At 48.2% G+C, this 57,029-nt stretch overlaps 2 protein-coding genes across 2 annotated transcripts; both read right to left on the bottom strand.

Moving 5' to 3' along the window:
• Positions 1 to 15,362: 15,362 nt before the first annotated feature.
• Positions 15,363 to 18,059, bottom strand: LOC103710748 (G-type lectin S-receptor-like serine/threonine-protein kinase At2g19130). Its single transcript, XM_039125875.1, has one exon. It carries the CDS (start codon positions 18,021 to 18,023, stop codon positions 15,597 to 15,599), a length of 2,427 nt encoding a protein of 808 aa, XP_038981803.1. The 5' UTR covers positions 18,024 to 18,059; the 3' UTR covers positions 15,363 to 15,596.
• A 3,727-nt stretch (positions 18,060 to 21,786) lies between these two features.
• On the bottom strand, positions 21,787 to 24,550 carry LOC120110566 (G-type lectin S-receptor-like serine/threonine-protein kinase At2g19130). Its single transcript, XM_039125876.1, has one exon. It carries the CDS (start codon positions 24,432 to 24,434, stop codon positions 22,002 to 22,004), a length of 2,433 nt encoding a protein of 810 aa, XP_038981804.1. The 5' UTR covers positions 24,435 to 24,550; the 3' UTR covers positions 21,787 to 22,001.
• Between the last annotated feature and the right edge of the window lie 32,479 nt (positions 24,551 to 57,029).

Consider the following 57,029-nt stretch of genomic DNA (forward strand, 5'->3'; position numbering starts at 1 on the left):
CCGCGGCTGGGCGACGATCCGACAGTGGGCGGCGTCCTCCGTCTGGGTGCCTGCACACGAGCCGGTGGCCGGGTCTTCCGGCGCCGGCCCTCCGACGCTCAAGTCAGGGAGGGGGCAAATCGTGTAGAGTAGAGGTAAACAGTGCCCGTCCCCAGTATCGATTTTCCAACCCCCTTTTATAGACTGGGGGTCGGTTTACCTGCGATGTAACGGGGCGAAGCCGTAGTACGGCTCGGCATGTCGTTCAGGTCGGCGCTTGGTCAGGCGAATAATTGCACTGATGTCGGCGATGAGGGCGTTGTACAACCCGAACTAGCACGCTACCAGGCGAATTTATTGCATCAGTGTCGGAGGTATGGCCGAGATCAGAGACTTATCACAGTTGACTAGACCCTGCTGGGCTTATTTGCCGTGGAGAGCTGGGAGTCCGTAGATGACAGGAGTCACGTGCATTAATTGTTGAGTGAGCCGGAGATCCACATTTATTGTGGAGTAAGCCGGAGATCCGCATTTATTGTGGAGTAAGCCGGAGATCCGCATTCATTGTGGAGTAAGCCGGAGATCCGCATTCATTGTGGAGTAAGCCGGAGATCCATATTTATTGTGGAGTAAGCTGGAGATCCATATTTATTGTGGAGTGTGCCGGAGGATCACAGCGGTCATGCGCCATAAATGCCGGAGGGGCGTCATAGTACGGTCTCTGGCCGGACCTCGGAGACGTATAGCCGTAGTAGGTGGCTGACAAAAGTAGGCCTCGGGCATTGGGGTTTCTCTTAGGTCGGAGATTCCGAGTTCGGGTGCCGACTTCGGCCTTCCAGGGTCGACGATTGTGCGGCTTCTTTGGGGCATTCGTGTCATTTGGGGGAAAAACCTTATTCCCCCAACACTACCCCCCGACTTCCGAGTTCGAGCGGCTTGTGGGCTCGGACGTAGGAAGTAAAGTCCATCGTTAAAGTTGGGGGGCGAACTTCGTCCGCACCCTCATGTTTCTTGGTATTTTCGTGGCAGGATCTGCGCCCTTGGGCGTTTCGAGGTTACTTTGTTCGGCGAATTAATGATGGGGTCCATATCCCTACGTCTTTCGAGGCGACTATAGCGGGGGCGGTGTCTCTTGGATTACCGAGGTTGGTTTGTGAGGCGGACCCAGGATGAGGGTCCTCGGGTTCGACGAGGCGGCGCCTCGGCCCCACAATCGAGAGTTCCCGCTCATCAATGAGCGTGCCATTTTGGGTTTCAAAACGGACACGCGGCATGACCAGGGGTCGGACGCTTCCGATTTCGTGTTACCGGGTCATAATTTCGGGGGAGTGGAGGCCACACCGGGGCTCCACGTGTCCCAGATTTTATTAAACGAGGGGAGCGGGGGTGCCGTCCGCTCATTCTTCGAGGCGATGGGATTCTGTGGACCCATAATGAGGTCCCGAGATCCGATGGGACAACACTTTGATTTCGTATTCGATTTATTGATCCGGAGTGGATGCAGAGCCTCGGCCTCAGAGGTCGCCACGTGGCGCAGCCCGATCGGAGGATGGAAACCGACCCCATCGATCCGGGCCGTCAGGGGGGTCTATATAAACCCCACGAGTCTGCCCTAAAGGTCTTGTTTGGCTTCCCCTCATTTTCGTCGTCTTTTTTTTCCCTTGTTTTCTCCCTCAACCGAATTTTGCCGGCGGTGCCCGGAGCAATTTCTGGCAATGTCCAGTAGGTTTTCTTCCTGTTTTCACTAGAGTTTCCTCTTTTCTTCTCCTTGCCAACTTCCATTTTCTGCTCTTAATTTTTACTCCATTCTTCTGTGAGAATGAGTCTCGGTCCCGAAGAAGTTGGGTCGAATATGTCAGAGGAGGAACTGGAGACAATCCGCTCCCGTTTCTTCTTCCAGTCCGGGTTTCGTCTTGAAACCGCAGGGCCGGGGGACAGGGTGACGCAGCCGCCCCCAGGTCGGATCGCGGTTTACCGCGAGACACTCTGGGCGGGCCTGCGTTTTCCCACCCATGAGTTCGTGAGCAGCTTGCTGGCCGAGTACCAGCTCGTCCCGGCGCAGTTGGCTCCGAACTCATGGAGGACCATAATCGGGTTTTTGTCCCTGTGCCTCGGGCACGGGATCCCGATCACGGTAGGCCTTTTCCGCCGGTGTTTTCTGTTAAAGAAGAACCCGGCGGACGCAGGGTGGCTATATTTCGCCTTTCGGGGCGGTATGTCACTCTTCCGGGGCGCCCCTTCCTCGATCCACGAGTGGAAGGTGAAGTTTTTCTTCCTGGCGTCCGCGGCGCCTTGGGGGTTTGAGCCGAGGTGGGGACACCCACGGCTGAAGGCCCTCAACAGACTCTCCGAGCCCACGGGGAGGGAGCTGAGGATCCTAGACTCTGTGCGAGCCCTCGGGAGGGGCAATGACCTGACCGAGCTCCTGCGGGAGGACGCCCTGGCGAGCGTGGGTCTGAGCTCGGCGCGCCCTGAGGGTAAGGGCGGCTACGTTATTTTCATTCTTTGTCTTTCGCTTTTACTGCCACTGGCCTGACACTTAACAAAATTTTTGATTTCAGATATTCCCCGCATGCCGACCAGTAACACGTCGCTTTTTTTCCGCCTGAGGAGGCGGGAGGCCGAGGCCGGGGGGGCTAATCCCCAGCCTCGGAGGAGGGCGAGGACAGACGGCGCTTCCTCGTCGGCCGGGACGAGTGGCCCCGAGACGGGGGCCCCTGCGGCCGACCCGAGGCGGGAGCGGGTGGTCAGTGGTGCGAGCCCATCGGCCCCTCCTTGCCCTACCCCCCTTGCCCAGCGGGGGGAATCATCCGTGGCCCGGCCGCAGCAGCCAGGACCCAGGCCTGCCCGAGGCCCCGAGGCGAGCGGCTCCGGGACCTCGGGTCCGATCGTGCCGAGCTCTTCCCGAGCTTTCCGAGAAGAGTCGGTTGAGCCAGACTCTTCCGTTCCTGAGGGGAGCTCGGCCCTTCAGGACGCCGAGGTCGCACGCTCCATGTTGCGGCGTGCAGTGCTCCCAGTGGACCGGGCCGTGTTCCGGGGGATTTCGCTGGAGGAGGTCGCCGGCAGTGCTTACTGCAGCACCGCCCGGGTAAGTTCCCTTCTTAATTTTCCTGAGTTATTAGCGTGCATACGTGCCTTTCAACTCACAATACCCTCGCTTCTTTCTTTTTTTTTTTTTTTCAGCATATTCTCGAGCTCGACACCATGGCGTTCCTCGCCCACGGGTATCGAGAAGAAGTTCGGCAGCTCGGCCAGCAGCTGGAGCCGGCCAAGAAAAGAATCGCCGAGCTAGAAGCGGTGTCGGCCGCGGCCGAGGCTCGGTGGGCGGCCACCAAGGCCGAGCGCCTTGCCGTGGTGGGGGCGCTTGAGGAGGAGAAGGCGGCTCACGCCATGACCAAGGCAACCATGCGCGGCACGGAGGCGCGCTTGGGGGAGGTCCAGGCCAGGGTCGCGGCCCTCGAGTATGAGGAGAGGGCCCTTCGCCTCCGACTCGAGCAACTTGAGGCCCGGGAGAGGAGGGCTCTCGAACGAGCCGAGCACGCCGTGGAGCTCTTCAAAGAGTCGCAAGAGTTCCGCGACATGTTGGAGGAGGAGACGGTCGACGGTTTCCTTCGAGGCTTCGAGAACTTCCGAGAGCAGGTGCGCCTGTACTGCCCTCAGTATGACTTCTCGACGGTCCGTCCGAGGGAGGACCGGGGCTGGGGGTCCGACGTGCGAGCCCTTCCCACCATCCTGACATCCGAGGCGGGAATATATGAGCAAGACCCCGCCGAGCCTTCGACGAGGGTAGCCGAGGCGGACGGTGTCATGGAGGTGGCTCTGGCGGCCGAGACGGACGCTGTCCCGGAGGTGGTGCCCGAAGCTCCTGCTCCCGACCCCGAGCCTGTTCCGGAGGAAGGTCTTGAGGTCATCAATGTGCCGGACGACCCCCCGGATGTGGCTCCCGCCGCTTAGGACTTAGCGTATTTTTCTTTCTTTTTCATTGTATCCGAGGTCGGCCCTTGAGCGGCCGACTTCCAATTTTGTAATTGGCCTTCCGGCCCTTTGTTAATGAAAAAGTATTTTTGCCATTCCGTGTTCATCTTTCCCTCTGTTGTCGTGACCGAGGCCAGGGCCTTAGCGAACAGCCTCGGTGGCCTAGCTTTGCATTTTAATTTCTGGGCTGCTTAACGAAGTTGCCCTTCTTCCCGGGCTACGTCTTAGCCTTCTCGGGTTCCAGTCATCCCGACGAAGAGGAGCTCCGAGTCTTGAGTTTTTTTTTTTTTTTTTTTTAGAAAATTTCTCTAAGTCCTATAGCTCGGATTTGGGAGTCGCGGAGGTCATCGCGTTTAGCCTTTAGGGAAGTCCCAAGGTGTCGAGGTCGGGCCTTAGCCCTTTAACTAAGACCGGACTAGGTCTGTGCGTGCCGCTAATCGGGGAGTTTAGTCGGGTCTCCGAACTTAACTCCAAACTCCTCAGAGGGAGCGCGGGCCAATAGGCAGGTTATTACCGAAGGTTTTCGTAGTTATTGTTCTCGGACTCTGCCGAGGCTTCGGTGAGCAAGGCTGGGGTTTCCAGAGATTGCCTTGGTACCCGTGTTTGGCTGGCGCATTCGTGGCCGGGACCACTTTTTAGCCGGACGTAGGAGTTTACGTCGAAGAGCCAAGTCGGGCACTAATTTATGAAATCCTCTGTACCAGTTTCGGAGACTTGACGAACGGTGCATGCATAATGTAATTAGGAGGTCGATCCTAAGCCGACCCGTTAGAGAGGCCCGACTTTGGGGCGGGATAAGGCTTCAACATTAAGATTCCGCTCAGCAATATGTAAATAAAATTTGACAAGGAGGGCGTCCAGTTGAATGTACCTCTTTCATTCTCAGAGTTATGCTTCGCATGGTGGAGTAGGCTGCTTCCCTTCCTCGTCGACCTGCGGAGTCATTTTTGACTTTAAGGGGGCTCGGGCTTCTCACGGACCCGACAGCACCCGCCGAGGTTGAGAGGGCTTGGGGAGACTTTATTGATTTGTAGCTCTTTGCGAGGTCGAGGGAGTTTGAGACCCTGTGGTCGGACCTTGGGGCACCTCAACTTTGGCCGAGGGGTCTTGTGTCAGGTCGGCGGGTCCGCGGACGCTTTGCTGACCTGTGGTACCTCCCGAAGTCGAGGGAGTCTGATTCTCTACGGTCGATCCTCGGGGCATCCCGACCTTAGTCGAGGGGGCGCTACGGGGGACCGCGAAGGTACTACCCCGTTGTTGGTGATGAGCGCCACGGGGGGCCGCGAAGGTACTACCCCGTCTTTCCGAAGCGTCGAGGGGTCTGGGTACGCACTGTCGACACTCGGGGCATCTCGACCTTAGTCGAGGGATCGCTCGCTTCGGGGATCGGGGATCGTCGACCGCTCCTGGGGGTCCACTTCGTGGCGCCCCAGGTGGAGCCACCCTTTCCACCCCTCACGGCGCCTTCCCGAGGTCGAGGGAGTCTGGTTCTCTACGGTCGACCCTCGGGGCATCCCGACCTTGGTCGAGGAATCGTTCGTCAGGTCGAGGGGTCTGGGTACGCACTGTCGACCTGCGACGCTTCCCGAGGTCGAGGGAGTCTGGTTCTCTACGGTCGACCCTCGGGGCATCCCGACCTTAGTCGAGGAGGCGCTACGGGGGGCCGCGAAGGTACTACCCCATTGTTGGTGATGAGCGCCACGGGGGGCCGCGAAGGTACTACCCCGTCTTTCCGAAGTGTCGAGGGGTCTGGGTACGCACTGTCGACACTCGGGGCATCTCGACCTTAGTCGAGGGATCGCTCGCTTCGGGGATCGGGGATCGTCGACCGCTCCTGGGGGTCCACTTCGTGGCGCCCCAGGTGGAGCCACCCTTTCCACCCCTCACGGCGCCTTCCCGAGGTCAAGGGAGTCTGGTTCTCTACGGTCGACCCTCGGGGCATCCCGACCTTAGTCGAGGAGGCGCTACGGGGGGCCGCGAAGGTACTACCCCGTTGTTGGTGATGAGCGCCACGGGGGGCCGCGAAGGTACTACCCCATCTTTCCGAAGTGTCGAGGGGTCTGGGCACGCACTGTCGACACTCGGGGCATCTCGGCCTTAGTCGAGGAATCCTGCTCCATTCCACGTTTCGTCGTCTTGCGATTCTTCCCGAGGTCGAGGGAGTTTGGGACTCTACGGTCGAGCCTCGAGGCATCCCGATTTTGGCCGGGGAATCTGAGGATCACAGACGACCCAATATTAAAAGAGGATTACAGTTATCAAGGTGAGAGAAATATTTGCAGAAAAAGGAGCTGAGTCCATTGTCCTGATTGTTTTGAACCCCTTAGGGTTTCATTGGTAATACATCCGTAGATTCTCGGAGTTCCAGCTTCGTGGGATCAGAGTCCCCTCCAGGGACTTCAATTTGTACGCCCCTGGTCGTTGTACCCCGGCGATTTGATACGGCCCTTCCCAATTTGGGGCGAGCTTTCCTTGCTCGGTCGGTTGAGAAGCCTCGGCTCTCCTGAGGACGAGGTCCCCTACTTTGAAGAGCTTGGGCTTGACTCTGGAGTTGTAGTATTGGGCCGTTCGCTGTTGGTATCTCGCCATGCGAACCCGGGCGATCTCTCTCGTTTCTTCGACAAGGTCCAAGTTGCTCCTTAGCTGGGAAGAGTTGGTGTCGGGGTCGTAATGCTCCATTCTGGGAGAAGGCAGGCCGATCTCTAGCGGGATGACGGCCTCAGTGCCGTATGCTAGGTTGAAGGGGGTCTCTCCCGTGGGTAGTCGGAACGTGGTCCGATATGCCCAAAGGACATTGTACAAGTCCTCGACCCACTGTCCTTTGGACCGATCAAGCCTAGCTTTAAGTTCCTGCAAAATAGTTCGGTTAGTTACCTCGGTTTCCCCGTTTGTCTGGGGATGGGCAACCAAGGTGAAGCGATGATCAATGCCGAGTTCAGAGCAAAACTCCCTGAAATGAATATTGTCAAATTGTCGACCATTATCAGATATAAGGATACGGGGTAGTCCGAATCGGCAGATTATAGACTTCCACACGAAATCCCGCATCTTTTGCTCGGTGATCCGGGCGACAGGTTCGGCCTCGACCCATTTGGTGAAATAGTCGATGGAGACGACCAGGAACTTTCTCTGTCCGGTGGCGAGGGGAAAGGGCCCCAGGATGTCGATCCCCCATTGGGCAAACGGCCAGGGGGCGATGATGGAGGTCAGCAGAGCTGAAGGTCGGCGCTGGATATTGGCGTTTCGCTGGCACCGATCGCACTTGCGGACGAAATCTGTTGCGTCTTTTTGGAGTGTGGGCCAGTAATATCCCTGCCGCAGGATCTTATGGGCCAAGGCCCGGCCCCCCAGGTGATTTCCGCAGATCCCTTCATGGACCTCTCGGAGAGCATAGTCCGCCTCGGAGGGGCGGAGGCATCTGAGAAGGGGGGAAGTAAATGATCGTCGATAGAGCCTGTTCTCATATAGGACATACCGGGGGGCCTGGCGCTTGATTCGGCGAGCCTCCATCTCGTCATGAGGTAGGGTTCCGTCCTGAAGGTAGCAGACGAGCCCGTCGATCCAGCTTGGCTCGGAGCCGATGCACATGGTAGGCTCGGGTCCCTCCGTGCTGGGGGTCTGAAGATACTCGAGCGCGGTTCCCTTAGGAAGCTCGCTCATGCGGGAGCTTGCCAGCTTGGATAGCTGGTCTGCCCTGAGGTTTTCCGTTCTGGGAATGTACTGAATGTTGAAAGAATTCAGGGCAGATATGAGTTTCCGCACCTTTTGGAGATACTTTTGCATGGATGGCTCTTTAGCTTCAAAATCTCCTTGGACCTGGTTCATCACCAGCTGGGAGTCGCTGAATGCCGTCAAGTCTCCCACGTTTAGTTCTTTCGCCAGTTTGAGCCCGGCGATGAGGGCCTCATACTCGGCCTCATTGTTCGAGGCCGGGAACTCGAGGCGCAGGGCTTGCTCAGCCACCACTCCGTCTGGACTAGTGAGGATAAGTCCGGCCCCGCTGCCCCCCGAGGTCGAAGACCCGTCCGAGTGCAGGACCCATGGCTGCCTCGGGGCCTCCTCCGCGGGTCCAGATGGCAGGTCGGGGTCGTCCGGAAGGGTGCACTCCACGATGAAGTCGGCGAGTATCTGAGCTTTGATAGCCGGCCTGGGCCGATATTCGAGGTCGAATTCCCCGAGCTCGACCGCCCATTTGGCGATCCTCCCCGCACGATCCGACCTCTGCAATATTTGCTTCATGGGCTGGTCGGTCAATATAGCTATCGTGTGGGCTTGGAAGTAAGGCCTGAGTCTCCGAGCCGAGATGATGAGAGCTAAGATGGTCTTCTCAAGTTTAGAATATCGGGTCTCGGCATCCCTGAGAACCCGGCTGGTGTAATAGACCGGCTTTTGGAGCTTGTCCTCTTCCCGGACGAGAACTGAGCTCACTGCGGCTGGGGAGGCGGCCAGATATAAGTAAAGGACCTCGCCTTTCCGGGGCTTGGTGAGCAGCGGGGGAGAAGCCAGAAGGCTCCGAAGATCTTCAAAGGCCTGCTGGCATTCTTCTGTCCACCGGAAGTCTTTCGGCCGTTTGAGGCTCTTGAAGAAGGGGAGGCAACACTCGGCTGACCGAGAGACGAACCTTCCCAGGGCGGCTACCCGCCCCGCGAGCCGCTGCACCTCCTTAACTGTCTTTGGAGGCGACATCTCTTGCAGTGCCCGGATTTTCTCCGGGTTGGCCTCAATTCCGCGCTGGGTCACTATGAAACCCAGGAACTTGCCCGAGGTGACCCCGAACGCGCACTTCGCCGGATTGAGTTTCATTCGATATTTTCTGAGCTTGGCGAACGTCTCGTCGAGATCGGCTATGTGGTGTTCCGCCGCTCGGCTCTTCACCAACATGTCGTCCACGTAGACTTCCATGTTCCGGCCGATCTGGTCTTTAAAAATCTGGCTGACCAGCCTCTGATAGGTGGCCCCAGCGTTTTTCAGGCCAAAGGGCATCACCTTATAGCAGTAGGTGCCCTTGTCGGTGATGAAGGCCGTCTTCTCCTCGTCTTCTGGCGCCATTCGGATTTGATTGTATCCTGAAAAGGCGTCCATAAAAGTTAGCAGTTGGTGTCCTGAGGTGGAGTCGACGAGCTGGTCGATGCTCGGGAGGGGGAAACTGTCTTTTGGGCAGGCCTTGTTCAGGTCGGTGTAGTCCACACACATACGCCATTTTCCGTTAGCCTTCTTTACGAGGACTATGTTGGCGAGCCAGTCCGGGTAGGAGACCTCCCGGATGAAGCCGGCTCCGAGGAGTTTGTCCACCTCCTCGGCCGCAGCTCGTTGTCGCTCGGGGGCGGAGCCTCTTTTCTTCTGCTTTACAGGCCTGCTGGTTGGTTTCACCTGAAGTCGGTGGACCATGACCTCAGGGTCAATTCCTGGCACGTCCGCGGGCGACCAGGCGAAGACGTCGGCATTATCCCGCAGGAAGCTGACGAGGCGATCCCTCTCATGGGCGCCGAGGCCGGAGCCGACCTGCACGGTTAGCTTGGGAAAATTTTCTCGTAGTGGGATTTGAATAAGGAGCTCACCGGGCTCTACTTGCTTCTTCCAGGGGGTGTCCCTCGCATCGAGGGTTTCTATGGGGAGTGAGGGGCGCGTCGGGCGGTCTGGCGCCTCAGCTGGTTGTTTCACTGTGTGGGCCGCCATGTAGCATTGCTTGGCGACCAGTTGGTCTCCGCGGATCTCGCCTACTCCTTGGCCGGTGGGGAACCGCATGAGTAAATGGCGAGTTGAAACCACGGCTCGAAGGGTGTTTAACCCTGGGCGCCCAAGGATGGCGTTGTAGACCGAGGGCAGACGGACCACCAAGAAGTCCATCCTCACAGTGCTCTCCCGGGGGGCGAGGCCAACTGTGACAAGGAAGCTAGCCTCACCTTCAACCGAGACCGCATCTCCGGTAAACCCGACTAGCGGGGCATTGATTCTCCGGAGATGTCCTCCTGTCAACCCCATTTTTTGGTAGGCATGGTAGTACAAAATGTTGGCTGAACTTCCATTGTCAACTAGGACACGCCTTACATCAAACCTATTTACAATCATGGAGATGACCACAGCGTCATCGTGAGGGGTCTCGACCCCTTCTAAGTCCTCGTCCGAGAACGAGATGACTTCATCAGTACGTGGGCGCTTCGGGGGTGTTCCCTGGGCGGCCGTTCCTGCCGAGGCCCGCCCGATCATGTTGATGGTGCCGGCGATGGGCCTGTTGTCGCCTGGATTTTCGGTTGGTGCGACATTCTCCGCCGGCCTTCTTTCCTCAGGTCGATTCCTCACGAACCGGTTGAGTACTCCCCGTCGGATGAGCGCTTCTATCTCGTCCCGGAGTTGGAAGCAGTCCTCCGTGTCGTGCCCACGGTCTCGGTGGAAGCGGCAATACTTCCTGGTATTTCGGGGAAATCCCGTGTCTCGCATAGGAGGCGGGGGTCGGAAGAAGTCCCGACCCTCAATTTCCATCAGGATCTCGGCCCGGGGAGCATTGACGGGTGTATAGTTCTCGTACCTCGCCTGGTACGTCCGGGGCCGTGGTGGAGACCTCGGACGAGGAGGTGTCCTCTGCTGAGGTCGCCCCTGCTGACGGGGCGGACTCTTCAGTCTGGGGAGATTTTTCTCTCTGCGGGGAGACCGGCTCCTTTGTCGGCCGCGCTCCTCGCGGCGCTTCTTCTGCTTCTTAGAGGCGGGCTCGATTGCACCCCGCCTGGAGGCGACTGCCTCCTCGGCCTTGGCATACTTCCGGGCTCGGGCCAGCATTTCGGTGAAGTCGGCCGGGAAGCTCTTCTCGATGGAGAAGAGGAATCGGTAGGAGCGAACCCCAGTTTTCAGAGCCGACATGGCTATCGACTGGTCTAGCTCGCGGACCTCCCATGTGGCGGCGGTAAAGCGGTCCAGGTACTCTTTGAGGGACTCCCCCTCCTTCTGCTTGATGTCCAGGAGGGAGTCTGATGTCCGTCGCTGGCGCCGGCTGGCAGCAAAGTTGGTGGCGAACTGCCTGCCGAGCTGCTCAAAGGAGGACACCGTGTTCGGCTTCAGTCCAGAAAACCAAAGCCGAGCGGTCCCTCGGAGGGTCGCTGGAAAGGCTTTGCAGAGTATGGCCTCCGAGGACCCTTGTAGGGCCATGAGGGCCCGATAACTCTCCAAGTGGTCGAGGGGGTCGGTGATTCCGCTGTAGGGCTCCACCTGAGGCATTTTGAATCTCACGGGAACCGGCTCGTCCTCGATCTGGTGGGAGAAGGGGGACTTGGCAGTGAACTCAAAGTCCCCTTCCTGTCTTGCCTTCTTGCCGTGGAGTGCCGCAATCTGGCGCTCCAGATGCTCAACTTTTCGGTCGAGCTCCCCCACCCGTGGGATTGTCGTTGTGGTTTGCGCCGGCCCTTGGCGGTCCGGGGCTGACTCCGCCTCGGAAAGTTGGGGTCTCCGATCGAAACCTTCTCTCGGTAACTCCCTACGGGGAGTAGCCCGTTCTCCGTTGTTGGCTCTGGAGGAGCCATGCAGATTTTGACTGGGGAGAACCGGGCCGTTGGGGAGACACTCCGGCGGGGCCTGGGCCTGCGGGGGAAGCGCCGATGAAGCTTCCACGCGCCGTAGGCCCTGCACGGCGGCGGCCAGGGCCTGGACTTGCTGTACCAGGGCATTGAACTGTTCCAGCTGGACCTGAGGACCTGGGTCAGCTGGAGTTGGGAAATTCTGGACGGAGTGTCCAGGACTTTGCGGGGGACGCCGGGAGACGTTAGAGGCTCCCTTACTTCTCAACTTCATGACTGCTACTCGGTCCCTTCCTCTAGCGCCAACTGTTGCTGGAAATTGGACCCGGGGGCAATCTTCGGTCGAGGAGAGGGAGCGGGAGGTGGTTACTCACGGCGGGGCGGTGGTCCGTCGACGGGCGGCGTCCTCCGTCTGGGGCGATCGGCGAGAAGGAGCGGCTGATTCCCGCGGCTGGGCGACGATCCGACAGTGGGCGGCGTCCTCCGTCTGGGTGCCTGCACACGAGCCGGTGGCCGGGTCTTCCGGCGCCGGCCCTCCGACGCTCAAGTCAGGGAGGGGGCAAATCGTGTAGAGTAGAGGTAAACAGTGCCCGTCCCCAGTATCGATTTTCCAACCCCCTTTTATAGACCGGGGGTCGGTTTACCTGCGATGTAACGGGGCGAAGCCGTAGTACGGCTCGGCATGTCGTTCAGGTCGGCGCTTGGTCAGGCGAATAATTGCACTGATGTCGGCGATGAGGGCGTTGTACAACCCGAACTAGCACGCTACCAGGCGAATTTATTGCATCAGTGTCGGAGGTATGGCCGAGATCAGAGACTTATCACAGTTGACTAGACCCTGCTGGGCTTATTTGCCGTGGAGAGCTGGGAGTCCGTAGATGACAGGAGTCACGTGCATTAATTGTTGAGTGAGCCGGAGATCCACATTTATTGTGGAGTAAGCCGGAGATCCGCATTTATTGTGGAGTAAGCCGGAGATCCGCATTCATTGTGGAGTAAGCCGGAGATCCGCATTCATTGTGGAGTAAGCCGGAGATCCATATTTATTGTGGAGTAAGCTGGAGATCCATATTTATTGTGGAGTGTGCCGGAGGATCACAGCGGTCATGCGCCATAAATGCCGGAGGGGCGTCATAGTACGGTCTCTGGCCGGACCTCGGAGACGTATAGCCGTAGTAGGTGGCTGACAAAAGTAGGCCTCGGGCATTGGGGTTTCTCTTAGGTCGGAGATTCCGAGTTCGGGTGCCGACTTCGGCCTTCCAGGGTCGACGATTGTGCGGCTTCTTTGGGGCATTCGTGTCATTTGGGGGAAAAACCTTATTCCCCCAACAATTCCTTATCTGCCCAAGCATTTCGGCCAACAAGCTTGCTCCCAGCTGATGAGACTGTGCCCCCCCTGACACCGATTGTTCCCTGTCCATAGGAAATTGCGTCTCATGCTAACTATTTTTTCCACCGCACTAGTTGGCATTCACCAATGTTGTTCTAGGCTTACTTTCCACTCGATTTTCTCTTCTAGGAATCGCCATTCTGATGCTTGTAGTTCTTTACAGTGCAGAGGCGTTGATTCCGCTCATCCAAGCAGCTTCGCAAAGGTATGTCCGGTACCTTCGCTCACACATACAGCGATGATGGAACCCATTTTAAATTTTACCTTCAAACATGTCAGAATCTCATTGGAGCAGACCATAAAACGGTTTGACCGTCGCTAAATAGATCCTGGATCAACTGGAGTTGAGCAGAAAATTATTTAATAATTGAAAATTTTTTTAATTATTAAAAGTTTCTTATATTATAATTTACAATGCCCGTTGAGCAGTTCTGAAGTTATTAGATGAATCCTGGACAGACCCAAGTTAAATTATTCCGAGATCCCTTAAGAAAACTGTAACTAGTCAATTCAATATCAATATAATATTAACTTACTTCTTATCAACCATTCGCCATATTAATGAATCAATTATTCAATAATTACCTAATTTTATAGCTCTCCTATTTGAATTATTCATATTCTCTAATCTCCTTTAATTGAAAATTAGAAATAAATAAAAGGTCAGAGTCTTACCTCAATTTAGAAACTACAGTATAAGAACTTGTTGGGCTTCTTTCTATCCGAATGACTGCAGCCCATATAAAATCAGGGTTGACTATAAAAATAGATTCGTATAGAATCAAGTACGAGACCAGCTAGATGACAATGCCCAATTGTTCGAATTGGTTAGTACAGTATAACATAATCCATTTGATCAAGAAATATATAGCCATTCAAGAAAAGTAATATATCAAGGGTTATCAAGTATGGGTTTAATGGTAGCTGATAATAGTAGAGTATAGGATAGACATGGTCGACTAGATAACAGCGTCCGACAATACGGGTTGGTTTGCTCTGGCCAATCAAGCCAGTTAACTCATGAAACAAAAATCAGACCATAGTACAGGTAACACAATAGGGATTTATGATGAAGAGTCCAACGATGCTCAACAATAATCAAAATAAAGTTAGCACGACGGGTGGCCGCTACAACACTAGTCCAAGACCCTTTATTGGGGTAAACCTAGGTCTCTAACGAGGACATTTAGGACCCTCCTGCTGGGTCCATAAAACCATGCGAAGAGAGAGAAACAAAAAGAAAGAAATCAAGGGAGAGAGGAGAGAGGAGAGAGGAGAGAGAGAAAGAGGAGATCCTCTTCTTTTTCTCAAAATAGGGGAGAACCCGTCTCTCCCTTTTCTCTTTGGATCAGAGGGGGCGGCGGCCATGGTGGCCAACCCCGATGATGGTGGCCACGGGCGGCTTGACCGTTGCCTCGCTGGCAATGGTGACCAGCCAGCACAAGGAAGAAGGGAAGAAGATCCCGAAAAAGGTGAAGGATGATCCATGGCAACTCAGCTTGAACCATAGCTAACTTCCTAACCAGCAACCATATGTTCTCAGGGTTCTTAGATGACGGCGAAAACTGCCTGAATCCAACGGCCGAATCCGGCGGCCAGTGGCAGCGTAACTCGGAGGAACGATGCCAAAACAAGGCACCCTTATTTCGGAAGGTATTCTAGTGATTTTTGGACTCAAATCAACATGATATAGAGAAGAAGGAGGAGAGGATGAAGGATTCTTACCTCGGACTGACGAAGCCTTCGGAGGCTCTTTCCAGCAAGGAATCGAGAAAAAAAGCCCAGAAAGAGGGCTAGGAATTGGCGGCTATTCTGAATGATTCTGGTGGAGGAAATCCAAAAAGGAGGAAAATTAAATAGTCGAGATCCTAGAGTTCGAGTCAAACTCGGATTGCTCTGGAGAGGTCTCCGACTCTGATAGAATCAGAGGAGGAATCGGAATCTTCTTCTCCGCCTGCATCGTGCCACTGTGCATGGTCGGGCAGGGCTTGGCCTCTTTGAGGTGGCCCACAAGCCCATAGAAATTGGGTTGGGCGTGTTCGGGCCGGGCCTAGCCACTCCTGGCTGGCCCATAAGCCCAAAAGTCTGGGTTATTACATATGCCATATACTGTAGAGCCTACAAAAGAATGCCAGCCACCTGCTGTCTTCAGTTGGTTTATCTACATGTTTGAACAGAACTAGCACTCCTTTATATTATATGGGTAAGCACAAAATAAGATTAGATTGTATGCAATTAAAGAAGGAAGTTATATATTTTTTAATTCTCATTTTCATGTTCTTACGTCATTTTTTCGTCTATGAAAGAAGTGGTAGGAAGGAAAAGGCCGCCTCCACCTGATCCAATCCCACCTCTAATTAACATTATCTTCAATCAAGAAAACATCCATGGGGTATGATCATCTCAGATGGCTGGTCCATGAACTTCATAAACACAAGCACATATGCGGTTTGATCGTTGATGTGATTCAGTAAAACGGAGAAATTCTGAAACAAATGCCTTGAAAATAAATAGATAAGAAGAACATGAACAGAGTCTTCAGCAAGGGAGGCATCCGGTAGTTGCCAGCTTACTCATGCATCTGACATATATTTATAGCTAATGATACAGCCATTATAGAACATCAAACCCTCATATAAACATCCATCTTAAGGATCCTGACCCCTATAAGCTCTACTTTAACCCGTTACATATTATTGACATGCCCATGCCCAGCAGAGATTCATGTGACCTTTGAAGCTTGACACTCACAGACAGAAATCCTGAGATTGATCAAGTGGATCTTTGTATTCAGTGGATGACGAATGATTACGAATTTGTCTCTGACCTTCCGTGAGAAGCTGAAGAGCCCTAGGAAGTGGCGGCATGCTCACCTCCAGGACTCCCTCTAGGATCTGCACAACCTGTCCCATTGTTGGCCTGTCATCTTCAGAGTCTTGAATGCACCAGCAAGCAACTCTGCAGACTCTGGTTAGCTCTTCAAGGTCTGCAGACTCTGCAGAGTCTAATAAGCTAAATATATCGCCTTCATTGACCTTTGCTGCCGCCCAGGACGGATAAAAGATTTTGCTCCCATCCGCAGAGGGCGTTGTGTTTCGCTTGCCTGATACCAGCTCAAAGAGCATCATCCCGAAGCTGTAGACGTCAACCTTGGAGGTGATTGGCAGGCCTGAAATCCACTCGGGTGCGAGGTAGCCAACGGTTCCCCTCATGGTTGTCAGGACCCTGCTGAAGTCGCGACCGATGAGCTTCGCCATGCCAAAGTCTGCAACTTTGGCGCAGAAGTCCTTGTCTAGGAGTATGTTGTCTGGCTTTATGTCGCAGTGTATGATGCACTCCCTGCACTTCTCATGGAGGTAGGCTAGTCCTCTCGCAATCCCAAGAATAATTTGATACCTCGTCTTCCAGTCCAGAACCGTGGATTTGTTTTGAAAGAGAAGAGAGTCCAGGGAACCTCCGGACATGTACTCATAAACTAGAAGCCTTTTGCTGCCCTCGGTGCAGAAACCGCGAAGGTGAACTAGATTGACATGCTGAATAGCAGCCAATGTGCTCACTTCGGTTCGGAATTGCTTCTCCCCTTGTCTCAAGCCTTCAAGCCTCTTCACAGCTACTTCGGTTGAGTCAATTAATGTCCCTTTAAAAACGGAGCCAAAGCCACCGCTGCCCAACTTTTCAGAGAAGTTCTTCGTCACACGCCGCAAATCGCCATAAGTAAACTGAATCAAAGAACCCTCAACTTGTTTTGCCATCCGAATTCGTTTCCTCCTTTGAAACGCCCAAATTAGTCCGACGAGAACACCCGAGATCCCAAGAATTCCACCGATGACACTAAGAGTTAGAGCGACTACCAACTTATGTGAGCTACTTGAACCTGGAAAATTAGAAGCAGCGAGCCGGAGATGCAGAGTACCAGCTCCACTATCACCATCATAGAGTTGTCGAAGGTTCCTAAGGTCCCCAGTCCAAATTGAGCATCCACTCACATAAGCATACGCGTTGCAAGAGCAGCTGTTCAAGCAAGCCTGTTCGCAATCTTTAGCACTCCCAACAGTCAAGTTCTGCGGATTGGCAGGCAGTCTCATATTGGTCATCTCAAGGAATCTATCCCCTTCTCCACCGGTCGAGCTTTTATTGCTGCATCGCAAACTGGTTTTCCTCATGCACCCTGACTTCCAAACATTGAACTCCCATTCTTTCAACGAAGCTGGTTCGAAACCATGGGAGCACCTGCAAGTATTCAAGCTTTTCTGGTCGCAGATACCAAAAGCTCCACATAGGGAGTAGACATCACATTGAGCCAAAGGTTGAGTAAAGACTGTCTGCCACTTCTGGGTGCTGTTCAACCAATACCATTGTCTTAATAGCCCAGATGAATCAATAACACACCGAGTGATGAAAGAACTGTCGAGGATGGTATACATGGCATACTTCCGCTGCTTGTTGTCGACGAAGGTGAAGTTGAAGGGAGTGCTTTCTCTGGTTCCAGGGACTGCAGTGAAGTACTGGCCATTCCACAGCCCACTGCTCCAATAAATTTCAGAACCATTCCACAGCAATACGAACTGATTGGATCCATCGGGGTCCATACTTTGAGCGAAAGGCCCGGGGGCGGGATTCTCAGGATTCTCCCATGAAGTGGTGCTCTGATACTCCCCTGTGATCTTGTTAACTCCAAGCCATCCTCCTGGCATCCATGTGTCAGTTGGGTGATCAAAACTCTGCCAAATTGTAGTGTTTGACCCCTTGCTTATAACAAGATTTCCGGTGTCCAGAAGCACAGCAACCGTGGAATTGGAGGTTGATGGAGTTGAATTGGATGACCAAACTGGGATTTTGGAACTGTTGAGAAGGACTAATTTGCCATCTTCCGAGATTTTTAGCTCGGCAGAGGAGGTGTTGGAGATGGGTGTTGCTCTGTTCGCCACCCAGATTACAGTTTGGACTGGAATTGTTTTGTACCAGATACCTATGTAGTAGTTACGGGAGTTACCTGGTGTGAAGAACCCCAGCTCAAAGTGGCCTTCTTTGGACACAATGGTCTGGTTTCCGGAGACGGACTGGCCCAAAGAGATGGTATCAGTTGCTACACCGCGTTGGATGTTGAGAGAAGAGAAGAGAGAGAAGAGAAGAAAGATGGAAAGAGAGGAACATGGCCTTATCTCAGTATCCATGGGGGCAGAAGCAAGCGACAGAAACCAGCCTGCCTATGTAAATATATGTAAATAAGAAGTCGCTGCAGCTTCTTTATAGATTCTTTGTCTACCATGAAATATTTTAGATAAGTATGGTAGAGACCAGATGTTGCATGTCTTCTTTTTTTTTCCTCTCCCTCTCTTTTTAAATCTTAACTAGTCATATCGTTACACCTGGTCAAAGAACCGGTTTGTCCAACGATCGTTTCACCCTCCAACCAAACCCTTCTCTCTCATGATAGATGGCCTAGACATGGTAGGATTTAAGTCTTTTATAATTTTAGGGTTCATGAGAAGATTCGCTGATGGAAAGTTAACCCAAACAACAAGCAAGAACAAACAAATGAAGTACAAGTAATGTTGGAAAAAGAGAGCGTAAGATAGTCCAGCAAGTTGAATTTTTAAAGTCTAGTTGTTATGAAAATCTAATAGATTGCCTTACGTTTCCAACAAGCAAGAGTCAAGCGAAAAAAGCCAATTTCAATCTAATAGTTCTTTTGTCAAAAAAAAAAAAAAAAATCGGGTAGTTTAGTTGCTCTGCTGCTGAATCTAGCAATAATTAAATAATAACACCAGTGCATTAAGTTTGGCCAGTATGTTAAAATTTATCTTGACAGTTTATATAGATGCGTTATAGGCATGTCTTTTTGGACAAGATATGCACATATGGTAATCACATGAGAATGACCTAAATTAAGCTCAGCTAGAAGATCGTCCTAGAATCGGAAAGATGTGAGTGAGACACACGAAGCGTCGGAATTGAAGAACTAATCCCTAGAATCATCAAGAAAAGTATTTCTTGACTCGATCCTGACTAAATAACCATGGAAATGACATTTTTTTTAGAATAAAAATCACTATAATTCTACAAGAATCCAGAGATCGAGGATCCCATGATCATCAAAAAAAAGTGAATCAAAATTAAAATCACTGAATCCAGAATCATAAGCAAATTTACAACCCTGCAAGAGAAATACAGAAAGAAATCAAAGAGAACAAAGGATCAAACCAGACAGCAAGCATTGATCTTGAACTGCTTAGATCTTTGGATCGAATGCCGGAAAGAGATACCACACGCATGCGGGAGAGGGAGAGAGGGAGGGGGCGAGAAAGAGAGAGAGGAGGAGGGAGGGGAAGGATTCTGGAGAGCCCTCCGATGGTTTTCAAAAATTGTTTTTCATTTTTTGCTTCTGGCAGTTGCTTAACTAATATCTTGTCGGATTTGTCTTTTTTTTTTCTTTTTTTTTAAGTCAGATGTTTACACCGATCTCGTATGAATATCTCCAATAGAATCAAAAAACAAAATATTCCAAAAAGGGGGACACATTCGCATTGTTGGTCCACATTACCTCACTAGAATATGCAGCCACAACCCAATCCATCGTTCTATTTGCCTTGTGATAGATATGACTAGCCCGAAAGAGGTACACTCCCTAGCACACTATTATATAATATTATATCATAATATATTGATATGTTATGTTATATAACATCAAATTATGTTATATTATTATGCTACAGCATACAATATTATATTACTATATTATACTAATATTTTATTACATTATAGTAATATTATACGTATATTATATATTTATGTATTAAATACATATTTTATTTTATTATTCTCTGTTGTATAATACTATGCAATATCCTTTATAGTCATTTTATCATACCAAAAGTACTTTCTCAGTTTGTTTACTAAATACATATATTAAAGTTCTACAGCATTTTAATAATGTAGTTACCAAACAACAAATAGCTTTTTTATAAAAGTTTTACTTTTGAAAGTTCTACTATCAACAGCTTTGCTAAACGGAGTCTTAAGCCCTACTTTCGCAATTCTTCCATCTTCATCTAGTCTTCTTTTAAGAGATTCGAGTTGAACAGGTTGAGAAAAATCTTTCTTCTCTCCAATTGAATCATACCATGAGTTACTGCCCACGATAACATGAAACCAACAATAGTAATCTTGTATACAAATTCATTTTAAATAAAATATAACAAAAGAGGTCCAAATCTATCATTTATTAAATAAATAAGTGCTGGTACAGAGCGTCTAAATTTTAATGTTTGTTTGTACTAACCGGGTCAATCAACCCTATTTTCTATGGTACTAACATAATCATTTGTTGACCTCTGATTACTTTATTTGTTCAGTCAAGAGCTAATGCTACAGACCTAGTTAGTTGAAAATTTTCCTATGCCTCTAGGAGCAAAAAGCTTTTAGATTGGAAGGCCGGACACTAAAATTAAGATACGAGGCAATAGGTCCTCAAATTGCTTGGATGAAACGGCATCTGATGAAAAGATGGGCAGATATCTCACTAAGGTTGTGACAAAAGTTATGGTTCATATCTTTTAACATTAATAGTCGGTTTCCTCGGCCTATATACATGGCCGCTAATGCTTGTCTGTACTAACTGGGTCTGTCAGCCTTATTTTCTTTGGAACCAACAGAACCATTTGTTGACCTCTGATTTCTTTATTTATTCAGCGAAGAGCTAATACTACAAGCCTAATTAGTTTAAAAAAGAGTATGTATAATAACCAAGGACCTTACCCAAAATGACTAGTCAGAAAGTATTATTTGAGTTCCTTGATCCTGTATAAGTACTCAAGATCTATCCAACGAATAACCGATATGAGACTAAACACACGCCCGCACGGGTTCTTACATACTCCCCATGTTTAAGCCCTGACGTCTTCGTCAGGCTAAAGGTCCAAATCTATTCAAATCTAATCACAAACACCACAATCGGCCCATGGTCAGCCCCAATAGATCCGTACTGCAGTGTCCCCTAGTCCACATAAATTATGGGCCGGGCCCACTCTGATACTATTTATAACAACTCATGACCTCACCCAAAATGGCTAGTCAAAAAGTATTATTTGGGTTCTTTGATCCTATATAAGTATTCAAGATCTATCCAGCGAATAACTGATATGAGACTAAACACACGCCCGCATGGGTCCTCACATTCTCCCCATGTTTAAGCCCTGACATCTTCATCAGGCTAAAAGTCCAAATTCATTCAAATCTAATCACAAACATAATGATCGGCCCATTGTCAGCCCCAATAGATCCGTACTGCAGTGTCCTCTAGTCCACATAAGTTATGAGCTGGGCCCGCTCTGATACTATTTGTAACAACTCATGACCTCACCCAAAATAGTTAGGCAGAAGGTATTATTTGGATTCCTTTATCTTATATAAGTACCTAAGATCTATCCAGCAAATAATCGATATGTGACTAAATACACGTTTGCACAGGTCCTCACAGTATGGATCAGCATGCGATGTACTGTAGAGCCTACAAAAGAACGCCACCAGCCACCTGACGTTTTCAAATGGCTTATCTACATGCTTGAACAGATTTATTTAATTTGTTATGGGGGTAGGCACAAAATAGAATTAGATGGTATGTGATTAAAGAAGGAAATGATATATTTCTTAGGCGTACGTCAGTTTTTTCCTCTTTCAAAGAAGTGGGAGGGAGGAAGAAGCCTCCTCCACCTCTAATTAACATTATCTGTAATCAAGAAAACATCCATGGGGTATGATCATTCCAGATGGCTGGTCCATGAACTTCATAAACACATGCGCATATGTGGTTTGATTATTGATGTGATTCAGTAAAACTGAGAAATTGTGAAATAAATGCCTTGAAAATAAATTGATAAGAAAAAGAACATGAACAGAGTCTTCAGCAAGAGAGACATCCGGTAATTGCCAGCTTACTCATGTATCTAACATATCTTTATAACTAATGCTTGGAAAGTGATGAGTTGGTAACTCATTTATGCCACTAAATAGATATTACAGCCACTATAGAACATTACACCCTCATACAAACATCCATCTTAAGGATCATAACAACTATAAGCTATACTTTAACCCGTTACATATTATTGGCATGCTCAGCAGAGATTCATGTGGCCCTTATAGCTTGACAATTACGGATAGAAATCCTGAGATTGATCAAGTGGATCTTTGTATTCAGTGGATGACAAATCATCACGAATTTGGCTCTGATCTTCCGTAAGGAGCTGAAGTACCCTAGGAAGTGGCGGCATGCTCACCTCCAGGACTCCCTCTAGGATCTGCACCACCTGTCCCATTGTTGGCCTGTCAGCTTCAGAGTCTTGAATGCACCAGCAAGCAACTCTGCAGACTCTGGTTAGCTCTTCAAGGTCGGCAGCACCTTTGAATCCATGGTCTAATAAGCTAAATATATCGCCTTCAACGACCTTTGTTGCCGCCCAGGACGGATAAAAGATTTTGCTCCCATCTGCAGAGTGCGATGCGTTTCGCTTGCCTGATACCAGCTCAAAAAGCATCATCCCGAAGCTGTAGACGTCAACCTTGGAGGTGATTGGCAGGCCTGAAATCCACTCGGGTGCGAGGTAGCCAACGGTTCCCCTCATGGTTGTCAGGACCCTGCTGAAGTCGCGACCGATGAGCTTCGCCATGCCAAAGTCTGCAACTTTGGCGCAGAAGTCCTTGTCTAGAAGTATGTTGTCTGGCTTTATGTCGCAGTGTATGATGCACTCCCTGCACTTCTCATGAAGGTAGGCTAATCCTCTCGCAATCCCAAGAATAATTTGATACCTCGTCTTCCAGTCCAGAACCGTGGATTTGTTTTGAAAGAGAAGAGAGTCCAGGGAACCTCCGGACATGTACTCATAAACTAGAAGCCTTTTGCTGCCCTCGGTGCAGAAACCGCGAAGGTGAACCAGATTCACATGCTGAATAGCAGCCAATGTGCTCACTTCGGTTCGGAATTGCTTCTCCCCTTGTCTCAAGCCTTCAAGCCTCTTCACAGCTACTTCGGTTGAGTCAATTAATGTCCCTTTGAAAACAGAGCCAAAGCCACCACCACCCAACTTCTCAGAAAAGTTTTTGGTCACACGCTGCAAATCGCCATATGTAAACTGAATCAAAGAACCCTCAACTTGTTTTGCCATTCGAATTCGTTTCCTCCTTTGAAATGCCCAAATTAGTCCAACAAGAACACACAAGATCCCAATAGTTCCACCGATGACACTTAGGGTTAGATCTATTACGAACTTATGTGAGGTCCTTGAAGCTGAGAAATCAGAGGCAGCGAGCCGGAGATGCAGAGTTCCAGCTCCACTATCACCATCATAGAGTTGTTGAAGGTTCCGAAGGTCCCCAGTCCAAATTGAGCATCCATTCGCATAAGCATACGCGGTGCAAGAGCAGCTGTTCAAGCAAGCCCGTTCGCAGTCTTTAGCACTCCCAACAGTCAAGTTCTGCGGATTGGCAGGCAGTCTCATATTGGTCATCTCAACGAATCTATCCCCTTCTCCACCGGTCGAGCTTTTATTGCTGCATCGCAAACTGGTTTTCCTCACGCACCCTGAATTCCAAACATTGAACTCCCATTCTTTCAATGAAGCTGGTTCGAAACCATGGGAGCACCGGCAAATATTCAAACTTTTCTGGTCGCAGATACCGAAAGCTCCACATAGAGAGTAGACATCACATTGAGCCAAAGGTTGAGTAAAGACTGTCTGCCACTTCTGGGTGCTGTTCAGCCAATACCATTGCCTTAATAGCCCAGATGAATCAATCACACACCGAGTGATGAAAGAACTGTCGAGGATGGTATACGTGGCATACTTCCGCTGCTTGTTGTCGACGAAGGTGAAGTTGAAGGGAGTGCTTTCTCTGGTACCAGGGACTGCAGTGAAGTACTGGCCATTCCACAGCCCACTGCTCCAATAAGTTTCAGAACCATTCCACAGCAATACGAACTGATTGGATCCATCGGGGTCCATACTTTGAGCGAAAGGCCCGGGGGAGGGATTCTCAGGATTCTCCCATGAAGTGGTGCTCTGATACTCCCCTGTGATCTTGTTCACTCCAAGCCATCCTCCTGGCATCCATGTGTCAGTTGGGTGATCAAAACTCTGCCAAATTGTAGTGTTTGACCCATTGCGTATAACAAGATTTCCGGTGTCCAGAAGCACAGCAACCGTGGAATTCGAGGTTGATGGAGTTGAATTGGATGACCAAACTGGGATTTTGGAACTGTTGAGGATGACTAGTTTTCCATCTTCTGAGATTTTTAGCTCGGCAGAGGAGGTGTTGGAGATGGGTGTTGCTCTGTTCGCCACCCAGATTACAGTTCGGACAGGAATTGTTTTGTACCAGATACCAATGTAGTAGTTACGGGAGTTACCTGGTGTGAAGAACCCCAGCTCAAAGTTGCCTTCTTTGGATACTATGGTCTGGTTTCCGGAGACGGACTGGCCCAAAGAGATGCTATCAGTTGCTCCACAGTGTTGGATGTTGAGAGAAGAGAGGAGAAGGAAGAGAAGAAAGACGGAGAGAGAGGAACATGGCCTTATCTCAGTATCCATGGGGGCACAAGCAAGCGACAGACACCAGCCTGCTAATGTAAATATGTATAAATAAGAGGCAGTGGCTGCTGCCTCTTTTTAGGTTATCTTAAAGGCAGTCAAATTTTAAATTATTAAAAGGGACGATTAGATTTCTTTTCCTAATTTGGGCCCGTTGGTTCTTTGTCCACTATGAAAATTTTTACGTACGTATGGTAGAAATATCAGTTGTTGCATGTCCTTTTTTTCCTCCTCCCTCTCTTTTCAGTGTTTGCTAGTTTTACCATTACAATTAGTCAAAGAATCAGTTTATGCAATGATCGTCTTACCTTCCAACCAAACCCTTCTCTCTCGTGATGGATGGCCTAGACGTGAGAGTCATTTATAATTTTAGGTTTCATGAGAGGATTCTCTGATGGAAAGTTAACCCGAACGATATGCAAGAACAAACAAATGACATGCAAGTAATGTTGGAAAAAGATAGTGTAACACCGTCAAGCAAGGTGAATTATCAACATCTACTTGTCATGAAGATCTAGTACTGTCTTCAACTTCATGTCAAAACTTCCTATGAAAAAAATCAATAGTAGCTTTGTCCTCCATTCAAGGCTAAATAGCCAGCCTTCAAGAGAGAGGTGATCAGTCCTGTTGGAAAGTCTCATGCATTGCCTTAACGATTCCAACAAGCATGAGTCAGAGTCAAAAAAGCCAATTTTAAGCAAATAGTTCTTTTGTCAAAAAAAAAATAATCAAGCGGTTATGTTGCTGTGCTGCTGAATCTAGCAATATTTAAATTTAATCTCAATAATACCAGTGCATTAAGTTTGGTCAGCATGTTTAAATTTATCTTGACCGCCTATATAGATAAGTTATAGTCGTGTATTTGCACAAGATATTAAGATACAGACATATTGTAGAAACGGAAAGCTAACAACTCCTTGGACCATGGATCCCACCCCCATCGTATGCGTCCAAGTTCCACGTGACGCCTTCTTACCTCAGTTCTACGCATCGTCAACCTTCCGAAAGGGCAGTTTTATCCGATATTAAATGACGTATCAATTGCACTTCAATGCTGTTAGGAATAGTCTATTTAGGTGACGACAACTTGTGAATGGTTGGTAAAGAAATTAAGGGCTCCTTTGGTTCGTGATAAAAGAAAGAAAGAAAAAAGTATGGTCAATAAAAAAATAAAAAAAATAATTTTTTTTAGGTTGAGTTTTTTTTAAAAAAAGAGATGAAAAAGTAGCATTTCCATGAGAATAAGATTTTTATGTTTCATAGGAAAAAAAAATCTATGGAAGATATGGAAAAGTTATTTTTCCATCTGTTGAAAATTAGGATCTTTATTTTTCAAAAGTATCCTTAAGCCATCAAAATTTATGGATAATGTTTTTTCTTTATTATGTTTATAATAGATATTTTATACAAATTTTTCAGAAAAATAGATGCTAACCAAACATAAGCCACTCTCGAATGTTCCACTTTTTTATAATCAACCAAATATGTTAAAACCATTTTTTCAGGCATCATATTTATAGAAATTATTTTTTTAAAAAAATAATTCAGTGAAAAAAAAAATTGTTAACCAAACGAGTCTTAAGAGGTCCCCCTCATTTGGTCAGAAAGAGTTGGCTGTTATGGAGACCTCCGTATTCATGTCCAAACGCTAAGGGCATGTACTATGAAGGTCTATTTCTTTGGTCCCATTTGAAGGAATATCTTATAGAAATCGAATCTGTTGAGTCTACACGCCCCCTGTTTTTTTAAAGAGTTGTCCTAATCTTAACATAAATTGTAGTTTGTGAATTAGTTATGTTAAAATATTTATTAAAAAAAATAGAGAAAAAAATTATTTCTCTATTCCATTATATTTGGTACATTTCAAAAGTTATATATGCTAGTATATAGATTCCATATAAGAAAAATAATATAAACCGATATATATATATGATCATGCTAATAAATAAAAATATTACTGGCTGATCCCTAAAATCATTCTAACAAGATCATGCTAATAAAGAAAATTATATAGGCCGATACAAGATCATGCTAACAAAGAAAAATATTATGGTCTGATCTAGGTTATTATATGATCCCTAAAATTATGCTAACATCCCTTTTCAAACTCAAGATGGTACTGTAGATAACAACTTGAGTTTGAAAACTAATGTATCAGATCAAGAGCATAAGTAGCAACTCAAAAGCTGACATGATGGACAAAGAGCTGACATCGTAGCTTAGAGGTTGAAGTGATAGATCAAGAGTTGACATAGTAGCACAAAGTCTAATGTGGCAGATTAAGAGTTATTATAGCAGCTCATAAGCTATTGTAGCATATTAAGAGTTGACATAGCAATTTAGAAGCCGATATGGCAAATTGATGTGTCAAGCTGATGTGACCATATATAATTTGACATGGCAGACAAAATCTGACATAGCAGCTTAGAAACTAATGTGGCAGATCAAGAAGCTAACGCAACAAACTGATGTATTTGGCAATGCTGATGTAGCTAACTGACGCAGCTAACTAATGCATCTACTGATATAGCTGACTAATAGAGTAGACTGGTACGTCTGTTAATGTGTATAATTGACATGATAGACTAACATGTTTATCGATATGGCTGATTGACTAGTCTAATGATGTGGCAGTGAGAAGATAAATAGAAGATGACAGTTGCAGTGAGGATAAAGCTCATAGAGAAAGCAACCGAAGGTCAACAATCCTCATAGATGAAGGTACCATGAAAGAGGAGGAGCAAGAGATCTTGAATTGGATAGTAAAGGAGCCAGAGGTAGCAAATAAAACCAGAGATAGAGAGAAAGAGGTCGAGCGACAGTAAAAAGAGACGATCGAAAATCTAAAGCTGAGGAGAAAAGTGGTGGAGAGAGCTACGGATCCATTAGAAAATAAAAGATGTTCGGATATTAATCTATCAAAAATAAAGGATATGCAAATCTATTGAGGAATATAGAATCTTCGAATGTTGATTCATTAATAAATAGAGGATTTGCAGGAAAACAGAAAATCTACGAATCTATTAGAAAATAAAAGATCTTTGGATATTGATTCACTAGTAGATCGATAAATCGACAATAGGGGCATTCAAAGCTTTTAGATATGGCAACGACGACCATAGCAAAGATGAAAAAATGGCGAGGTAGATCAAGTGATTGGTGGATTTGTTACTATATTAAAATATTTGCAAAAAAAGAAAAAAAAATTTCTATTCTATTATATTTAGTACATTTTAAAAGTTATATATATTAGTGTATAGACTTTATATAAAAATAATAATAATATTAGGAACAAATCTCAAGTGTTTGATATTGATTGTGGTCACCCTCATGCAATAGACGAAAATTACGAAAGTGTACCGCCCTTAATCTTTAAAAAAAAAAAAAAAGTCAAGAAGGACGTTGTGGTAGTCGTTGGGACATCATGAACATATTTATCGCACCTTTGTACTTGTTCGCTAGATGCTTTGTTTGCATTAAATACTAAAGGATAGAGATAGAGAATGTAAGGGTTTGACTGTGACATTCCACTCGAATGAGCTGAGACTCCGAGAGCGATGGAGAAAGGAGAGAAGAAAACGAGACAATACCTCCGTTAGTTTGCTTTACTGCCCATCTTTTAGATATCAACAGATGGCACATTTGGTGATTGATGAGGAAAAAAGCTAAGCCTCGCCTCTCTATTATCTGCATGATTATTGGTGGTGGTATGGAGGTTGCAGAACGACTGAATTGTGCCGTTTTGCCGTTCTACATCAACTAGTCGTGGCACTTAAGATTCACGAGATTTGTTCGGACTCACATTATTTTCTTTTTCTTTTTACTAGAGAGAAAGAGAGGGAAACCCACCAGTATTGTTACTCTGCCTGGTTTCCGTGGAGTTTGAGCATCCGAGCACTTGGGTCTGTGAAACGGAAACCTCTCCCAGCTTTAAATGAATCCTGCCACTCGGGCTGATGAGACCGACTCTAAGGGCTCATTTGGTTCGCGGAAAAAGAAGGCGGAAAAATATGACCAACAAAAAAATAATGAGATGCTTTTTATTTGGTTGGAGTTTTCAAAGAAGAAAGAAAGAAAAGTTGTATTTTCATGAGCATATGATTACCATATTTCATGGAAAAGTGTTTTCTATGAGAAACATGAGAAAATTACTCCATTTTTATTTTTTTCCAAAAAGACCCTTCAGCATTAAAGACCTAAATTTTATTAAGGGCATAAAAGGAATTATACATAACTTTCCCAGAAAAGTGGATGGTCAATCAAACATAAGCATTTTGGAAATTTGTCACTTTCCCATTATCAACCAATCATGCTAAAAATACTTTCTTAAGCATCCTCTTCCTAGGAATTTGTTTCTCAGGAATCATATTTCTAGGAGGGAAAATGCTTCCTGCGAACCAAACGAGCCCTAATTTTATGTCATCCGATGTCTATTAAGTTTGAACTAGTCGAGACACTTGGCTTGGTGAGACTAGTTCTTAATTCTAAATGCAAATACTTACACACATCCCCTTTTTGGGCAAAATATTGCATTTAGTGTTTATGTAGGATATCTCTGATTCAGTTGCATCCTTCTTTAATTAATATGCCCAGATCGCGTCTATAAGTTTTGGCATGTACTAGTTAGGATGTTGATAGTGCAAATGCACGAGCGGACTGGATAGCCTCATACGTGGCACGTCATTTTGGAGACGTCATCTGGACGAGTTTAGCGGGCGTTTCTCACCTGTTGCATTGTTTACTTTCCTTTGATTTGGCAGGATGTACCCAAATTTGATTTAATGAAAATGAAATGCCGTTTTGACCAAAAAAAAATAGTGCAAATGCACGTAACAACTACTGAAGGTTTTGCATATAAAGTTAATATGGGAATTGAAAAGTTGGGATAGTCACTTTTATATAGTGTGGTGATATCTAATGCTATTGGTGATGTTGTCGCGCTTGTTTGTTGCTAGTGCCTCTCACATGTTAGATATTGCATGAATTAATATAAATTCCATTAATTTTGCATACTTCAATTTATAACCATTTTCAAATTATCCAAATTCCTTCCGCACTTACAGACTATTCACCACAATTGTTTCCAACGTTTAAAATCCCCCTTTTAACATTCTACCAAAAAATTTTCCCCTTTAACTGATTATTGTCATCGGACCTCTGACTACAAGCCGAATTTCTGTCACGGTAAAAGAGGATACTGGCCAACTATAGCTCATCATGAGCCGAGTTTAGGTATATATATATATATATATATATATATCAAATTTTATATAAATCCGGTCTGAAGCTTATTTAAAATTGAATAGAGTTGAGGTCCGAAATTTGACCCATGATCAGCTCGATACCCAACATACCATAGCGATAGATGTAATAGCCCAATTTTCTTGGGCTAATGGACTGGCCTCAAGAGGCTCGGGCCCATTTGTCTCGTGCGTGCATCGGACATGAAGGGCGGAGAAAGAAGACTCCGCTTGATAGTCCTCTTCCTCCCCGATTCCAGCAGACTCCGAGAGTCCTAAGGCGAGCCAAAGATGGGCTAAAACCCTATGATCTCGTCTACAAAAGAGCATCCACCTCCTCCAATAGATTCCACCATTGAAATCGCACGCAATCACCACCGATTTCCAAGCCTTTGTCGAGCTATTCCTCGGAATTCCATCTGAAAAGATCGGTTAATCATCCATAAAGCTTCTCCGTACTGAGATAATGGGTCAAGCCTCTTCTTCCTCCTGGTTTTCAGCGGCGAGCTATCGGAATAACATGAAACAGCGCATTCCCTGTTTTCTTCTTCTTGCTTGGTTTTTGCCGACCACCGCTGGCCGTGGCTCGTTGCTCGGGGCCGTCGCCGTTGGCATCACCGGAGGCTGCTGTAGACCGCCGTCCACCAGCTCTTCCATAGCTCGGTTTGAGAAGGAGAGGGAGAGAGAGAGTCGTCTCCCCCGTTTTGAGATGAGGAAGAATGCTTTCTCTCTTCTCTCTCTAGTTGGGCCAAGGGATTTGAGGAAGAGGGATTCAGAGGATGTGATGGCAGACCCGTGGCTCTCTCTCTCTCTCTCTCTCTCTCTCTCTCTCTCTCTCTCTCTCTCTGTTCTCTTCTCTCTCTTCTCTCTCTTCTCTTCTGTCTCTAGTTTGTTTGCAGTCTTTGAGTTCCTTTGCTAGGTCGATGAAATACAATTGAAATATAACATGATGGGAAATTCCCTTGTCTCAGCCTCACTGCCCACCATAAATTTCATAAGGGCAATCAAGGTACAGGCTCTTATTCCCTTATATAGCCATTTGGCAACGAAGAACTTTTTCGATGGAGTTCCAATACCACCTTAACTACTGCATCTTCATGGATAAATTAGTCGACTTTCGAATGCTGAATTGAGCAAGTACTAGTACCTCATTCTATCAATGACAAAAAAGTTATGGAACCAATTCATGCACAAGATGGAACCCCATTTATCTTGTTATTCATACTTAATGGAGAAAATGTCACTCGTCTTCTATTAAAATACCATTTTTCTAGTGTCCTAATCTCACCCATAGGTACAATGCTGTGATGTATATATTGGGTTGGCTATGCCCTAGTAGATTATATGCCTCGCCTCCTTTCTCATCTTATTGGGCTGGCCTCCTTTCTGATGCGTGATGCAGTACAATATTATGCATGAACAATTAAAATCTGCTGTAAATAAATATAAATCGGATCTAGAATAATAATGCAATCATACTTTTAAAAAAATCATAGATCTCACCTCGAAGACAAAAAAAAAAAAACATGAACTGTTGGGGGAAAAACCCCAAGTCATACATTCACGGAGGCGCTCGGCCGAAGAGCGCCGACCGGAAAGCTACTCGGCCGAAGAGCGCCGACCAGAAAGCTGCTCGGCCAAAGGATGCCGACCAGGAAGGCGCTCGACTAGAGGGCGCCGACCAGAGTGCGCGCCAAGAGGTGCCCAACCAAAATAAGCTGCCCGCGCAAAAAGACAGCGCCGAGACGCTCTGCTAGAAGGTGCTCGCCTAAAGGGCGCCGACCAGGAGTACTCAAAACAGCCCCGCCACAGGGCGCCCCATTGGGCGACCAGCTCGGCTCGGCACCCTTGCCGAGCCGATGCCTTAACCAAATGTTCAACCTCCGCCTAAAGTCCAAGGGACTTGACAACTCCTACAGCTTGCGACCTGCCACTATCTCCAAGCCATTAAGGCATAAGATCTCCGCAGACGTTCGGCACGACCTGCCATTAATGTATGAGACTCCCTCAAGTCTCCGGTGCACTCAGGCATTTAATGAACACGGCCCAAGACGATCTCCGAATCGTTGAACCATCAGAGCGCATGGCTCTACCTGACCGCCGGTTCATTCGGTAATAAATGCACTCACCATCCACAGACCCCAGGCCCGCTACGGCCGGCGGTTCAACCACTCCAACAGGTCCGATCGACCGTGACAACTCCCTGGTTCCGGTCTGATTCGGCCCCGTTCTCCACTACGCCATAAATGGGCCAAATCGTGCCCAATTATTACAGACAGGGACAAATCTCCCGGTTACCTCCCAGGTAACGTAATCCCCTCCTATAAAAGGGAACCTGGGAGAACCAAGGGAGAGGGACGACAACAAAAACGGAAACAGATCCCCGAGACTGAACCCTCCGGGAAGCACAGACACAATAGATGACATCATTATCTTTGTCTTCTTGATCTGATAAAATACTGTGTCTTCTCCATACACTTTCTCCCCCCCCGCTCTCTCCACATACTTGCCCCCTCTGACTTAGGCATCGGAGGGCCGGCGCCGGGGAACCCGGCCACCGGTTTTCCTTGCAGGACTCGCACACCCCCCGCGGCGGAGGACGCAGCAAGCCGGCGCACCGCCGTCCGCCTCCTGCAGCAGCGGAGCTCCTCCTTCCCCGGCTTCACGACGGCCCCCGGGTCCAATTTCCAGCAACAGTTGGCGCTGGAGGAAGGGCCCGAGTTCGCCGCCATGAAGCTAAGAAGCAAAGGGGCTTCCAACGCCTCTCGACGTCCTCCACCAAGCCCAGAATGTTCCGTTCGGAACTCACCACCCCCGGTTGAGCCAGCACCTCAAGTTTGAGGATGATAGTGTTATTTTGATGATTAACAAGCAATTATCTAGAACATGCTATAAGTTAAATTGATACTTCATTTATAAGTTCATTACTCTCAGTATATTTGTTTAATTGAAAATGGATAAATGGCCTTGTTCATTTGGATGAATCTAACCTTGAGAATGCAGCAAAGTGTGGTTTGAGTCGACCCACAGGTTGATTGGGTCGACCCCGGTACATCAAGAAGTCATCTGGCACACTCCTGCAAAAATGGCACAAATGAACAGTGAGTTGGGTCGACCCAAGGTAAGCATGAGTCGACCCAACCTCCAAAGAACCTCAAAACACAACAGAAGAATGCTCTCTGGATTTACTGAGAGGGTCGACCCACACAGTGGTTGAGTCGACCCAAGCTTGAGTCGACCCAAACCCTGAGAGGGTCGACCCAAAGGCAAGACAGAAAGACAGACAGAAAATGCTTCTCTGGAATTACTGAGAGGGTCGACCCAAGAAGAAGTTGAGTCGACCCAAGTGAACTTTGAGTCGACCCAAAGAATGGTTGGGTCGACCCATGGGAAGGAAGGCTGAAATTGAGGTTTCTGTGGTTTCTGAGAGGGTCGACCCAAGGAATGTTTGAGTCGACCCAAGGCAAAGTTGGGTCGACCCAAGGACAGGTTGAGCCGACCCAAACACGGGCTGAACAGTAACGGCTAGTTCTGCAGATGTACTTTTTGTCCTTCCCAAGGTGAGTAACGGCTAGTTTTTCAAATCTGACCATTGGGGCTTGTCCAAGGAAGGTTGGAAACTATTTAAAGGGGCACTATTCATCAGAGAGAACAACTTTTGAGTGGGATATCAAAGAATACACAAGAAAACAAAAGAGCCCTAATCTCCTTCATCAAGAGCTTCATTCAAGAATCAAGGAAAGGGATTGAGCAGATTCAAAGAGGCATCAAGAGCTCCATCCTCCCTTGAAGAGTGAAGCATCCTTGACAAAGAAGAGCAAAGCGACTTCAAAGCGATAAATACTTTCTAACTCTTCTTTGTAGTTCATATTGTTTTATATGCTCATTTAGGAGTTTGAATCTTTTCTTTTTATTTGTTAAACACTTTGTAAAGGTTCGTTGGTGAGCCCGCAAAACCAACAAAGGTTTTTGGTGAACCCGGAAAACCAAGTGTATAGGTTTGTTGGTGAGCCCGCAAAACCAACAAAGGTTTTTGGTGAACCCGGAAAACCAAGTGTATAGGTTCGTTGGTGAGCCCGCAAAACCAACAAAGGTTTTTGGATTGTGACCCCGGAAAACAATCCAACTGTAATCCGCGAGATTATAGTAAATTCCCAAGGGGACGCTTGGGGAGTGGACGTAGGTGCTAAGGAGAGCACCGAACCACTATATATTATTGTGTTTGCGTTGTGTTTGTGCTTTTATTTTCTCTTGCATTATCTTCTATTCTTGCATTAGTTTAACTCACTCAAATAATCTAAGTAAGCATCCACCGCACTTAATTACGAAAGTTTTTAAAAGCACCAAAATTAGAAGAAACCAATTCACCCCCCCCCCCTCTTGGATTGTCACCTTGGGCAACAAGTGGTATCAGAGCTAGGTGCTCTAATAGTGCTCATTGATCTAACAATCAAGAGTTAAAGACCATGACAACCCAAGTAGGATGCTCTATGAGTGAGGGGCAATCTACAAATAGACCACCTCTATTTAATGGCACAAACTACACATATTGGAAAGCTAGGATGAGGATATTCATTCAAGCTTCGGACTATGAACTTTGGCAAATCATAACTAGAGGACCTCACACACCCACACTCAATATGGAGGGCACTATCATACCCAAACCAGAAATGGATTGGAATGAAAATGATAGAAGACTAGCACAGTTAAATGCAAAAGCTATAAATATACTTTATTGCTCTTTAGATGTAAATGAATTTAATAGAATATCCACTTGCACCACTGCCAAAGAAATTTGGGATAGACTTGAGGTCACACATGAAGGGACCAATCAAGTTAAGGAGTCAAAGATAAACATATTAGTACATAAGTATGAATTGTTTAAAATGGATTCTACCGAGTCCATAACTGATATGTTTACTCGTTTTACTGATATTATAAATGGGCTTAAAAGTTTAGAAAAATCTTATTCTAATTCTGATTTGGTGCGAAAAATTCTCAGGTCTCTACCAAGGAATTGGGAGGCCAAGGTAACCGCCATACAAGAAGCGAAGGACCTCAACACACTGCAGTTAGAGGAGCTTCTAGGATCACTCATAACCCATGAGTTGACAATGAGGCAAAATTCAGAAGATGAGGTCAAGAGAAGAAAGCCTATTGCCCTAAAGACTACCACCCCTAGACAACAAACTGAATCGGAAGATTCAGATGATGATGAAGATATTGATGAGGAAGGGATGGCAGTGCTTGGGAGAAAATTCAGAAAATTCATGAGAGGTAAGAATAGATTTCATAAAAAGAAGCCCTTCCCTAAAGGTAACTCAAGCAAAGAAAAGGGTAAGGACAAAGAAAAGGAGAAAGAAACTCCCATTTGCTATGAGTGTAACAAACCCGGGCATTATAAGATAGATTGCCCAGATTTGAAGTGGATGGCAAGAAAGTTGAAAAAGAAGAATTTTATGGCCGATTAGAGTGAGAGTGAGGAATCAAGTTCGGAGGACGAAGATCATCAAGACACGGCCCAAATATGTCATATGGCCAATGACGATGAGGTGTGTCTTGCAGCTGATAAAGTTGAAAAACGTTGGTATCTAGATAGCGGCTGTTCAAGACACATGACCGGTGACGAAGATCAATTTGTCACCTTGGAACCAAAGAAAGGTGGAGTAGTAACCTATGGAGACAATGGTAAAGGGTATATCATTGGAAAGGGTAAAATTTTCATTGCTCCATCTGTTTTTATAGAAAATGTCTTATTAGTTAAAGGTTTGAAACATAATCTTCTTAGCATAAGTCAATTTTGTGATAAAGGATTTAAAGTTACATTTGAAGCATCTGTATGTATAATCACAAATCCTAAAGACAATAGTATTGTACTTGTAGGACAAAGGCAAAGAAATATTTATTTAGTAGATCTTCATGAGTTAGGCAAGAAGAATGGTTTATGCTTAATTACTAATGAAGATAAGAAGAATGAAACTAGTTGGCTTTGGCATCGAAGACTAGGACATGCTAGTATGAAATTAATATCAAAACTAGTTAAGAAGGAGTTAATAAAGGATGTGCCAAAATTGATTTTTGAAAAGGACAAAATATGTGGACCATGTTCATTAGGAAAACAAACTAGATCATCTTTCAAATCGAAAAATGTAGTATCAACAACTAGACCATTTGAACTCATACATATGGATTTATTTGGACCTACTAGAACTACAAGTCTAGGAGGAAAGAAATATGGACTAGTCATTGTTGATGATTTTTCAAGGTATACATGGGTTTCATTTTTGGCACATAAGAATGAAGCATTTTCAGAATTTTTGAAACTATATAATAAAATCATAAATGAAAAGGAACTCACCTTAGTAGCCATTCGAAGTGATCATGGTACTGAATTTGAAAATCAACACTTCGAGGAATTTTGCACTAAAAATGGAATATCACATCAATTTTCAGCACCTAGAACGCCTCAACAAAATGGGGTTGTTGAAAGGAAAAATAGGACATTGGCAGAAATGGCACGCACAATGTTGTGCGAGTCAAATCTTCCAAAGTACTTTTGGGCTGAAGCTATAAACACTTCTTGCCATATTCTAAATCGAGTTTTAATACGACCTATAACTAAGAAAACTCCTTATGAACTTTGGAAGAATAAGAAACCAACTGCAAAATATTTTAAAGTGTTTGGATGTAGATGTTTTATCTTAAATAATGGCAAGGAGGACTTAAGTAAATTTGATGCCAAGTCAGATGAAGGTATCTTTTTAGGATACTCCACATCTAGCAAGGCATACAGAGTATTCAACAAAAGAACCTTAGTAGTGGAAGAGTCAGTCAATATTATATTTGATGAGTCTGATAGTGAGTATGCTAGGAAAGAAAATACTATTGATGATGATACAGGAATTATCGACTTTGAAAAGTTGAAAATTGATGACGTGCCAAATCAAGATAAGGGAGATGATTGCGTGCCACCACAACCTCAAGACGTGCCAAAAGAATGGAGGTATGCACATGGACATCCTAAAGACTTAATTATTGGTGATCCATCTCAAGGGGTAAGAACTCGATCATCTCTTAGAAATTTAAATGATTATCTTGCTTTCATTTCACAATTAGAACCTAAGACTTATGAAGAGGCTGAAAAAGGATACTAACTGGATAAATGCCATGCAAGAGGAATTAAATCAATTCAAAAGAAGTAATGTATGGACATTAACTGAAAGACCAAAGCATAATTCAGTAATTGGAACAAAATGGGTATTTAGAAATAAATTAGATGAAAATGGAATAGTTATAAGAAATAAGGCCAGACTTGTAGCTAAGGGATACAATCAAGAAGAAGGAATAGATTATGATGAGACATTTGCTCCTGTAGCTAGATTAGAGGCTATTAGATTACTTCTAGCATTTGCATGTTTTATGGACTTCAAATTATATCAAATGGATGTGAAGAGTGCTTTCTTAAACGGTATTATTGAGGAAGAAGTATATGTAGAACAACCTCCGGAATTTGAAAATCATGAATTGCCAAATCATGTGTTTAAACTGCATAAGGCATTATATAGATTAAAGCAAGCACCTAGGGCTTGGTATGATCGACTAAGTAAATTTCTGCTTGAAAATAATTTTTGTAGAGAAAATGTAGATAAAACGTTATTTCTCAAAAGAAAGGACAAAAATCTATTAGTGGTACAAATATATGTAGATGACATAATCTTTGGTGCCACCAATGATACTCTATGCAAAGATTTCGCTGATTTAATGCATGGAGAATTTGAGATGAGTTTGATGGGAGAACTAAGCTTCTTTTTAGGATTACAAATCAAACAAACCAAAGAAGGCATTTTCATTCATCAAACTAAGTATACAAAGGAAATACTGAAGAAGTTTGGGAATGAAAATCATAAGAGAATTGGCACTCCAATGAATCCTACTAGTAAGCTAGACAAAGATGAAAAAGGGAAGAGTGTTAATATTAAGCTCTATAGAGGACTAATTGGATCCTTGCTCTATCTTACTGCTAGTAGACCCGACATTGTATTTAGTGTAGGAATATGTGCTAGATACCAATCGGATCCTAAGGAGTCACATTTAAGTGCTGTTAAGAGAATCCTTAGATATTTAAGAGGAACTACCACCATTGGATTATGGTACTCGAGAGACTCCTGTCTAGATTTGCTTGCATACTCAGATGCAGATTTTGCCGGATGCAAATTAGATAGAAAGAGCACAAGTGGCACATGTCAATTCTTAGGAAATAACTTAGTATCATGGTTTAGTAAAAAGTAGAACTCAGTGGCACTGTCCACAGCTGAAGCTGAATACATAGCTGCTGGTAGTTGTTGTGCTCAAGTAATATGGCTCAAGCAACAACTAGAGGACTATGGAGTTAAACTAGATAATATTCCTATTAAGTGTGATAATACCAGTGCTATTAATCTTACTAAAAATCCAGTTCAGCACTCCAAAGCCAAACACATAGAAATAAGGTACCATTTTATTAGGAATCATGTGCAAAATGGAAATGTATGTATTGAGCATATATGCACGGAAAAACAATTAGCCGACATATTTACAAAACCATTGAGTGAAGATAGATTCTGCATGCTAAGGAGGGAATTAGGCATATGTGATCCTTTTATTGAATAAATATAAAAAGGGAGCTAGTAGTCTCATGATACATTCCTCTAACTTCAAAAATCCCATGAAACATGAGTCAAATTTGTTATCTATAGATTTCTTACTCATATATCAATATCCTATAAAGAGTTTATAAGGATTGAAAGTAAGAAAAACTTTTTAGAAGCAACAAGGAAGAGAAAACAAAATTTCTGCACTTGGGTCGACCCAACCCAGAACATGGGTCGACCCAACGTTGAGTCGACCCAAGAAAATCCTTGAGTCGACCCAACGTCGGGACCCCACTGTTAAAAGGGGGCCCGAGAGCACATCTAGGGCACTGTTTGCCCTTTGTCTTCTTCCGAAAAGCCTAGTCCCCACTCTCCAATCTCCACTAAACTCCTCCAAACAGTAGATTTCCTCAAAATCTTGGAGAAATGGGACCCAAACGAGCCGTAGCCAAGAGATCCGGAAGAGTGACCCGGGTCCAACAAGAGGAAAGGCACCCTACCGAGCCTTCTCCCGTGTCTCCACGACGTGAGGCACGTGCGGAGGTCCCTCCTCCTCCTTCCCCCTCAGTGATTCTTGCAAGATTTGCGGGGAGGCCGGTTACTACGGGGAGAAGGATCCATTCCGAGTTTTTCAATCAAGAAGGGTTTCAGATTTGGGAATGGATCCAAAGGCAAGGTTGGGAGTATCTTTGCTCCCTAGATGTGGTCATCTACCCCGGGTTGGTACAAGAGTTTTATGCCTTCCTCAAGACTGGTATGGGAGGGCTTGTGTCGGAAGTTCGAGGGGTTCGGATCCGTGTATCCGAGGAGAGCTTGAGTGAGCTACTACACCTACCCTGCATAGGAGCCACTCCGGAGAGGCCAGAAGACAAAATGAGAGCTCTACAATTGATCATGGAAAATGAGAACTTCGATTTTTCTCAGAAGGTAATAGCTAGTTCTCTTTCCGCTGAGATGAGGTTATTGCTCAATATGATAAATAGGATTTTATTTCCGAAGACCGGGAGATTTGATCTCATCTCAGAGCGAGATCTAGCAGTTATGGAGTGTATGATTCGGGGGACTCCTCTAAATCTTCCGGCTATGATAGTGAGGCAAATGAGGAAGGTGATGTGCAGCAACAGGGTATCACTACCTTATGGTATGATACTTACATTGATCTTCCGTCAGCATGGTTTACCTCTCGAGGAGGAGGCATCCAAGAGTCTGCATCACACGGACACGTACACTGCACGGACACTCATACGCATGGGATATGCGAAAGTGAACGGGCAGTGGATTCACACCGGTGCAGGCATTCAGGGTGAGGCACCAGAGGATGAGGATGAGGAGCCTATGGATCATCCTACTGCACCCTCAGAGGCTGGACCATCGTCATCCGCTCCTCCGACAGATACGGATGACTTCTGGAGCAGGATGACCGAGCTCATGTCAGCTCAGGCGAGGACTATTACTGACGGGCTCACGAGCCGATTGGACGTCCGGTTGGATGTCATGTCTGCTGATATCAGTGATCTGAGGCAGCAGATTGGAGCACTCCGGAGAGAGAGAGACACATGGACCATCTGTGCCACAGGTTGCTGAGTCAGAGATATCGGCACAGAGTCATCCAGCTCGTCGTGCTCCACGCCAGACACAGTCTCACCGGGCTCGACCTCCCCTCGCCACGTATGCTAGGAGGATGAGGACTAGATCCCAGCCATTAGATTCCCCCTAGGCTGATCTTAGCATCTATGTTTAGAGCCTAGGCTAAATATCTAGTTCTCATATGTATTTTGCTTTTATGATATGTATCTTTAAATCTTGATTAAGGAACATTGTATCTGCTTTTGTTTTTGACATTCATGTATGAAAATGTTCCTATTTTGATCAATGAAATTTGAAGTTTGTTATTTATTGCATTCTTCCCCATATATATATATTTTTTTGATGATAACAAAAAGGGGGAGAAGAAAAGAAAGAGTATATCAATTTAAGAAAAGAAAGAGTATTTTATTGGAGAAGTAAAGATATGTATAACAAAAAGGGGAGAAGTAAAGATAGTGTTTAGAGTATGTAAAGAAAGTGAATAAAGAAAGAGTATTAATTTTGGGAGAAAAAAGTGAATAAAGAAGTTATGTAAAGAAAAGAGAAATGAATGGGCAAACAAATTGAAAATCATATAAGAAAGTTTATACATCTAAGGGGGAGCAATTTGTAACAATGAAATTGATCAAATCAAAAATTTATATCACAATTCAGAATTTGTCACATATAAATTCAGAATTTGGCACGCACCTCTCGCACCCCGATACATAGCCTGAAACTCATACTATCTCAAATTTTTGAAGTTTCATCGCTAATGAATTATAAATGAAAGGGGGAGCAATTCAAAGAGTCAAATTGGCAACATTTAAATGATATAGGGGGAGATTTCACAAGTATATATGAAAAGCTGAAATTCAGCAGTTTAATCCCTTTTATAAACTGATTTTAAAGACAAGTATCAATAGGCTTATACTCTTTATTTTGTAATCATCAAAAAGGGGGAGATTGATGATGATAGTGTTATTTTGATGATTAACAAGCAATTATCTAGAGCATGCTATAAGTTAAATTGATACTTCATTTATAAGTTCATTACTCTCAGTATATTTGTTTAATTGAAAATGGATAAATGGCCTTGTTCATTTGGATGAATCTAACCTTGAGAATGCAGCAAAGTATGGTTTGAGTCGACCCACAGGTTGATTGGGTCGACCCCGGTACATCAAGAAGTCATCTGGCACACTCCTGCAAAAATGGCACAAATGAACAGTGAGTTGGGTCGACCCAAGGTAAGCATGAGTCGACCCAACCTCCAAAGAACCTCAAAACACAACAGAAGAATGCTCTCTGGATTTACTGAGAGGGTCGACCCACACAGTGGTTGAGTCGACCCAAGCTTGAGTCAACCCAAACCCTGAGAGGGTCGACCCAAAGGCAAGACAGAAAGACAGACAGAAAATGGTTCTCTGGAATTACTGAGAGGGTCGACCCAAGAAGAAGTTGAGTCGACCCAAGTGAATTTTGAGTCGACCCAAAGAATGGTTGGGTCGACCCATGGGAAGGAAGGCTGAAATTGAGGTTTCTGTGGTTTCTGAGAGGGTCGACCCAAGGAATGTTTGAGTCGACCCAAGCCAAAGTTGGGTCGACCCAAGGACAGGTTGAGCCGACCCAAACACGGGCTGAACAGTAACGGCTAGTTCTGCAGATGTACTTTTTGTCCTTCCCAAGGTGAGTAACGGCTAGTTTTTCAAATCTGACCATTGGGGCTTGTCCAAGGAAGGTTGGAAACTATTTAAAGGGGCACTATTCATCAGAGAGAACAACTTTTGAGTGGGATATCAAAGAATACACAAGAAAACAAAAGAGCCCTAATCTCCTTCATCAAGAGCTTCATTCAAGAATCAAGGAAAGGGATTGAGCAGATTCAAAGAGGCATCAAGAGCTCCATCCTCCCTTGAAGAGTGAAGCATCCTTGACAAAGAAGAGCAAAGCGACTTCAAAGCGATAAATACTTTCTAACTCTTCTTTGTAGTTCATATTGTTTTATATGCTCATTTAGGAGTTTGAATCTTTTCTTTTTATTTGTTAAACACTTTGTAAAGGTTCGTTGGTGAGCCCGCAAAACCAACAAAGGTTTTTGGTGAACCCGGAAAACCAAGTGTATAGGTTCGTTGGTGAGCCCGCAAAACCAATAAAGGTTTTTGGTGAACCCGGAAAACCAAGTGTATAGGTTCGTTGGTGAGCCCGCAAAACCAACAAAGGTTTTTGGATTGTGACCCCGGAAAACAATCCAACTGTAATCTGCGAGATTATAGTGAATTCCCAAGGGGACGCTTAGGGAGTGGACGTAGGTGCTAAGGAGAGCACCGAACCACTATATATTGTTGTGTTTGCGTTGTGTTTGTGCTTTTATTTTCTCTTGCATTATCTTCTATTCTTGCATTAGTTTAACTCACTCAAATAATCTAAGTAAGCATCCACCGCACTTAATTACGAAAGTTTTTAAAAGCACCAAAATTAGAAGAAACCAATTCACCCCCCCCTCTTGGATTGTCACCTTGGGCAACAAAGTTCAACCGGAACAATTTGATGCCCTGGTGCAGCAAGTGCAGGCGTTGGCTACCGCCGTCCAAAGCTTGCAACCCAGGGGCATTCCAGCAGCACCGCCTCCCCCGGCTCCAGTTCAACCGGAGCCCCCTACAAGCGGGCTTCCTCTTCGAGGTCAGGACTCTCAAATCCAGGCCTCCCTCTGGAGAGAGCACCCAGTCAGAGGCCACGGAGGCTGGCCACAACCTTCAGAAGCTGAGTCGGTTCCAGGGCAACCTGCACCCGGAGGAACCGCTGTAGCGATCCTCCAGAATGATGAACTCGACAGGAAGGTCGAGAGGCTGGAGCGCCAAGTCCAGGCACTCCACGGGAGAAAATCGGGACGTGACGGCGACTTCGAGTTCAATACGAAGTCGCCCTTCTCCCAGGAGATTGAAGATGAACCGGTTCCCCTCCGGTTCAAGATGCCCCAGGTGGAGCCTTACAACGGCAAGGCTGATCCCCTTGACCACCTGGAGAGTTACCGGGTCTTAATGGCCCTACAAGGAGCCTCGGAAGCCATGATGTGCAAGGCTTTCCCGGCGACGCTCCGAGGACCAGCCCGGCTTTGGTTCACCGGGCTGAAGCCGAGTACTGTCTCCTCCTTTGAGCAGCTCGGCAGACAGTTTGCTGGCAATTTCGCCGCTAGCCAGCCCCAGCGGCGGACATCCGACTCCCTCCTCGACATCAAATAAAAGGAGGGAGAGTCCTTCAAGGAGTACCTGGACCGGTTTACCGCCGCAACATGGGAAGTCCGGGAGCTTGACCAGTCAATCGCCATGTCGGCGCTGAAGACTGAAGCCCGGTCCTACAGATTCCTCTTCTCGATCGAGAAGAATTTTCCAGCGGACCTTACCGAAATGTTCGCTCGGGCCCGGAAATATGCCAAGGCTGAGAAAGCCGTGGCCGTCAGGCGGGGCGGGACCGAGCAGAACCCCAAGAAGAGGCGCCGCGAGGAGCGCGGCCAGCCCAGAAGCCCGTCTCCGCGACAAGCCAAGAATCCGCCCCGCCCGAGGAGTCCACCCCGACTGAGGGGGCCGCCACAGCAGAGGTCACCACTCCGCCCGAGGTTCCCACTGCAGGCCCGTGCACCCGAAGGGAGGTATGAAAAATACACTCCCCTCAACACCCCTCGGGCCGAAATCCTCATGGAGATCGAGAGTCGAGATCGTATCCGGCTCCCACCTCCGAAGCCTGATACCCGAACCCGGCGCGATAACCGGAAGTATTGTCGTTTCCACCGGGACAAAGGTCATGATACCGAGGAGTGTTACCAGCTCCGAAATGAGATCGAAGCACTCATCCGCCGAGGGGTGCTCGATCGGTTTGTGCAAGGCCGGCGTGAAGAAAAGCAGCCCGCCGAAGGAGCAGCACAGCCTGAAGGTTCGAATGCCAACAGGCCCATTGCCGGCGTCATCAACACTATCCGAGGGGCCTCGGCTGGAGAAGCTTCGGAGGGAGAAACCTCATCAAAGCGCCCGCGCGCTTCTGAAGTCATCTCCTTTTCAGACGATGACTTAGAGGGAGTTGAAACTCCCCATGATGATGCCGTGGTCATCTCCATGATCATAAATAGATTTGATGTAAAGCGCATCTTAGTTGATAATGGAAGCTCGGCGAATATTTTGTACTTTGGTGCATATTGTAAAATGGGGATGACCAAAGAACAGCTACGGAGGATGAATGCTCCGTTGGTTGGATTTACTGGGGATTCAGTCCCAGTAGAGGGCGAGATCGACCTTCTGGTCACGGCCGGGCTCGCCCCTCGTGAAAGTACCGTGGGGATGAGCTTCCTCGTGATACGCCTTCCCTCGGTCTACAATGCCATCCTCGGGAGGCCAGGCCTCAACGCCCTCCGAGCGGTAGTCTCCACTCACCATCTGCTCATGCGATTCCCCACCAGCCGGGGAGTCGGCGAAGTCCAAGGAGACCAAATGGTGGCAAGGCGATGCTACCTGGCGACCCACGAGGCAAAGCGACCCGCCGAGGTGCCTGCCCCAGCGACTAACCAGCCCTCAACCGAGGTTATGGAGGCACGGGTCAACCCTCAGAAAGAGCGGGTAGAACCTGGTGAGTTATTAATTCGGGTTCCTCTACGTGAGAACTCTCCCGAGCTAACCGTGCAGGTCGGCTCCGGCCTTGACGAGCACGAGAGGGGTCGCCTCGTCAACTTCCTGCGAGACAACATGGATGTTTTCGCATGGTCGCCTGCAGACATTCCGGGGATAAATCCAGAGATCGTGGTCCACCGGCTCCAAGTAAAGCCAACCAGCAAGCCTGTGCGGCAGAAGAAACGAGGCGCCGCCCCTGAACGACAGCAAGCAGCAGCCGAGGAGGTCAGCAAACTCCTTGAAGCTGGATTCATCCGGGAGATAGCTTACCCGGAGTGGCTCGCCAATGTGGTCCTCGTCAAGAAGGCCAACGGAAAGTGGCGTATGTGCGTGGACTACACCGATTTGAATAAAGCCTGTTCGAAGGACAGTTTTCCACTTCCCAGCATCGACCAGCTCGTGGACTCCACTTCGGGTCACGAGCTACTAGCATTCATGGACGCCTTCTCCGGATACAACCAGATCCGCATGGCGCCAGAAGATGAGGAGAAGACAGCCTTCATCACCGATGGGGGAACCTACTGCTACAAGGTGATGCCATTCGGCTTAAAAAATGCCGGGGCAACTTATCAGAGGCTGGTCAGCCGGATCTTCAAAGATCAAATAGGCCGGAACATGGAGGTCTACATGGATGACATGCTAGTGAAAAGCAAGGTGGCACAAAACCATATAGCTGACCTCAATGAAGCATTCTCCACGCTCCGAAAGTACCAGATGAAGCTCAATCCAGCTAAATGTGCATTCGGAGTCACCTCCGGCAAATTCCTCAGCATCATCATTACACAGCGAGGAATTGAGGCCAATCTAGAGAAGATCCGAGCCCTTCAAAAGATGACGCCTCCTAGGACGGTCAAGGAGGTACAACGGCTTACAGGCCGAGTTGCAGCTCTCGGGAGGTTCATCTCCCGCTCGGCTGAGCGCTGCCTTCCATTTTTCGCGGCCCTCAAGAAGCCGAAGAACATTTTGTGGTCGGACGAGTGCCAGCAATCTTTTGAAAAGCTCAAACATCTCCTGGCTTCCCCTCCCCTGCTCACAAAGCCGCAACAGGGTGAGATTCTCTACTTATATCTAGCTGTCTCCCCTGTTGCGGTAAGCTTGGTCTTGGTCCGAGAGGAGGGCAAACTTCAAAAGCCAGTGTATTACACCAGCCGGGTCTTGAGGGACGCCGAGACCCGATACTCCAAGCTGGAAAAGACCGCCTATGCTCTGGTCATCTCGGCTCGGAGGCTCCGACCCTACTTCCAAGCCCACACAGTGGCTGTGTTGACCGACCAGCCGGTCAAGCAGATCCTGCAGAAATCAGACCGTGCGGGCCGGATCACAAAATGGGCCATTGAGCTCGGGGAATTTGACATCGAGTACCGACCCAGACCGGCAATCAAAGCACAAGCACTCGCAGACTTTATAGCCGAGTGCACCATACCGAACGAGGTCGAACCCGAGCCAGAGCCACCCATGGAGCAGACCCCGAGTTTGACATGGACTCTGCATGTCGACAGCTCTTCAAACTCGGGGGTAGCGGAGCAGGGCTCATTCTCACCAGCCCAGAAGGGGTGGTCGCCGAGCAAGCCTTGCGCCTGGAGTTTCCTGCCTCTAATAATATGGCGGAGTACGAAGCGCTCGTTGCCGGGCTCAAACTAGCCAAGGAGCTAGGAGTAAAGGACTTGAGGGCCTTCAGTGATTCTCAGCTCGTCGTCAACCAAATTATGGGCGACTTCGAAGCCAGAGACCCGACCATGCAGAAGTTTCTTCAGAAGGTACGGGATCTCGCCTCGACCTTGGACTCTTTTCACATCCAACATGTTCCCAGGTCGGAGAATCTCAGGGCCGACCAGCTGTCAAAGCTGGCGTCCTCCCGTATGAGCGAGCTTCCCAAGGGGGCAGTACTGGAGTATCTTCAAAAGCCCAGTACAGACGAGCCCGAGCAGACCTTCTGCGCTGAGTTCGAGCCAAGCTGGATGGACGAACTCATCAGCTATCTACAAGATGAAGTCCTCCCCACTGATGAACGAGAGGCTCGCCGAATCAAGCGCCTCGCCACCCGGTACATACTATACGAGGGAAAGCTCTATCGAAGATCCTTCACCTCTCCACTCCTCAGATGCCTCCGCCCAACAGAGGCGGATTATGCCCTGCGTGAAGTCCACGAAGGGATCTGTGGAAACCATCTAGGAGGGCGAGCGCTGGCCCACAAAATTTTGCGCCAAGGATATTATTGGCCGACACTCCAGAAGAATGCCATGGACTTTGTCCAAAGATGCGACCGGTGCCAAAGGAATGCCAATGTTCAGCGCCGGCCCTCGGCTCCTTTGACTTCTATCAGTTCCCCTTGGCCTTTTGCCCAGTGGGGAATTGACATCCTAGGGCCATTTCCACTGGCCGCCGGACAAAGAAAATTTCTGGTCGTCTCCATCGACTACTTCACCAAGTGGGTAGAAGCCGAGCCCCTTGCCCGGATCACCGAGCAGAAGATGCGGGATTTTCTCTGGAAGTCCATTATATGCAGATTCGGACTTCTCCGCATCCTTATTTCTGACAACGGTCGCCAGTTCGACAACATCCACTTCAGAGAGTTCTGCTCGGAGCTTGGCATTGACCACCGCTTCACCTCGGTCGCGCACCCTCAGACGAACGGAGAAACCGAGGTAACAAATCGTACTATTTTGCAGGGTCTTAAAGCCAGGCTCGACAAATCCAAAGGACAATGGGTCGAAGACCTATATAATGTCCTATGGGCTTACCGGACCACGTTCCGTGTCCCCACCGGCGAGACTCCCTTCAACCTAACATATGGAACGGAGGCCGTCATCCCACTGGAGGTTGGGCTTTCCCTCTCCAAGAGTCGAGCGTCATGATGCCAGTTCCAACTCTTCGCAGCTCAGAAGTAACCTTGACTTGATCGAGGAAACAAGGGAGGCCGCCCGAGTTCGTATGGCGAGGGTACCAGCAAAAGACAGCTCAGTACTACAACGCCAGGGGTCAAAGTCAAATCTTTCAGACCAGGGGACCTTGTCCTCAGAAGAGCTGAAGCCTCCCGACCTGCTGAGCAAGGAAAGCTGGCTCCCAATTGGGAAGGACCGTACCGAGTCACGCGCGTTCGCCGGCCCGGAACTTACCAGCTGGAGTCCCCAGACGGGACGCCCATTCCGCGGAGCTGGAGCTCTGAAAACCTCCGCGTGTTACCATCAGTAGAACCCTAAGGGGTTCCCCCTTTATTCAATTATTGAACCTCGTTTTATGAATTCCATTTTATAATAAACTTACGGTCCGCATACTCATTTTGAGCTCACCAATTTTTCCTGATTATCTCATGATGTCAGGTTTATTTCTCTTACCCTGACCACGGTCAGGATGCCCTGCCACAACGGGATGCCCCGATTCGTCGGGATGGCCCGAGACATCGGCAATGAGTTAGCGGTCCTCTCTGACCGGACGAGCTCGGCTCGTGCTCCATCGGCAATGAGTTAGCGGTCCTCTCTGACCGGACGAGCTCGGCTCGTGCTCCATCGGCTATGAGTTAGCGGTCCTCTCTGACCGGACGAGCTCGGCTCGTGCTCCTACCCTGAGACGTCAGGATGCCCCAATATATTGGGATGCCCTGCCGCAACGGGATGCCCCGATTTGTCGGGATGGCCCGAGACGTCGGACAATGAGTTAGCGGTCCTCTCTGACCGGACGAGCTCGGCTCGTGCTCCATCGGCAATGAGTTAGCAGTCCTCTCTGACCGGACGAGCTCGGCTCGTGCTCCATCGGCTATGAGTTAGCGGTCCTCTCTGACCGGACGAGCTCGGCTCGTGCTCCTACCCTGACCACGGTCAGGATGCCCCGAGACGTCGGGATGCCTCAATCCGTCGGGATGCCCCGAGACGTCGGGATGCCCCGGCTATAGGGACGCCCGAGACGTCGGGATATGAGTTAGCGGTCCTCTCTGACCGGACGAGCTCGGCTCGTGCTCCATTGGCTATGAGTTAGCGGTCCTCTCTGACCGGACGAGCTCGGCTCGTGCTCCATCGGCTATGAGTTAGCGGTCCTCTCTGACCGGACGAGCTCGGCTCGTGCTCCTACCCTGACCACGGTCAGGATGCCCCGAGACGTCGGGATGCCCCAACTATAGGGATGCTCGAGACATCGAGATGAGTTAGCGGTCCTCTCTGACCGGACGAGCTCGGCTCGTGCTCCATCGGCTTCAGCCAACGAGTCCGGCCTGACCTATTATTGGATTTCTCTGTCGACGCCCTCCAAGAACGGAGTCCGAGCAGAGAAGCGTCTTCAGTCGCCTCGGCGCCAGGACGCACACGGTACAAGGTACCTATCTATTTAATGTCTTTACATTGCATTACCTATTATTGGATTTCTCTGTCGACGCCCTCCAAGAATGGAGTCCGAGCAGAGAAGCGTCTTCAGTCGCCTCGGCGCCAGGACGCACACGGTACAAGGTACCTATCTATTTAATGTCTTTACATTACATTACCTATTATTGGATTTCTCTGTCGACGCCCTCCAAGAACGGAGTCCGAGCAGAGAAGCGTCTTCAGTCGCCTCGGTGCCAGGACGCACACGGAACAAGGTACCTATCTATTTAATGTCTTTACATTACCTATTATTGGATTTCTCTGTCGATGTCCTCAAAGAACGGACACCGAACAGAGAAGCGTCTTCAGTCGCCTCGGCGCCAAGACGCACACGGTACAAGGTACCCATGTATTTAATGTTTCTACATCACTTTATCTATTTCTCTGCCGATGTCCTCAAAGAACGGACACCGAACAGAGGAGCGTCTTCGATCGCCTCGGCGAAGAAGTGCTCAGGACACCGACACATTGTACTAAATCCGGTGAATTCCCGTCACGAGCTGACGAGTATGCAATCCATCTGTAAGAGAAGAATCCGGTTCGCCCCGGCAACCCGAGGCTCGGATTCGAAATTCGCCGCATTAAGAATTAAGTTCTAGCGACCGCCCTAGGGCTTGGACGAATTCTGGACTAGGCTTGGAAAAACTTTCCGAGCCCAAACCCTTGGTATAAGCACAAGCGTTGCTATACCACTAGTCGAAGAACCGAGTAATGGAGCTCGGCAAGGCAAACTTAAACTCAAACCCTGTGGCTGGAAAAAACTGAGGCCCTAGAGCCCATATCCTCGGAACCTAAAACGGATCCGAGCAGAAAAACTTAGGCTACGACAGACGAGTTTCCAAAAAAGAAATGTATATTCATTTCAAAAGGGCCCGTAGGCTAAGTACAAAATCCGGGTTTGGCCCTTACAAGTATGGGAGGCCATCCCGACTTTACAAGAAATAACAAAAATTACATCAAAGGCTCGAGCTCGACCACCTCGGCCTCGGCAGTACCAGGAGTGGTTGGCTCGGCTGCCGGGACCTCTTCGATAGCCTCGGCAGCAATAGGAGTAGCCTCGGGGACGACCTTGGGGGCGACCTCGGTCACTTCAGGGACAGCTACGGCCACCTCCGCCTCCGGAGTTTTTGCCTCTGCCTCCGCCCTCCCTGCTCCCGGCTGGAGCAGGTTAACGTCAAAATCCGAGAGAAGCCGCCGCAACTGGTTGCGGAAATCCCGGAAGCCTTGGATCAGCCCGTTCACGCCCTCCTCAGCCATGAGTTCGTGAAACTCCTCCGACTCGCGGAAGAGCTTCACTGCGTTTTGGGCGTTCTCCCGGGCCTCTATCTCCCGGGCCTCGTGGTAAGCGGCTCTCCGCTCGAGGCCCCTTAGCTCCTGCTCGAGCTCCGAGTGTCGGAGGCGGGCATTCCCCACCTCCTGCTCGCGGGAGGCCAACGCCTGCTCGGCCTTGGCCAATCGAGCCTCCGCGGCGCGCAGCTCGGACCTCGCCAATGCGTGCGCGCCCTTCTCTTCATCGAGCTCGGCGGCTAGAGCTCGAATCCTTCCATCGGATGCTCCGACCTTCTCTTGGAGCACCCGTTGTTCGGCCTCAGAGGCCTGGTACTTCTCCTCGGAGGCTTGGTACTTCGCCTCGGCGGCCATGTACCTTTTCTGGGCCTCCTCATAGCTGCGCTGGCACCTCCGGGCTTTCTCCCGGTATTCTTGAACCAGGTGCATCAGTATCTCCGTCTCATGCAAATACTGTAAAAGAGACGAAAAGGAGAACATAAGGCGCCGCTAGTAGAAAAACTATACAGATTACATAGGCGAAAAATTTTACTTACCCGGACGGAGTTGCAGCGTGTAGCGTCCATGAAAGCGTTGTAGCTCATGGACTGCATCATGGCCCAGTCGGCCGGGAGCAGCGCGAGCCGAAAAACCTCGCGCGCCACTTGCGGGTTTTCAAGGGCCGAATCGCCCTCGAACACCCGACCAGGTGGGTGCGAAGGGCACCCGTTTCTTCCGAGCTCAAAGGGCCCGGGAGGCCAGCGCCATCTGGCCTAGGTGGAGCCGACCCCGAGGCTCCTTGACTGCTCCCCGGCTGGGGAGCTAAGGGGCTGGGATCGGGCGAGCGGCCGATCTAACCGCCGCACAACTATAGCGAGGCGTGCAAGCACGGAACCCGCTGAACTTCTCCCCTGGTCGGCAACTGGAGCGTCCTGCGACCAGGGACCTGCATCAAGGGCGCCGGGCATGGGGGGCGCCATCGGGGCTCTGGAGCCCGAGCCCCCGGAGCCCGCGCCCTCTCTCCGATCAGCCTCAGGGCGCGCGGGCTGAGAAGGCCCCGCCTCGGAGTTGGCGGGGCGAGAAGGCCCCGCCTCGGGATGCGCAGGGCGGGAAGGACCCGCCTCGGTCACCACTGCCGCCGAGGGAGTCGAGGTTGCCCGAGACCTTCTGCTTCTTTCTCGGCTCCGCAGGCTCCCCCGAGAGCTCGGCTGCCCTCTTCTGGAAGCGGGCGTAAAGGACTTCGCTCTTGGTCACCATTTTTGCGATGTCTGCAAAGATAAACAAAATTAGAACATTAGAACAATAAGAAAATAAAGTTGCTGTAACTATCCTTACCCTGAGGACGTGCCGAGCTCAGGCCCACGTTCACCAGGGCGTCCTCGCTGATGAGGCCGTTCAGCAAAATCCTGTCCCCAAGGCTGCGGATGGTATCGAAGATCTCCTGCTCACGCGGAGAAAGCTGGGGGAGCCTATTGATGGATTTAAGCTGGGCCGGCCTCCACCTGGGGTCAAACCCCCAGGACCGTTCAGAGCCCAGGAAGAAGAATTTCTCCTTCCAACCATGAATGGATGAGGGGGCACCATGAAAAAGTGGCCGACCCGCCTGGAGGGCGATGTAGAGCCACTCCCCCGTCTCCCGGGTTCGACTTAAAAATAAAAAGTCGCCGGAAGACGTTGATAGAGGTAGGAATCCCCTGCAGTAAACATAGTGACAGGAAACCCATCACTGTCCTCCAAGCGTTTGGAGTGAGTTGCGCCGGAACCAACTGGCAACACCGCTAGCAACTCATTCACAAAGCTGTGGAGAGAAAATCGGAGGCCGGCCAGAGTGACTCCGAGTGCACTCCCGATCCGGCCTACCGGAGGATCGGTTACCCGATCCCTTCGCCTGGCGGGTTCCAAACGGAACCCGCGAAGAGGGAAAAACCACTCTTCGGCCATCTCGACCTCCAGGACACTCATGGTGGACACTACTTCACTAGGCAAAGAACCCATTGCAAGAGAGGAAATCAAAAAGAAGGGGGACCTGGGAAAGATGCCGGAGAGGAAGGACTTCGGTCTGAGGAAGACTGGAGAATAGGAAGCTGGAAGCAGAAAGCAATAGAAAGAGAACAGGGGGCCGGGGAGGAGTTTATATAGACCTCCCCAATGGCCCGGATCAGCGAAGAAGGCGCTGCATCCTGGTTAGATGATAACACGGTCGGTTCTAAAAGACAGAACGACGCATTTAATTAGGGCTAGCGCTGTCGAACGTCGAAGCGCCCCATCGGATCGTGCGGAAAGGCGTCCGCAATCGAAGATCGTGCGGCCCCCAATTGCATGAGGCCCACGACGCGAGTGAGACGCTTCGCAAAAGTGTCCCAATTAATGAGGCTTTCGGGAAAGAAGAGACGCCGCCTATTAAAGGCACCTCGAACGTTCGATAACTCAAAACGCGCAGCAAATCGAAATTTTCAGAATTCGTAATGACCCAATTAAAGCTACTTCCCGCGCCCCAGCTGGTAGCCAACTGGGAACTCGGAAGTCGGGGGTAGTGTTGGGGGAAAAACCCCAAAGTCATACATTCAGCGGAGGCGCTCGCCCGAAGAGCGGCCGACCGGGGAAAGCTGCTCGGCCGAAGAGCGCGACCAGAAAGCTGCTCGGCCAAAGGATGCCGACCAGGAAGGCGCTCGACTAGAGGGCGGCCGACCAGAGTGCGCGCCAAGAGGTGCCCGCCAACCAAATAAGCTGTCCGCGCAAAAAGACAGCGTCGAGGCGCTCTGCTAGAAGGTGCTCGCCTAAAGGGCGCCGACCAGGAGTACTCAAAACAGCCCCGCCACAGGCGCCCCATTGGGCGACACAGCTCGGCTCGCACCCTTGTGCCGAGCCGATGCCTCTAACCAAATGTTCAACCTCCGCCTAAAGTCCAAGGGACTTGACAACTCCTACAGCTTGTGACCCTTGCCACTATCTCCAAGCCATTAAGGCATAAGATCTCCGCAGGCGTTCGGCACGACCTGCCATTAATGTATGAGACTCCCTCAAAGTCTCCGGTGCACTCAGGCATTTTAATGAACACGGCCCAAGCCTACTGATCTCCGAAGTCGCTGAGCCATCAGAGCGCATGGATCTACCTGACCGCCGGTTCATTCGGTAATAAATGCACTCACCATCCACAGACCCTAGGCCCGCTACGGCCGGCGGTTCAACCACTCCAACAGGTCCGATCGACCGTGACAACTCCCTGGTTCCGGTCTGATTCGGCCCCGTTCTCCACTACGCCATAAATGGGCCAAATCGTGCCCAATTATTACAGACAGGGACAAATCCCCCGGTTACCTCCCAGGTAACGTAATCCCCTCCTATAAAAGGGAACCTGGGAGAACCAAGGGAGAGGGACGACAACAAAAACGGAAACAGATCCCCGAGACTGAACCCTCCGGGAAGCACAGACACAATAGATGACATCATTCTCTTTGTCTTCTTGATCTGATAAAATACTGTGTCTTCTCCATACACTTTCTCCCCCCCCCCCCCCCCGCTCTCTCCACATACTTGCCCCCTCTGACTTAGGCATCGGAGGGCCGGCGCCGGGGAGCCCGGCCACCGGTTTTCCTTGCAGGACTCGCACACCCTCCGCGGCGGAGGACGCAGCAAGCCGGCGCACCGCCGTCCACCTCCTGCAGCAGCGGAGCTCCTCCTTCCCCGGCTTCACGACGGCCCCCGGGTCCAATTTCCAGCAACATGAACCAATCACATTAACTGCAATTCATCAATACATTCATCTATATGGATCAAATATTATGCATAGATTTATCGTATAATAGTGCAATCCTCCTTTCCCAGCATATTATAGGTCGTGATGCATTTAAGGTAGTTAAAGAGTTTCTGTTGTTATAGTGAATCTGAAAAATAAGATAATGTGTGAGGACCACTACAAACGTGTTTTTAGTCTCACATTAGTTATTTGGCAGGAAGATTTTAGGTATTTATATATGACTAAGAAAGCCAAATAACCTGCACGCGCACGCATGCACAAACACACACACATATATTTTATCTTTTTGCAACTAGTCTAGAATATAATTATTCAAACATAAAACTGATGATGGATCAGACCTCGGATCTAAACTATATTCATTTTTAGTTAGGCTTCAGGCTAGGCTTGTTTAAAAGTTGATATTTTCTATACCCAAGCCCCGGCCGTGATCAACTCTATTCAAATAGATATAATTTTTGTTTTTAATGTCCCTTTTTCCACAAAGAAGGAAGAGAGTCCTGGTAGGGTGCACACAGTTCCAGCCAGACTCTCCCTTATGTTGAGTTTTAGCGAGCTCCGGCTCTCCAGTGGTCGGGACTAGCTCAAACACAAGGCGAGGAGTTGTATGTAATCCATAGCTGCAATAGGGGTATACATGATATTTTCTAAATTTTTAACTAGTCCCCGCCTAACAAAGTAAATTTTTTCAGACTTGCCGAACATTATTATTTTTCAGATATTTATTGATTTTTTTTTGAGAAAAAAATGATATAACGTTCCGGTGATCCATCATAAGAGAAGCTTTGAAAGGATTTCAGGGAACAGGGACTCAGGTATACTATTGCCTTTTTCTCCGAGAAAATATAATAATCCCATGTTATGGAACAATTTTTTATGTTTTAGAAATTTTGCTTTGTTTCTGGCTCATTGGGGTTTCTTGGTAAGTCTAGGATCAGGACAAGCAGCAAAAACTTTGATTTTTTTTTTTTTTTTTTTGTTTGCGTATGCGCGTGCGCGCATTGCATTGTTGTCGAGCAATTAATTATAATCTAGACTATAGCATCAGAACTGTGATTAGGATATTATTCTGAGTTAATCCTACAGGTCCTCTCTCCTAAGAAAGCTATTTAAAAGTCCCTCAAGGCTTTTCTTTCTCCTTTTTTTTTTTTTTTTGAAGAAAATGGAGAAAGCGAACTACTTCCTCCAAGTTTGTTAATTGAGCAAATAAAAGCCCGTCAAGTCAAAAAAACTTGAGCCTCATTGATCAATCAAAATTATAGATTAGCAATAATAATTTAGATCACGAGGCAAAGTCTTTACTAATGCGTATCCAAATGGATAGATTTTGATGCATGAGCTTCTTGATCTGGGCCGTCCTTTCCATAGACTTTGATGGTTTGACCGTGGACCTTTGGGGTTTGAAAGTTCAATACTTATGAAAAAATATATTCTTAAGGTAAGTAGAGTCAAAAGGACGATATCTAATTTTAGGAGAAGAAAAGAGAGCCGTGCGTTGTTGAATGGTAACCATGTTCAACGTCGCATGGTCTTCAAGAAAACGGCTACTTCTAATTTTCTGCTTCATATCTATTGTCTAGTAGTGTTGTTTTCTTTTCTATTCCATCATTTTGGTGCCTTTTTTTTTTTTTTTTGCTAAAACGGGCATTTCATACTACACGGGTACGAATACACCCAGCAGAATCTGCAAACAAAAAACCCCGAAAAGCACCGGGCAAGTCATCCCCACCAACCCATAGGGTGCTTCCTGAGTGGCTCGCAACATACGCCGCCACCCAGTCAGCCGCCCCGTTTGCCTCACGATATGTATGCATAGCCTGAAAAATAAATCCCTCCCTCACCATCAACCATATATCACGGAGCAAAGGATGGACCCCTCTATCTCTGAGAGAGCCCCTTCGAACCCAGCTGATCACCGTGGCCGAGTCACCCTCCAGGAGGATGGAGCTCGCCTGAAGTACATGTCGTGCATACCGTAATCCCATCCAAGCCGCCCGTAGCTCTGCCCCTGGGACCGAGGTGTCAAAGATCTGACAACCCCCTGCTGCCACCATGCCGGAGCTCGGACCCCTGATAACAAACCCTGCTCCTCCCCTCCTGCCTCTGTCCAGGATCGAGCCATCAAAATTGACCTTGAGGAAGCTAGGGGGTGGGGGCTCCCAGGTGAAAAACACCGTGTGATGGGCTGCCGAAGCAGCATGAGGCCCCAGGTGTCCCTAGCTGTCAAAGGTCTATGATCCAGACCTGCATGAAGGATCTCTGCTACCTGTGCCCGCGCCCGCTCCACCACGAATCATGGGACAAGCTAGGCTCACCAAAAACTCGGGCGTTCCTGGCCATCCATACCTGGTAAGCTATGCAGGACACCCTAATAGCCATAGAACGTATCTAGTGGGAGCCGGACCAACTTCGGACCTCCTCCAGAAAATAATCCCTCCGGCTCCACGCTACCTCTGAAATCCCAGACAGTCTCCAAGCCCTCCTCCCCCAAACACACTGGAATAGTGCGTGGTCCAACGACTCATCTACCTCACAATACTGGCATAAAGGAGGAATGCTAACTCCCCGTCGGCTCAGCGCCAAGCTCGTCGGCAGCCGGTCCTAGGCTACCTTCCAGAGGAATAATGCAACCCTCTGGTGTAGCCCAACCCTCCATACCCAACCACAGTCCCTACCCAGCTCCGACTCCTGCTGAATAGCCCGAGAAACATCACCAACCCTGACGCTGGCCGTACAAGTGGTGCTCCATACCCTAACATCTGGCCCTGCTGATCCCGAGACGGGAAGAGCCCGTATGCCTTTGGTGCGAGTTTTGGTCAGAAAAGGATGAATGGAAGAAAGATCCTCCCTTATTCTTCATCTATTGTGCTATTTTTTTCTTCTTCCTCCAGGGAAGATGGAATAACCTTTTCTAGCCTTTCTTCTCCTTCAGAAGCCATCTATCTAGAGAAGCTGATACCTTCCTATTAACTATTTTGTTCTATCATCTCTCTCTCAATACATCATTTCTTCTTCCTTTCAGCCTATTGTTTCTATCAAAACATGGATCACTGGAGCAAGTCATGTTTCCTGACACTGGTTTTCCTTATACATTTCTCCTTCAATTCCCATCTCTCCCAAAGCAGC

The sequence above is a fragment of the Phoenix dactylifera genome, chromosome 4 (assembly GCF_009389715.1).
Source record: "Phoenix dactylifera cultivar Barhee BC4 chromosome 4, palm_55x_up_171113_PBpolish2nd_filt_p, whole genome shotgun sequence".
Taxonomy (NCBI): domain Eukaryota; kingdom Viridiplantae; phylum Streptophyta; class Magnoliopsida; order Arecales; family Arecaceae; genus Phoenix; species Phoenix dactylifera.

What these genes read in the sequence shown, in the direction of transcription:
- LOC103710748 (XM_039125875.1), bottom strand. Translation starts at nt 18,023, where the DNA reads ATGGATACTGAGATAAGGCCATGTTCCTCTCTTTCCATCTTTCTTCTC.
- LOC120110566 (XM_039125876.1), bottom strand. Translation starts at nt 24,434, where the DNA reads ATGGATACTGAGATAAGGCCATGTTCCTCTCTCTCCGTCTTTCTTCTC.